The 69707-nt window shown below is 37.5% G+C and overlaps 1 pseudogene; it reads left to right on the forward strand.

Moving 5' to 3' along the window:
* The first annotated feature begins 4099 nt into the window (after positions 1 to 4099).
* LOC136202857 (pleiotropic drug resistance protein 1-like) lies at positions 4100 to 21118 on the forward strand (annotated as a pseudogene).
* Positions 21119 to 69707: the final 48589 nt, after the last annotated feature.

Here is a 69707-nt window from a genome sequence, read left to right on the forward strand (position 1 = left end):
TCCTTCATCGGTTGCTGCTCCTTCGCAACACGTCGCTCCTTCGACGACTTGTCCACACGTTGGCCAACCCCTTGGCCTACAACTTTAGAGATTTGGTCCTTCATAGCCATAATCTTCTTCGACCTCCGCCTCCTTGGCTTCTGGTCATGCTTATCCTCTGGCAACTGTCCTTCCACAAGCCTTGATTGGCAAGCCTTCCCTTGCTTGGCCAACCTTCTCCCATTGGTGCTCGCTGCCGTAGTAATCTTCGGTTGGGTGATGCCACCTTGCTCACCCTTGCTGCTTGCATCCTTGGCCACCCGTTTGGCCTTGGATTTCTTCCTTTTCTCCACCGCTCCCATGGGTGAAGTCTTCGCTGGTTGGTGCTCCGCCTTGCTCTCTGACGGCAACACCTTATCGGCTGCGTCCTTGGTCATCCTCTTGGCCTCGGACTTTATCTTCTTCACCGCTCCTTTGGGTGAATGCTCGGTAGATTGGTGTTCCGCCTTGCCCTCTGACGGCAACACCTTGCAAATCTTCGTTGGCTTGAGCTCCACCTTGCCCTCTGATGGCAGCTCAATCGGCATCTTTGGTGGCTGAATGTCCTTTCTCCCTCGGACATCCATGGCTTGTTCGGGCTCGACGCTTGATTTTTCTCCCGCTCCACGGGGAGATCTTGGTGTCGAGGGGCTTGATGTTTCGTCATCGCTTCGTCCCTCAACTCTCATTGCACCCAAATGACGTAGGGACCCCATGCGCATCTCGGACGGTTGCTCATGCGCTTCGTCGTCGTCGCCTCGAAGTAGACGTTCCCGTTCTTCGATGAGCGCATTCAACTTCTTCCTCATCGGGCAGTCCCTTGTCATGTGCTGGCCGGTACATAAGTAGCACATGAGCGGCCTTTCCACGTTGTTGCCTTTGAACGGCTTGGCCTCTTGTGGCCTTGGGACGTTCTTGCTTCGATCGTGGGCATCTCCCCCACTTTTGCCATTGGCTCCTCCATTTTGGCCATTCCTATCCTTGTCATGGCCGAAGCTTTGCCTCCCCGACTTGTCGAACTCCACTAACGAGTCGGCTACGGCAATTGCGGCAGAAAGTTCCTTCACATTTCTGCGTTGGACTTCTAGCCTAGCCCATGGCTGCAATCCTTCTAGGAAGAGATAGAAGGCCTCCTCTTGTGGGTAGTTGGGCAGCTCTAGGAGAATCTCGGAAAATTCCTTGATGTACTCCCTCAAACCACCTCGTTGCTTCAAATGCCTCAACTTCGCCCTCTTCTCGAGCTCACCCGCCTCCGGATAGAATTGGGATTTAAGCTCGCGTTTGAAATCGTCCCAAGTAGCGATTGAACACGTACCTCGTCGGATCTCTTGCTCCTTCAATCGCCACCACACCATGGCCGTATCTTGCAAGTAGAGTGGCACGGCGTCGATCATCTTGGCATCATTTGCTATGCCAAGTGCCCTAAAATACTTCTCCAAACTCCAAAGAAAATTGTCAATCTCCTTGGAATTCCTCGAACCACCATACGCCTTCGGTTTTGGTACTTCTAGTCGCTGCGGACTAAACGCACCTGAAGTTGACGCATCGCCATGTGCAATTGCCTTCTTGCACAAGGCTAACTCCTCCTTTGTCGTGACTAACTCGGCAAGAGCTCTCTCTAGTTCTTGCCTAAGAGAAGCAATTTGAGCTACCAAGGCCTTGTCCCTTTCCTCACAATCATCGGCGACCCTGTTCACCATAGCAAGCACCTCCTGCCGGAGCTCGTCACCTTTGAGCACTTCCACGCGTTGCTCCATGGCCTCGAACTTATCGCGGTCTTCGACAATGACAAACTCCACTTTTGCCAGCCTACCGTTGATGTCTACAAGGACGTCTCGCGACCTTGATCTTCCCCTCTCGCTCTTACTTTGCTCCTCCCCACGAACGCTAGTCGACTCGACCTCACTTCTCTTCGGCATCGTGCAATCCGTCGCTAATCAGAATTCCGTAGGCAATTCTGTCACAAACCCAATAGCCTTCAACCTTAGGCTCTGATACCACTTGTCACGGACACATCCTCTTGACTATCTGTCGACCGTGCGGCACTAGTAATTTCACCCCTATTACTAGTTCAGCCTTAACCTCGTTTGCTAGCTTGCACGCTAGGCAACGTAATGCAGCGGAAAAACAAGGATCTTGCACAAATGCTAAGTGAGGAAAACACTCTTTATTAAGAAAGAATGCTTTACAAAGGTTAGAACACAATAAGCACTCACACTTGCTCACACTTGTGTCTTATATGTCAACTCATCTATGTATGTTACAAATGAGGCCTCACTCCTATTTATAGCCTCCCTAAGAAGATTCTAGAATACTTTACACAAATAAATCCTAGAATAATCTAGATAAAATACAAGTAAGAAACATAAAGAAAGGTTGGGACATTTCTACATTGTCCCTAGAAGCTTCTTGGGCCATTCCCGCACATTTCGGAATATTTCCCGTACCTTCCGAACTAAATCTGGCACGTTCCGGAAGTTTCTGGCCCGTTCTGGCACGCTCCGGGCCCGTCTGGAATTTTCTGGGCCCGTAGCTCGGCAAACAGAGGCTCTGTCGGCAAGCTTCCTCGCAGCTCCTGGCCGTCGCTCGCAGCTCCTTGCAGTCCCTGGGCCTGCTGCCTGCTTGCCCCGCACGAACAGAGGCTAAATGTGCCTGCTGGCACGCACACGGGCCCGACGGCTCCAGCTCGGGCCCGTAACTTTCTTCCTTGGCAATTTTCCTTGCCATTAATATTTTCCCCGCACATCCTTGAGCACATAGCTCCATAAAGATCCCAAGGAACCATATACCAAATATGAAGACATTTGAAATCGTCTAGACATACCTTAGGAAAACTTGTGGTGTGTGGGGCTTGGCAATGTTCTCCGACAGTGTGTCCCAAGTTGGTATAAGACACACTATAGGGGGGGACCATCTCTTGGCCAAATCCTCCCCCGGCAGGCACGGGCCCGCTGCCCGGCTGCCTTGTGCACGATTGCACATACAATTGGCCCGATGTCCACCGGCATGTCCCGCATGGTCCCGATGAACAAGAAAATGACCGTTTTGCCCCTGGCTCCTTTCTCTTAGCCCTTTGGGCATTTCGCTCGGGCCTTCCTTCGGATGACTTTAGGCGGGCCGTGACACCTAGCTTATATATTTGTCCAAAAGTTAATTGTCTTGTTATATTTTGAAAACCTCATATTTACTTGAACACTTGCTTAAATCTTTGAATTTTCCTAGACTAATAATTTGGCCCTCGTTTAAAATGACACCTACATCAATTATTAACATCGGACCATGTCCACTGACTAAGTGACTTCAATGGTCAAATAGTAGTGTTCCCATTGAAAATCATTCGATTGAACAGTTTCAGACTCTCTTTTCAAATTTTGAACCAACACACAAAATCATTGCAATCCATGTCAGATAGTCACCATTTCTGATTTTAGAATAAGATGAAGACTCAATTCATGATTTTTACTTAGTTTAGGAACCTAATTAATGATTTTTATAGTTTAAGATCTTAATTGACTTTAGAGCATCACCAACAGCCTCTTAAGTTAAAATTTGAGGAGAGAGAATGAAAATTCATCTCCAACAGCCTCTTAGTGGCTCCTCAAATCACTAAGAGCCTATTCATCCTCTCTATTAATAGAGAGCCTCTCTCCACCTCTTAGTGCCTCCTAACTTCATTTTTTATTAATAATTTATTATTGATGTGTCTCTCCTCACATTATTGATAATGTAACAATAAAGAATAATCTTAATAATAAAATAATAAATAAAGAGTGAATATAAAGAGGATTGTTGGAGATGATGTATCTTAGCCACTCTTAAATCACTAAGAGTCAATTATTTATATTATTTTTAGAGAGCTAATTAAGAGTCGCTTGTAGATGCTCTTAAGCCCGTGAAATGAGTGTTATATCAGTTTAATAATATGATTAATAAATCAATATTAAACAGAGGATGATTTTGAGCCTTCGTCTTCATTAACTTAATTTTTGATTAATTTTTAATTAAAATTTGTTGGATGATTATATATAAATAGAGCCTTTCTCCTCCTCTGAAAAACAGAGTAAAACACAGACATCTTACTTTTATGAACACTCCAAACAGAATTCCCAAAGAAAAACCAATTCCTGAAAACAACCAAGCCGCATTGAAACAAGAAAGCTGAAAAAAAGATGGAGTTAGCCGATGTATCGAGAGGAAGCAGTGGAAGGTTAAGCAGTTCTAACATATGGAGAAACACAGGCTTCGAAATTTTCTCCCAATCATCGCGCATTGAAGACGACGAAGAAGCTCTTAAATGGGCTGCTCTGGAGAAACTGCCTACTAATTTACGCATACGGAGGGGTATTCTTACCAAGGAAGAAGGTCAATCTACAGAGATTGATGTTTACAATTTGGGATTTATAGAGAAACGAGACTTACTTGAGAGATTAGTGAAGATTGCAGAGGAAGATAATGAGAAGTTCTTGTTGAAACTTAAGAATCGCATTGACAGGTATGGTGGAGATTGAAAAAAGGGGGGAAATGCCTGTTTTATTGTGCTCTTTTTGTGTTTGATAAAATGTCTGTGTGGTGTTTTTGTGCAGAGTTGGATTGGTTATGCCAACGATTGAGGTGAGGTTTGAGCATTTAAATGTGGACGCCGAAGCATATGTTGGAAGCAGAGCTTTGCCTACAATTTTCAATTTCTCTGCTAATCTGCTAGAGGTATCGTATCACAATCGATTATAATCATTTGCTTGGGTAAATTGTGCTGATTATCACTAAAATTTGGAGTTATTTTCACAAAAGTTTTTGAACTTTTTTTTTTTACTGAACATTTCTTTTTATTTTAGTAAATTCATTTAGGCTGATTCAAATCGATAAAGTCAATGAAATCTTGACGTGACAGTCACTTTTACTTATGATATGTTACCATGCCACAGTCACGTGAATAATAAAAATAAATATATATTTTCTAGGTGGGGACTAATATGTGTCCCGTTCGTCCCGCGGGATCCCCGAACCCGTCCCGTATTGTGTCCCGTGGAGATTCCCGACGGATTATCTGTTTAATCCTCGATAACATATTATTAATCATAAAAAATACGTATAGAAAAACTTGAACCTATGATTAATCCGATTCAAATGTTTTACCTCTATTTCACTCTATATCTATTTGTTCATCCTATTCTCTTATTTTCTTTCTTTTTTTCTATATTCTTTTTATTTATTTCTTTTTTCATATATTCTTTTAAACTTTAAGTGGGTAAACGGGGGTACCTGCGGCGGGGACGGGGATGAATTTTGTCCCCGTTTGTTTCACGGGGCGGGTATGGGGATTCCCCGTTTAGTCGGGGAACGGGGATGGAAACTCCAATCCCCGCCGCCCGTTTACATCCCTACGGATAAAGGTTAAATTTGAGCTAAACAAAAAGGGCGGCCCGGTCGCATTACGCGTCCCCGCTGAGCGAGGGTCCGGGGAGGGGTCCCACCACAAGGGTGTATTGGGGGCAAGCCTTCCCTTGCCAATTTAATTGGCAAGAGGCCACTCCTAAGACTCGAACCCGTGACCTCTGGTCACACGACAACAACGTTTTACCGTTGCGCCAAGGCTCGCCCTCTAAATTTGAGCTAAACAAACAAAAATAAATATATTTTGGGTAAATTTCAAATAAAACCCATGTGGTTTCACTAATTTTCAGATAAAGGAATGTGGTTTACTTTTTGTCAAAACGAGGACTAGGGTTTTCAACTTTAGCAAAATAATGACTTTTTCGATTGATATTATTAAAATCACCCTTGACGACTTCAAAAATGACATATTTTAAGAACTACTAATATTCTAAGCAACTTTAATTCTTCAACTTTTTTATTTCGAGATTATTTAGATGATGTTTGGTAATGAGAGAGAAAGTTAATGTTTAGAGAGAGAAAGTTCCAAAAAAGATGATTTTCTAAAATCGAAAATGTAGTTCCATAGAAAATATGACATTGAACAACTTTAATTCTTGAAAATTTTCATTTTCAGGTCGTTAAAGATAGTTTTAATAACATTATTAAAAGTGCCTCAATCCTCGTTTTGACAAAAAGTAAACCACAGTCCTTTATCTGAAAATTAGTAAAACCACAGGGGTTTTATTTGAAATTTACCCATATATTTTTTACATGATAAAAGCTAAATTTGAGCCTAACGTTTTTTGAGAAAGTGCAGATTCAGCACTAATTTACGAAATGATATAAATTTAACCTTAATGTTTCTAAGCAAAATCAATTTTACCTTTATCTAATAGAAAATTTGAATCGACTCATTTAACAGTTATATCAAACTTTCAAAATAAATTTATCAATAAACTGAAGCAATTAGACACTATACTTATACATGGCTGTTAGTTAGCATTTTGATTTTTTTTTTTTTTTTTTTTTTGGTAATTGTGACTAACTATTTTAAGCATAATTGATGTTTAAAAGATCAAATAGAAGGTCAAACAACATAGGTTAAAATTGATCTTCCTTATAAATATTACCATTAAATTTGTACATGTTATAGGTTACGGCCAAATTTGTACTTCCCCCCAAAATTTGTACCTATGCGTGAAACTGCGATCATTGCTAAAAATCCTGGTTCAAATGGCCGATTTCAGGCTCGTTTATAAAAAAAAAAAAAAAAAAATTAAGCTCAAATTTCGCTCTCTATATATTTTTTTTTATTATTATTATTGTTATTTGTCATAGATAATTTTACACAATTGAGTCAAGTAAATAAAAAAATTTAGTCATTTTTAAAATTGTTGGTACATCATTATTCCATGTGACTTTGTTGAAATAAAAAGAATGTTCAGTGACTTAAAATTTAGTGATTTTTGTGAAAACCCCAAATTTCAATCACCATCGGTGCAAATTTATCCTCGTTTGCTTACGTTGTTGCATAGTCAATTAATTTTCTTAATTTATGAAGGTAAAATTGGTTTGTTAATTAGGGAATGTTGAATTATCTTCACATACTTCCAAGTAGAAAGAGACCATTATCAATCCTTCATGATGTTAGTGGAATTATTAAGCCTCGAAGGTGAGTTGAAATTAAAAAAAAAAGGTGTTGGTAATATGTCTGTATAGCAAATCCTGTAAAGATGCCATTTTTATCCTTTTTTTTTTTTTTTTTTTTTTTTGCAGAATGACACTGCTACTAGGCCCGCCGAGCTCCGGCAAGACCACATTACTTTTGGCTTTGGCCGGAAAACTTAGCAAAGAACTGAAGGTAAGCAGTCATATTCATCTTTCTCAGTAGTTGAGTAATCGTCAGCTAAATGAATGTCCCCACATATTACTATCGAAGTGGAAATGAAAGTATGTCGGTCGCTGTTTATAAGGTCAATGCAAGTATGTGGGTCCCGGTTCATAAGGTCAATGATTTTAAATATTTTAAAAGTATAACTTTAAATTATTCTTTTGCATATAAATTAAGAATTCGATGCTTTATATTCTTGATTATATAATTGAAATTCAAAGTCGTGAATAATTGATATAAGAGAAAAAATTTAACAAATTTGATTTAGCAAAAAAAAAAAAAAATCATGTATGCACATGTAAAATCGGCCCCCAACCAACCAATCATGTATTCTCCACTGCATCGACATACATGTTTCGATACTTTGGACGTTAGTTGCATTTGACTCGCTTCCCGCTCTAATGTTTCCAATCGTGGTCTTCTTTCTTAGGCTCTTTTCCTAAGATTACACATGTGGTCTTTCAAGTACTAAACTTAATTTCTTAACATCAAAATCATCCAACTTTACATTTGATTTCTCTTGTAGTTCTTTTGTTTAGATTCTCACGAAAACTGGATTTTTTCACGTGGATTAAATAATAATAATAATATACTTAGTTTGGCCTTGGTAGATTATGTTTATGAGAGAAATCGAAAGGGAGAGGATGAATGAAATTGATTAGGTTGGGTTTGGTGATATGTAAGTTTTGTTGGGAATTTTTCTAGGATCGCGACAATTTAGCGGAAGCGATAAAACAATTTTATTGAATTTATGAGGTTTACAAGAGGGTGTTCTCTAGAAACTTTCTAGAGTTACAATGAGATAAAACAAAAATAGTACACTCCGGTGTTTCCCGAAAATACCCCGAAATAATTATCTTTACTATTTTTATCTCTCCCCAAAAATAATTAGACTACCCTCTAAATAAACCACAAAAAAACTCACAAGGCACAATTGTACCTTCTCTCAAACTACATTTCTGCTCCACTCTATTCACTCTCCTTCTCTCTTTTTCACAATACTCCTCTTTACTACATCTTCCTCAACTCTCCAATCTCTCTTTTATTTTTTCCCACAATTCTATATCATTGGCACCCTAAATCTATGGCCTTATATAGCCATATTCTTGAAGACTTTTTCAACTAATTAGTTAAGAAAGTCAAGGTTTCATATGTGCCATGATTTGTGCCCATAAATCATGGCACAACTTGTTTGACCATCTTTTTTTTTAATTACAAATTACAAAAACCATCCCTCAATAATACAAATTACAAAAATAATCCCTCATTAATTGGAATATCACAACAATTCCTTTTTCGTTTAATTGTTTTAAATTAATAGTTAATTTTCTCAACAATCTTCCCCTTAACTATTAATTTAAAACTTTCAATTTTTTTTTTTTTTGGGATATATATGATGTACTTTCCCATCATCACCTTGTAAACGGAGCACTTCTCTCCGCAAACAACTTCTCGGTGCACTTCTCACCGAATCAATGATGTACTTTCCCATCATCACCGGAGCACTTCTCTCCGCAAACAACTTCTCGGTGCACTTCTCACCGAATCAATTTGTTGATGCACTTCTCATCAACCTTCAACTATTGGAGCACTTCTCTCCAAATTAAGCAAATTCTTTTTCGTCAACATGGTCTGTCACATTGACACTTTCTTTTCTCTTGTTTCTGCAATTCCATTGCACGCGCCCAAACTTCTTACATGAAACATTTGGGCTTCCCCATGTCAGCAGTCCTTCCCTCAACTGCTTGCTCATTTTCTCCATTTTCTCACGCCCAATTCATTTGGTGCGTGACGGTAACATCAACAGGAGCCCCAACATTGAACCATAGCTCTGATACCACTGTTGGGAATTTTTCTAGGATCGCGACAATTTAGCGGAAGCGATAAAACAATTTTATTGAATTTATGAGGTTTACAAGAGGGTGTTCTCTAGAAACTTTCTAGAGTTACAATGAGATAAAACAAAAATAGTACACTCCGGTGTTTCCCGAAAATACCCCGAAATAATTATCTTTACTATTTTTATCTCTCCTCAAAAATAATTAGACTACCCTCTAAATAAACTCTCAAAAAAACTCACAAGGCACAATTGTACCTTCTCTCAAACTACATTTCTGCTCCACTCTATTCACTCTCCTTCTCTCTTTTTCACAATACTCCTCTTTACTACATCTTCCTCAACTCTCCAATCTCTCTTTTATTTTTTCCCACAATTCTATATCATTGGCACCCTAAATCTATGGCCTTATATAGCCATATTCTTGAAGACTTTTTCAACTAATTAGTTAAGAAAGTCAAGGTTTCATATGTGCCATGATTTGTGCCCATAAATCATGGCACAACTTGTTTGACCATCTTTTTTTTTTAATTACAAATTACAAAAACCATCCCTCAATAATGCAAATTACAAAAATAATCCCTCATTAATTGGAATATCACAACAATTCCTTTTTCGTTTAATTGTTTTAAATTAATAGTTAATTTTCTCAACAATCTTCCCCTTAACTATTAATTTAAAACTTTCAATTTTTTTTTTTTTTGGATATATATGATGTACTTTCCCATCATCACCTTGTAAACGGAGCACTTCTCTCCGCAAACAACTTCTCGGTGCACTTCTCACCGAATCAATGATGTACTTTCCCATCATCACCGGAGCACTTCTCTCCGCAAACAACTTCTCGGTGCACTTCTCACCGAATCAATTTGTTGATGCACTTCTCATCAACCTTCAACTATTGGAGCACTTCTCTCCAAATTAAGCAAATTCTTCTTCGTCAACATGGTCTGTCACATTGACACTTTCTTTTCTCTTGTTTCTGCAATTCCATTGCACGCGCCCAAACTTCTTACATGAAACATTTGGGCTTCCCCATGTCAGCAGTCCTTCCCTCAACTGCTTGCTCATTTTCTCCATTTTCTCACGCCCAATTCATTTGGTGCGTGACGGTAACATCAACAGGAGCCCCAACATTGAACCATAGCTCTGATACCACTGTTGGGAATTTTTCTAGGATCGCGACAATTTAGCGGAAGCGATAAAACAATTTTATTGAATTTATGAGGTTTACAAGAGGGTGTTCTCTAGAAACTTTCTAGAGTTACAATGAGATAAAACAAAAATAGTACACTCCGGTGTTTCCCGAAAATACCCCGAAATAATTATCTTTACTATTTTTATCTCTCCTCAAAAATAATTAGACTACCCTCTAAATAAACTCTCAAAAAAACTCACAAGGCACAATTGTACCTTCTCTCAAACTACATTTCTGCTCCACTCTATTCACTCTCCTTCTCTCTTTTTCACAATACTCCTCTTTACTACATCTTCCTCAACTCTCCAATCTCTCTTTTATTTTTTCCCACAATTCTATATCATTGGCACCCTAAATCTATGGCCTTATATAGCCATATTCTTGAAGACTTTTTCAACTAATTAGTTAAGAAAGTCAAGGTTTCATATGTGCCATGATTTGTGCCCATAAATCATGGCACAACTTGTTTGACCATCTTTTTTTTTTAATTACAAATTACAAAAACCATCCATCAATAATACAAATTACAAAAATAATCCCTCATTAATTGGAATATCACAACAATTCCTTTTTCGTTTAATTGTTTTAAATTAATAGTTAATTTTCTCAACAATCTTCCCCTTAACTATTAATTTAAAACTTTCAATTTTTTTTTTTTTTTTGGATATATATGATGTACTTTCCCATCATCACCTTGTAAACGGAGCACTTCTCTCCGCAAACAACTTCTCGGTGCACTTCTCACCGAATCAATGATGTACTTTCCCATCATCACCGGAGCACTTCTCTCCGCAAACAACTTCTCGGTGCACTTCTCACCGAATCAATTTGTTGATGCACTTCTCATCAACCTTCAACTATTGGAGCACTTCTCTCCAAATTAAGCAAATTCTTCTTCGTCAACATGGTCTGTCACATTGACACTTTCTTTTCTCTTGTTTCTGCAATTCCATTGCACGCGCCCAAACTTCTTACATGAAACATTTGGGCTTCCCCATGTCAGCAGTCCTTCCCTCAACTGCTTGCTCATTTTCTCCATTTTCTCACGCCCAATTCATTTGGTGCGTGACGGTAACATCAACAGGAGCCCCAACATTGAACCATAGCTCTGATACCACTGTTGGGAATTTTTCTAGGATCGCGACAATTTAGCGGAAGCGATAAAACAATTTTATTGAATTTATGAGGTTTACAAGAGGGTGTTCTCTAGAAACTTTCTAGAGTTACAATGAGATAAAACAAAAATAGTACACTCCGGTGTTTCCCGAAAATACCCCGAAATAATTATCTTTACTATTTTTATCTCTCCTCAAAAATAATTAGACTACCCTCTAAATAAACTCTCAAAAAAACTCACAAGGCACAATTGTACCTTCTCTCAAACTACATTTCTGCTCCACTCTATTCACTCTCCTTCTCTCTTTTTCACAATACTCCTCTTTACTACATCTTCCTCAACTCTCCAATCTCTCTTTTATTTTTTCCCACAATTCTATATCATTGGCACCCTAAATCTATGGCCTTATATAGCCATATTCTTGAAGACTTTTTCAACTAATTAGTTAAGAAAGTCAAGGTTTCATATGTGCCATGATTTGTGCCCATAAATCATGGCACAACTTGTTTGACCATCTTTTTTTTTTAATTACAAATTACAAAAACCATCCCTCAATAATACAAATTACAAAAATAATCCCTCATTAATTGGAATATCACAACAATTCCTTTTTCGTTTAATTGTTTTAAATTAATAGTTAATTTTCTCAACAAGTTTTTAGTATTTTTTTAATCCATATATAAAAATCTGGCTTACATGTCGCCTACTTGTTTTTCCAACCACTATTGCCGGAATTTGGGTAAAATGGCTACAGGAGAAACCAAATGTAAAGTCTGATGATTTTGATGTTAAGAAATCAAGTTTTATGGCATTAGTATTCCATTCTTAATACTTGGAGGATCATGAGTGTAATTACCCCTAAGATGAAAATAGCAGACAACAACAGTTCCTCTCATCTTTGACGAGTGACAAGAGTAATTAGACACATATTCACCTAACATGTATATTAATCACAAATCAAAAAGCAGAAGAGTTTATTTGGCATAATTAATTAACAAGCTAACCCATTGGAAAGTGTTTCTCCTAACTAGCTGTTATGGTAATTATGTGAAATTTCAGTTTTCAGGAAGGGTGACTTATAATGGACATGAGATGGACGAATTTGTCCCACAAAGAACATCAGCATACATTAGTCAGTATGATCTCCATGCAGGAGAAATGACTGTTAGAGAAACACTTGAGTTCTCTGCAAGATGTCAAGGGGTTGGAACCCGTTATGGTCAGCAACAATTCATTATGAATATGGAGCCCTATGTGGATAATTATAGAGGGTTTGGTTGGACTAATTGTTGTCTAATTCTGAAATTATGCAGAGATGTTAGCAGAATTAGCAAGAAGGGAAAAGGCAGCAAATATCAAACCAGATCCTGATATTGATATCTTCATGAAGGTAAAGAGGCAGTCATGCTTGTGGAACTTTCAATTATAATTCCTTTTCACAATTAGAATAAGAAATTTTATACACTTTTTATGATAAAGTATGCTTTGATGCTTGGAACTCTGTAGGCAGCTGCACTAGAAGGGCAAGAGACCAATGTTGTCACAGATTATATTCTTAAGGTACAAAGTTACAGCTCATTTAGGTTTAAATTAAGGAAAGAAGAAAAAGCATTTTGAAGCCACTGATCATTTTGAAATATGTTGATTAGATTTCTGATCTTTTAATTTGATATGTTGAGCCTTTGATGATCAATTGGAAAGTTAGCTGTGAATATCAAACACGGTTAAAAGTCGTTGCTCATTTGCATTTGAAATTGCATATTAATAGTTCGAAAGCAGCTTTTTTATATGTCCGATGTAGCTACAAGGAAACTGTAAAAACTCATTTCGAACTGTAGAAAATACAATTTCGGAGCAGATGAAATGAATCGTGCGCTTTTAGTTGATGTTCAGAGCTAATTGTCTTGTTAATCAGAGACTCAATATGTGTCATTATAACTAATCAAGGGCTCAATGTGTCAAACTGAAATATTAGAGACTTCATCAACAAAAACGAAAAATGAGAGGCCTCAAGATCTCAAGATGCTTTTTCCTTGAATAAATAATGCACTTTCAGGAATCTATATCATTAGTCTTTCCCTGTTCAAATTATACAGATTTTAGGACTTGAAGTATGTGCTGATATCCTAGTTGGTGATCAAATGACAAGAGGAATTTCTGGCGGGCAAAAGAAGCGAGTTACAACAGGTGAAACGTAACGATATCCATATATGGTATCATAGATACTAGTACATAATTCTGTTCTACTTTTAGCTGATGATAATCAATTGCAAGACTTCAATATGCCACTTATATATACCTTACTGTATTTAGAAACTCAGTTGAAGCCTTGTAATTAAGGAAGAGAAAAAATCTTACTGTATTCTGATATAAAAAGGGCGGCCCGGTCGCACTACGCGCCCCGCTGAGCGAGGGTCCGGGGAGGGGTCCCACCACAAGGGTGTATTAGGGGCAAGCCTTCCCCTACCAATTTATTTGGCAAGAGGCCGCTCCTAAGAATCGAACCCGTGACCTCTTGGTCACACGACAACAACGTTTACCGTTGCGCCAAGGCTCGCCCTCTGATATTACTGTATTCTGATATATGTAGGGGAAATGCTGGTCGGACCAGCCAGAGCGCTTTTCATGGATGAGATATCAACTGGTTTGGACAGTTCAACTACTTTTCAAATTGTGAACTCGCTCAGACAATCAATCCACATTCTCAACGGAACTGCTCTCATTTCTCTTCTACAGCCAGCACCAGAAACTTATGACCTTTTCGATGACATAATTCTTCTTTCAGACGGACAAATTGTATATCAAGGTCCACGAGAGAATGTGCTTGAGTTCTTCGAATACATGGGCTTCAAATGCCCCGAGAGAAAAGCAGTTGCTGACTTCTTGCAAGAAGTAATTCTTATACTGATCACAAGCTTTCCTGTATACATCATTATCAATATTTTAAGAAAGTTCAGCTCATTAATAAGCTTCTTCTATCGGAATGTGATAGGTAACATCTAAGAAAGATCAAGAACAGTACTGGACGCTTCATGACCAGCCTTATAATTTTGTTTCCGTGAAAGAATTTTCGGAAGCATTTCAATCATTTCACGTTGGTCGAAAGTTGGGAGATGAACTTGCTATACCATTTGACAAGTCCAAAGCTCATCCTGATTCTCTAACTACTAAAAAATATGGTGTCAGCAAGAAGGAACTTCTGAAAGCTTGCATTTCAAGAGAATATTTGCTCATGAAGAGGAACTCATTTATATACATTTTTAATATGACCCAAGTGAGTAGTAATCTTTCTTCATTTCATTCTTTTTCTATATTATTTTCCTTTTCATATTATTGGAAGGATAAAATTTCTAGTTCCAACATCATGATAAGGAATTTGCAAAGTAGACAATAGAAGTTATATCCTATGTAAAGCTAAAAAAAAAATCATGGCAAGGATTTGCAAATCATCGAAATCCAAAATTAGAACATGAATTGATGTTAAGTCAATTACTTATTTGTCTTCTTTCAATTTCAGCTTCTTATACTGGCTTTCATAACAATGACAATATTTCTAAGAACGGAGATGCACCAAGACACAGAAGCGGATGCTGGGATATACATGGGAGCCCTTTTCTTCACAGTCCTCACTACTGTGTTCAATGGATTCTCAGAACTTTCAATGACCATCATGAAACTCCCTGTCTTCTACAAGCAAAGAGACCTTCTCTTCTACCCTTCATGGGCATATGCACTTCCTACATGGATTTTGAAGATTCCGATCACTCTTGTGGAAGTGGCTGCATGGGTATTCATGACATACTATGTTGTAGGCTATGATCCAAATATTGGAAGGTGGGGAAACAAGCATCACTGAATATTTCACCTGTAGTGGTCCAGAATTATCTCAAAAGTTTTCTTGATGACAGGTTTTTCAAGCAGTACTTGATACTCCTACTCACTCACCAGATGGCATCTGCACTTTTTCGACTGACAGCAGGACTAGGAAGGAATGTAATTGTTGCTAATACAGTTGGGGCGTTTGCATTGCTTGCTTTACTAGTTCTCGGAGGATTTGTCATATCAAGAGGTGACTTAGATATAAATAAATATGTTTAACATAAATTTTTTCCTTATGAAACAATTTAAATTGATAAGGAGATGAATCCATGGTGTTACATCAGATAATGTGCAGTCATGGTGGATATGGGGCTACTGGTTCTCACCAATGATGTATGTTCAGAATGGTATTTCTGCAAATGAATTTCTTGGGAAGAGATGGAATCATGTAAGATTCTTTTTCTTAAATCTGGACACTTTAAAAGAAATCACAGATTTGCATGAAATAACTTGATGAAAATTGGTATCATTTAACGAAATTCGTTTCTTGCAGTTTCTTCCTAATTCAACAGAGCCATTGGGAGTTGCTTTCATGAAGTCCCGTGGACTTTTCCCTGAAGCATATTGGTATTGGATTGCAGTTGGAGTTCTGACAGGATATATCTTCCTTTTCAATTTCCTTTTCACTTTGGCACTAAAATATCTAGATCGTAAGTTCCCTGAATTGGGTTTTATGTTTTCAAACATGTGGTATATATTCTGATAATCAACTACTTCAGCATTTGAGAGGCCTCAAACAATAATATTAGAAGAGGTCTATGCTGAGAAACATGCTATTGGAACTGGAGAGTATATTGATCAATCATCTAAAGGAAAGAACTCTCCAGGTGAGTCACAAGATAGTTGCTATTTAATTTCTGTCTGTCATGATGTAACTGATAATATTGATTACTATAAATACATTCCAGAAAGAGACATTATGAATGGAAGAAATGCATCATCAAAGCCTACAGCCACGGACAGCTTTAGATATGCAAGTCAAAACAGGAAGCGAGGAATGGTTCTTCCTTTTCAGCCCCTTTCCATCACTTTTGATGAAATCAGATATTCTGTGGACATGCCACAGGTACCTTAATATTTTTGCTAAGAATAAAGTAGAGGTGCAAATTCAGGTTATCATTTCAAAATCATGTTATGTTCTATATGTTTGATATGATTATATATGTTATACAAGAAATTTGATAATCTTGGTGTTGTGTCAGTTGAGTTGTCTCTGTAAATCGTGTTATCAGTGCCAGAAATTGCCACCCCTAGAAGAAACCATGTATTATATACAGAAAGATAACCACACAGCTAAAATTGAAGGGATTTGTTGAAAAGATGAGCTAATTGTTTTTCTTTCATATAGCTATGTTGTTTGACAAAAGAAAAAAAAATTCCCGGTGCAAATTCTGTATAACTTGGATGGTTTAAGCATTCTTATATGATTACCATGTCAAATTCCTTGCAGGAAATGAAAGCTCAAGGTATTACTGAACATCGTCTGGAACTTCTGAAGGGTGTTAGTGGAGCATTTAGGCCAGGAGTTCTAACAGCTCTAATGGGTGTGAGTGGTGCTGGAAAGACCACTCTAATGGATGTCTTGGCTGGACGAAAAACAGGTGGTTACATTGAGGGAACCATCACAATATCTGGATATCCGAAGAAGCAAGAAACTTTTGCTCGCATATCAGGATACTGTGAGCAAACGGATATCCACTCCCCACACGTTACAGTACATGAGTCACTGCTTTATTCTGCGTGGCTTCGGTTACCTCCTGAGGTCGATTCTGATTCAAGAAAGGTATACTTCATTGCTTCAGTAACCTTTTATCATTGAAAACAGGAAACTGTTTTGACTTGCTATATCAGGTCTGCAGTTTTTAATGATCAGAAGAAGCAACAGTTCAACAGAAATGAACATTCTTTTTTCGCTTTTCGGTTTTCCATCAGGTTATTGACATTAAATTTAATTGATGGATTTCAGATGTTCATTGAAGAAGTTATGGAGCTTGTTGAGCTGACCTCTTTAAGAGAAGCACTTGTTGGATTGCCTGGAGTAAATGGTCTATCAATCGAACAACGCAAACGACTGACTGTTGCTGTCGAGCTCGTCGCCAACCCGTCTATAATCTTTATGGATGAGCCAACCTCTGGCCTTGATGCCAGGGCAGCAGCAATAGTGATGCGAACAGTGAGGAACTGGGAGAACTGTTGTGTGCACAATACATCAGCCTAGCATTGACATATTTGATTCTTTTGATGAGGCAAGACTCTTGTCTTTGACACTTTGTTAAGGAAATTTATAATTTCTAGCTTTTTTTCGGCCAAGTGTAAGATCTAATTACTTTGCTTCTCCTTACAGTTATTTTTATTGAAGAGAGGAGGGGAAGAAATTTACATGGGTCCAGTTGGCCGACATGCTTGCCATCTGATTAACTATTTCCAGGTTAGACTAGTAATGCATAATGCTGTAGAAACTCTATCCAATCTTTTAGACTTGCTACTAAGTTGCTGACAATGGGGATTCGGAAAATTTTATAGGACATTGAGGGAATTCCGAAGATTAGAGATGGTTATAATCCTGCAACTTGGATGTTGGAGATTACCACTGCTGCACAGGAATCAGCTCTTGGGGTTAATTTCTCTGATGTATATAGAAACTCAGATTTATACAGGTCAGAACACAAAGTTAATTACTTGTCATGAAATTTGTTGTGAACAATAAATTGTTTGAAAGTTGTTTCATAAATATTGAAGGAAATGGAATTATTAGAATATATCACTGTTTAAACAATCAAATTTAATGAAAATTCTAGGAGAAACAAATCCCTGATCAAGGAACTAAGCAGTCCTCCACCGGGTTCAGATGATCTCTACTTCCCAACTAAATACTCCAGGTCCTTCCTAACCCAATGTATAGCTTGCCTATGGAAGCAGCATTGGTCATATTGGCGAAATTCATCATATTCTGCAGTTAGACTCTTATTCACAACAATCATAGCATTGTTGTTTGGGACAATATTCTGGAATCTGGGCTCCAAGAGGTATACGTATATGTTTAAAATACTGTCTACTTAAGGCCTTATCGGTCTCTAACTCGAACGAAATGTTGGTAAATTGCAGAGGAAGAACTCAAGATCTCTTTAATGCAATGGGTTCCATGTATGCCGCTGTGTTGTTCTTAGGATTTCAGAATTCTACATCAGTGCAGCCAGTTGTGGCTATTGAAAGAACTGTATTTTATAGGGAAAGATCAGCTGGAATGTATTCTGCATTGCCATATGCCTTTGGACAGGTAATTATTCCTAAAAAGGAGCACATAAATTCAAATAAAAAACTTAGGGATGTTCAGTTCAACCGTTAGCTAATAGCTATGTTGCACGGACACCGGGAAACCTTATTCTGAAAAACTTAGCCTTCATAACAGATACGGATACAAACATGAAACATAGAAACTCTACTAAAAAAGAGTGTATGTGTAGGCTAATAGTTGTTGTTGTTAGTTGTTAGTTGTTTGATGCTATTAGTTGATTGATAATTTTGTGGAAATAGAAAAGATGATTTTCTCAAAATTATATAAAAGCTCTAAAAAAGAGATTTTCGTGAAAAGCTCTAAAAAGAGCTTTTCTTTAACAGCTATTGTTTCCATTAAAAAACTATCGGATGTTGTTTTATAAACCTAACCAAACACTACGTCTTTTTGTTGTTTGGAGTAAAAAGCTAAAAGAAGTTCCGAAAGCGGAAACAAACACTCTTTTAGTGTCCGTTTGGTATTCCTTTATGTAGCTTCTTTTTGTTGTTTTACTCCAAACCGATAAAGTGTTTAATTAAGATTGAGAAACAGCCGTTGATTGCTATTTTGGAAAGAAAACCAGCTAATATCTAACAGCAACAACAAACAGTAAACAGGAACAGCCGAACCAAACAGGCTCTTAATTATCTTACTTTATACTTGATTCTACAATAATTCATTAGAATTGAAAGGGAACTGAATTTGATTGCCTCTTTGCAGATTATGATTGAAATACCATACATTTTATTCCAAACTATAAGTTATGGGACAATAGTGTATGCTATGTTGGGATTTGAGTGGACAGCTATCAAGTATTTTTGGTATCTATTCTTCATGTATTTCACCCTATTATTCTTCACATTATATGGAATGATGACTGTTGCTATCACACCCAACCATAGCATTGCTGCTATTGTTTCCTCTGCTTTCTATGCTATTTGGAACCTCTTCTCAGGATTCATCATTCCTCTAACGGTAATAATATATGATACTATAACTTCTCAATTTGCTCCCATTTTTTTGTGTTTCTTCAACAAATTTTCAAAGGATTTAAAATAACCTGAGGCTCTTGATTTACTCATTGAGTTCCTGATCTTTTATTTTTACAGTTCATTTGTAGATTTATACATTGAAGCATTGATCTTTTATTTTATAATTACGCCCTTAAATCATTTATAAACCTACAGATTGAACCCCTATGAAAGGCCTCAATTAGTGTTTTTAAGGGATTTTAATGTGCAGGTTTATAAATAATCAAGGGTTTAATTGTGTAAAACAAAAGATTAAGGATTCGATATGTGAGTTTTATAAAGGGATAAGGGTCAAATTTACCGTTTAGGGTTCTTTGGAAAGATTAGTTTTACACTTGGCGTACAAAATGATCCAATATTAACTCCATATCTACAATGGGCCAGGATCAATACTGGTCCCCTCTACTCAGATGATGCCACATTAGCTCAACGGTTGATGCGTCATTATTTGAGTGGAAGAACTAGTACTGGTCCCGGTCCACAGTAGAACTTCTCCCATATTGAGAAAGTTAAAACTAAGCTAGAGTTTCAGTATGAGAATAACATTGGATCATTTTGTATAATAAAAGTAAAATTGATCATCTCAAATAATATTAGGAGCAGAATTTGCCTACAACCTTTTTTATAAATGATCAAGAGTTAAGTAGATGAGGAATTTAATAGGCCTAATACATCCTTAGTCCGTGTATTTGTTCAGAAAAGTCAATCACGCCCTTATAATCTTTTAACATCCTATTTACCTCCTAAACTTTTTTAGAGTGACCCATTGACCCATGAATCCACGTGGCAAAACAATGAGAGATTTTGGATAAATTGAAATGCGTATCACCTTTAAACAAATTCAAGGGGGTCAATAGATTACTTGCAGTTAACTTTTCTGAACAAGTACAAAGAGTTAAAATGTATAAACGAAATTAATATGTAAAAACAACAAAGTTGTAGTCTTTTCTGAAACAGAAGTCATGGGTTTGACTAAAGATGATGTTTTGCATATAACAGAGGATTCCAATCTGGTGGAGATGGTACTACTGGGCTTCTCCTATGGCTTACTCATTATATGGATTAGTTGGTTCACAATTTGGAGATATAATGGAAACATTAGACAATGGTGAAACAGTTGAACATTTCGTAAGGACTTATTTTGGGTTTGAACATCATTTTATTCCAACTGTTGCTGCCATTCTTGTTGCAGCCTGTATAGTACTCGGATTCGTGTTTGCCTACTCAATCAGAACTTTTAATTTCGAGATCAGATGATGATTACCGCGGATAAAATGCACCGACGTTCACTGAAGTTTAGAATATGTTTCACAAAAGTCACTTCAGTTAGTTTATGTACAAAAACTCACCGAAATTTTGACGTAGCAGAGATGACAGTTGACTATATGTCAACTAGGTGTCATATCGGATATGTTTGACTTTTACGGCAGACGCCACAAGGAAATTTCTAAGCTGCAATGTTTTTTTTAAGTTATATATCTGTTCGACATGACGCTTAGTTGGGAGATGGTCAACTGTCTTTTGTGCCACGTGAATATTTTCCGATGAGTTTTTGTATTCAAATTGATTCGAATGGTTTTATTGAAATTAAACGTGAAGTTTAGTGATTTTTGGGAAACAGATTCCAAACTTCAGCGACCATCGGTGTAATTTACCTGGATCATGGCCTAATCAAGTTCCAAGGCCCAAATTGTAGCCCATATACAACCCACGGTATCATATATGAGCCCAATGAAGGAAAATGTCCTGAAATAAATTAGTTGAAATTAGGTTCTTCATACTCTTAGGTATATATCTATGTGATTTTTTTTTCTTTTGGCTAATGAAATTAAGAAATTAAACCTTCAGTAATTTTATTAATCATAAAGTTTTAGGAACATAATAGAGTGTTCATTATTCTAAGCTCGATAGTGCGGAAATATAAAATTAATAAACAATCACAAGAACGAAAAAATTTCATAAGTTGGATAGCCGGATTCAAGGCAAACCCTCTCGAGGTGGAAAGTTGAAAGTAGTCATGGCTTGGTATATTCATGGGATGGGTTGGGATGGACTAGACTTAACGAGTTTTTAACTTAAAATTTAGGCTTAATATATTATTTGTCCCCTGAACTTGTCCAAAATGGTTGATTGGTCCTCTGAACTTTCAAAGTTTCTCGATAGCCCCCTGAACTTGCATAAAATGTTCGGTTAGCCCTCTGAACTTGCGTAAAATGTAATCAATTAATCATTCGGTTGTAAAAAAGTAAGTCAACTGCGGAAGATATGTTACACGTGCCTTAAAATGTTATTACATATTTCACAAAATAGATTAAAACATGTTAAAAATGAATTTCTTACTTATTCAACTATAAAACATTATCTTCTTTAATATTATAATCGCATACCCCGATCTTGGTCGTTTTACTTTTTTAAGATGCGTGCAACATATCTTCCGCATTTAACTTACTTTTTTACAACCGGGTTATTAATTGATTACACTTTATGCAAGTTCAGGAGGCTAACTGAACATTTTATGCAAGTTCAGGGGGCTATCAAGACACTTTGAAAGTTCAGGGGGGCAATCAACCATTTTGGACAAGTTCAGAAGGCAAATGATGTATTAAGCCTAAAATTTAAGTATAATCCAACCTGCTGTTAATTTTTACAGATTTAGATTTTGGTTTAAAAATCAAATCTTAAATCCAATCCGAATAAATTCACTTAAAAAATATATATATGTGATAACTTGCTGGATCCGCTTTGATATTCTTTGCCGGAGTTACCTGCAAAACAAAACCGGAGACAGGATCTCCGGGAAAACTCTCCGACGATCAAGTCAGTTTTTGTAAGAATGAGTCTATGGTTTAGCAATAGCTTTGTGGGAAAAAATGTGAACGTACCTCCCCCCTTATTCTTAAGGCCTTTTATAGGTGTTTTTTGGGTAACCGCCTAGGGCGGTTACTCCTTAGTGGGCCACGTTCTGAGGGCGGTTACCCCTTTTTAGGCCATGTCCCTTTCGTGGCGAACGTGGTTTTGAGTGGGAGCCTTGACGCTCCGTTTAGAAATTCGGGGCGGTTTACTCGCTGCGCCCGCTTCCTTCATTCGGGTCCCGTCCAATCTTAGCCCATGGGGCTTTAATATGGGCTGGGCTTGCGAAATGAATATAACCCGTTTTGGGCTTCGCGGGTTATCACATGCCCCTCCCTTGGTCTAGCAAGAGCCCTTTTAGGGTCTTTTTATAGGGGACGCTTCGTATTTGTCCGATTATTTCAAAGTTTTGAATTTGTGCATTTCCCTTCTTTCGTTTTCTCCGGCGTCGACCTTTTAATTCCGTTACTTCTTTTCCGGCGTTGACCTCTTAATCCCGTCACTTCACTGTGTTGTCTTTTTCATGTAAGTTTTTCTTTTCACATTTGTTGCTTGTTCGGCTTTTTGCTTCTGTTTTCCTTTTATCGATCATGTCAGACCTCGACTTCGCGCCGTTTGACGACGATTATGTCCGCGAGGTTTCTAACGAGGTCGAAGAGATGGTTGAGGAAGCTTCAACCAGCTCTCCTGGGTGTAATTCTCATCCCGCCGACTTCCTTCATCTGGCGAATACAACCGACGAGGGTTTAGGTTTTGACCCCAAAAAGTTGATTCCGCCACCTGTCCCAACCCCTCGTTTGTTACCAAAGAAGGACAGGTCGGAAAGTCTGGTTTGTCAAGAGACAATCGATGATTTGCGGGAGCATTATCCCTGGCTCCGAGGTCTCGAGACTATCATTCCTGGGCAGGATAGGGGACCGAGCGATTACCCAAAGGGGTACTTCACTATTTTCGTGGCCCAGATTATCTGCGGCTTCACTTATCCGCTGGCGGATGAGATTGCTTCCGTCTTAGGCGGTTACGGAATCACGCCCGGGCAATTGCATCCTAACGGCTGGGCCGATTTGACTCTGGACAAATTCTTGGCGGATTGTTTGGAGGTTCCCTTTTCGCTCAAAATCTTCTCCAAGCTCCACCATTTCAAAAGCTCGGCGGGGTATTTGACTTTCATCCGCCAGAGCGGATACTATGGTTTTGACGAGAAGCTGAACAAGATCCGTGAGTGGGATCGATCTTACTTTTTTATCAAGTTTAATGAGGAAAACCTGAACTTCCTTCGTTGCTGGAGCCGACCCAACGTAAAGAGTTTGAACTTCGGGTATCCCAGTAAGGAAGAATCCGCCGTTATCAAGTTCCTGAAGAGCACTCCTCCTTTTGTATGGACATACGATCAGGCCTTTCATATGCTAAGGAGCCGAGTAGCGATTTCGTACCGCGAGGGGGATCGCGTTGTCTATATTCCTTACCGCGTTTTTGTGCAAGGTATTTTTTATTTCCAAGTTGATGGTTTCTTTTAACCCTTTGCAGGGGTGATCCTTTATCTCAAATCGCTGCAGATCGGGAGGCTAAAGCCCTGGCGAGAAGAAAGAAGCGGATGACGGAAACCGCTTCCGTTGTAGGGGCGGATCCTTCTGGAGGGACGATTCCTTCTATTGGAGCAGCTTCCCCGGTTAGGGCTTCCGCTTCACAAGGTCCCGCTTCTGCCTCCGAGGATCTTCCTTTAACCAGGAAGCGGAAGATAAGTGCGGATACAGAGTCTTCTCGTTCTAAAAAGAAGAACACTTCTGTGTCCCTTACTGTTGGCGGCGCACCTGTATCCGCCTCGTCTAAAGGAAAGAGCAGTACCCCCATTCACGAGGTATCTTGATCTACTCCCTCTCGTATTGCTACTTTTTCCTCGGGAGCTATCTGCCGTTCTCTTGATATTTTTCTTTATGCTTTTGCAGCCAATCCCCGATATTAGCGGATGGTGGACTAGGACTTTCGGCCTGGCCGTGAACTTCTCTTGCAAGGATATTGTATCTTCCATATGCAATGTCCTCGGGCGACTTCCCTCTGCCTCCCGTGTGCGCGAGCAAGTATCGCTCCCTACTGCTGTGGAAGGGATCGAGAAGCGTTCTGTAGAGGTATATTATTGCTTTGTCCCTTCGCTTTCAAATATCTTGTGTTCATTGTAACCGCATATTTCTATTCGCCCATTTTTATTTATGAGACGTGTTATATGCAGATTATCAATTTTGCTGAGGGCATTCTCCGAAGGGATGCAGAGCGAGCCAAGGAGTTGGAAAGTCTTGGTACGGAATTGGCGACTCAGAAGTCGCTTTATGATGATGTCCAAGGGAAGATGAAGGTCCTAGAGGGCACCTGTCAGAAGGCCGTGGGCGAGAAGGAGGAGGCCCTTAAATCCCTTCAGGCCAAGTCCGATGAACTGCAAAAAGCCCTCGACGACCTAGCTGCTTTCAAGGAGGCCCAAAAGAAAAGGGTTGAGGAGATTTTGGCTGAAGATGGTGCCCGCATCTACTGGTATGGGGAGCGGATTCATGCGGCTTATGAGCACGGGCATTAGGGTCTAGTACTTAACCGCCCCAAAGTTCCCATCCCTGAAAAGGATTTAACTGGGGAGTGGGATAAGCTGGAAGCCGAGGATGCTGATATGGATGAGGTACTCTTCTTAGATTGGAAGAGTCTTCAGGATCCTCCGATTAGCTGCGAGTTCCCTATTTAGCCCGCGGAAGGAGAGGCACCCCAAGCCGTTTCTCAACCTGTGCAAGAGGTACCTCTCACCGAAGAGGTTACTGAAGCGGTTACCGATTCAAGGGTTGAGGATTCGCTTGAAGTAGATCCTCCTACCGGAGGAGATGAGGGAGTCGCCGCAGTCCAGGAGGGCATTAGGGGCGAAGGAGAGGAAGCTGTAGCATAGCTTAACTTATATTTGTATGTAAAAACCATGTAACAAACCGCTCTGATATATATATTTTCTTTCGGTTGTTGCTTTTCATATGTGTGTGATTGTCACTTTTCTGCCCTTTATATGTGCCTTTTGTCCTTTTGCCGACTCCATATTTGTGTTTCTTCATAGCTAGGGTGGCCAGACCCTTTTTGCAATTTTGAGTACTCGTTTATTCGCTTAATTTTATGCCTTAACTTATAATTCTTCTTTCGAAAATAATCATAAGTTTTGATCATAAGGTTTTGCGAGTGATGCGTATCATGCATCCGCCTTTCTTTAACAGGCAACACATTTATGTGTTTTTGATTTTAACCCTAAGGTTTTTTGCGAGTGATGCGTAATCATGCATCCGCCTTTTCTTTAACAGGCAACACATTTATGTGTTTTTGATTTTAACCCTAAGGTTTTTTGCGAGTGATGCGTAATCATGCATCCGCCTTTCTTTAACATGCAACACATTTATGTGTTTTTGATTTTAACCCTAAGGTTTTTTGCGAGTGATGCGTAATCATGCATCCGCCTTTTCTTTAACAGGCAACACATTTATGTGTTTTTGATTTTAACCTTAAGGTTTTTTGCGAGTGATGCATAATCAAGCATCCGCCTTTCTTTAAGAGGCAACACATTTGTGTGTTTTTTGAAAGAATCCGCATTTTGTTGTAACATACTGAGTGAATGTAATAACTTTTATTGATGACGAGAAAAAGTTTATTACATATGTACACCAATTGTGCGGGATCGAAGCCTCATTAAAACTTTTTATCAGAAAACCCATTGGGAAAAACTCATAAAAGGAAAAAGAGTACTCGTCATTTCCTCGAACTACTCGGCCTTTCTATATAGGCGTAGGTTCTCTAGATTCCAGGTGCGCGGGAGCTTCTTTCCACTCATTTCTTCTATTTCGAAAGTGGCCGGTCCCATCTTCTTGGATACTTTGTATGGCCCGATCCAGTTGACACCTAGCTTGCCTTTGCCATCTCTAGACTGTATTTTATCTGCTTTTTTCAAGACCAAGTCGTTTTCGTTGATCATTACTTTTCGCATTCTTCTGTCATGGTATTTCTTGATTCTGTTGCGGTACATTGCCATTCGCATGTAAGCTTTTTCTCTTCGTTCCTCCACAGAATCCAAAGCATCTCTGATGTTGATAGGATTTTGTGTGTCGCAATAATAAATTGTCCGATCTGTGGGCGACTTGATTTCAACAGGTAGGACTGCTTCGGCTCCATAAACTAGCGAGAAAGGTGTTTCGCCTGTTGCTGCCTTTACAGAGGTTCTGTATGCCCATAGCATATGGGGTATCTCATCCACCCAACCTGTTTTTTTGTCACCTAGCCGCTTCTTGATGCCTTGAATCATGGCCCTGTTGGTAACCTCCGTCATACCATTTGATTGGGGATGGTTTACAGAAGAAAAATGATTCTTGATTCCCATGCTTTCGCAGTATGTTTTGAACTTGGCACAGTTGAATTGGGTGCCATTGTCGGTTATAAGCTTCTGCGGGATCCCAAATCGCATGATAATGTTCTCTCGTAAGAACTCGATCATTCGCTCAGGTGTTTGTGCGGTTACTGCCTCTGCTTCTACCCATTTGCTGAAGTGGTCCACTGCGACTATCAAATACTTCCTTTTCTTTGTTGTTTCTGGGAATGGACCCACTATATCAATTCCCCATGTTGCGAATGGCCATGCCGTCATTATAGTGATTTGTTCAGCTCCGGGAACATGCTTTTCATTCGCATGGATTTGACAGTTGTGACATTCCGCAACCATCTTCTGGGAATCTTCCACCACCTTGGGCCAGTAGTACCCCATCAGTTTGACCTTTCCTGCCAATGCCGCCGAAGCTTCGTGCGCGCCACAAATTCCTTCGTGTAGTTCTCGCAGCACATAGTCTCCTTCATTGCGACTAACGCATTTCAACCATGGACATGTGTACGATTTCCGATACAAAGTTCCATCCCGCATTGAGTATCGTGCCGACTGCCCAATTATTTTTCTGGCTAAGCTCTTATCAACCGGCAAATCTCCCTGCTCCAGATATTGACGGATTGGCATCCGCCAATCTTCATCGTCTTCCAGTTCCTCGATGATCATAATCTGATCAACCTCGAATGCTGGTGCCGATTTTATTTCCAAGTTGCATGCTTTTTGACTCCATGGTTCTCTACTTGCCGCTGCTTTTGCCAATTCGTCAGCTTTTGCATTTTGGCCTCGTGGAACATGCACCATCTCCCAAACGACTCCCTTGTGCGTTAACTCTTATGTCAATCGGCTGACCACCTGATGGTATTTTACTAGCTCCTCCTGTTTCACCAGATAATTTTTTATGATCTGGTTTATCATGAGTTTGGAATCGCTGTAGATTACCACTCTTTCTGGGGTGAGTTCGTTGAGCAACTTCAATCCACATATCATAGCCTCGTATTCCGCGGCATTATTGGTAGTTTTGAAAGTTAATTTTGCTGCATAGTACAGGCGGATAACCTCCGGACCTTTGATGACGACTCCTAGCCTAGCTCCGTCTGCAGATAAGGCCCCATCTGTGTACATGCTCCACTCTTCTTTTTGTGCCTTTGGACATTCATCATCATCCCAGGTGAATTCGTTCACAAAGTCGGCGAGCACTTGGCTCTTTAGCGCTGGTCTTCCTTCATAGCGGATATCGAATTCGCCCAGGCGAATTGACCATTCCATCAACCGGCCGGATGCGTCAGGTTTCTGCAGTACCTTTCGCATTGGGATGCCAGTTCTCACAATGATAGTATGCGCCTGAAAGTACGGTTTCAATCTAGCCGCCGTGGTTATCACTGCGAGGGCCATTTTGTCCAACTTCGAATACCGGAGTTCTGCATCCTTCAGGACCTTGCTCACGTAGTACACTGGATATTGTTGCCCTTCTTCTTCCCGCACCATCACAGTGCATATTGCCATGCTGGTGACGGATACATAAAGGAACAAATCTTCTCCGTCTTCCGGCCTGCTCATTAAGGGCGGATAACATAGTAATCGTTTTATCCCCTCAAATGCTTCTTGACAATCCGGCGTCCATTCAAAGGACTTGGATTTTTTGATGGCATTGTAGAAAGGTAGACATCGCCTAGCTGAGCATGATATGAATCGCCCTAATGCCACCAACCGCCCGTTCAGTCTCTGTACTTCCCTTATGTTCCTTGGCGTCTTCATCTCCATTACTGCTTTAACCTTCTCAGGATTCGCCTCAACCCCTTTGCCGCTAACAATGAAACCCAGGAACTTTCCCGCTCTTGCTCCGAATGTGCATTTCTCTGGGTTCAATTTGAGGCCATATTTGATTAGCACTTCTAGGATTTCTTTGATATCCTGCGGGTGGTCTTGCATTTTCTTGCTTTTGATGATCATGTCATCAACATAGATCGAGAAGTTCTCGCCGGATTTGTCTGAAAATATCTTGTTCATCATCCTCTGGTATGTTGCTCCCGCGTTTTTCAATCCAAAGGGCATCACCTTGAAGCAATAAGTCGCCTGGTGAGTTATGAACGATGTTTTGATTTCATCTGCCTTCTCCATGGGTATCTGATGGTAACTGGATTTCACGTCGGTGAATGATAAAGCTTCATATCCTGCAGTTCCATCTACCAATATATCAATGTTAGGAAGCGGATACATATCCTTCGGACATGCCTTGTTCAGATCTTTGAAGTCGACGCACATTCTGTACGTTCCATTTGGCTTTTTGACTAGCACCACATTGGCTAGCCATTCCGGATAGGTGACTTCGCGAATTGCATCCGACCTTAGCAAGTCCGCCACTGCTTTTTCAATCGCCTTTTGCCGTTCAGGAGCATGTCCCCTCTTCTTTTGCCGCACTGGGGTTGCCCCTTTGTCTACGTTCAACTGATGGGTTGCTACGTTTGGGCTTATTCCTTTTAACACTTCATTTGGGGCGGCAAATGCCGACTCACATTGGATCAATACCTCGGTAATGGCCTTCTTTGTTTCTTCTGAGAGTCCAGCCGCTATCCGCACGTTCTTGTCATTCGAGATGGCGAATAGTTCCGTTTCTCCCAATGCTTCCGCCGGCAGCTTCTCTTCGACTTTATCCTCCTCTTCCGGTTTTGGTTCAAGTGATAATGTATAGGCCTGTTGAGATACAAGTTGATCACCTTCAACTATGACTCGCCCTTGGTGTGTTGGCAAATGTAACGTTAAATGCTTCATTGAGATGAGCGACTCCGTCTCCGACAGGAATGGCCGTCCCAGAATTATGTTGTAGGCCAGTGGGAGATCAACAATTGCGAATTCTAAATCACCTCGCCATTTTAGATTCTTATCGCCCATTTCTGCCTCCAACACCACCTGCCCACTTGTTTGGGAGGATTGACCCCCAAAACTAGTTACATCCATGAAGGTGTGCTCCACCCGCTCGTCGTTGATTCCCAACTTGTTGAATGTTGTCCGGGTAATGACATTACAAGAACTGCCTGTGTCAATAAGGACCCGCTTGACGTCCCATCCTTCAACGGCCATCGTGATCACCAGGGCATCCGCATGTGGCTCCGTGATTCTCGCAAATGAGTAATTGAGGGTATCCCCCCTATGTGTGTTGCTCTTTCGCCGTTCACGGCGAGTTCTTTTTGTTGGAGGCTCGTAGATTCCGCCTGCTATCACGTTTATCACCCCTTTCTTCTGCTTCTTTTCTGGCCGTGTTTCTCCCTCATGCGGGAGCGTTGTTTTCTCATCAGCTGTTTCTTTTCTTACAAATTGACTCAGCTTGCCTCTCTCGATCAGTTTTTCTATTTCCTTCTTCAGTTCGTAGCAATCATCTGTGTCATGGCCGTTCAACCTGTGGAACCTGCAATATTTGTTAGGATGTCGCCCCAAACTGGTTCGGCCTTTCACCTCGGGGAACCGCACATCCTTCTTCAAGGGGCTCTTTTCGATCCAAAGTAACACCTCTTGGCGAGTCGTGTTTAGTTGTGTGTGATGTCCTCCACCTTGAAAGGGACGATCGCCTCTTCGAACAAAATTACTTTTGGACTGGGTCTGACGCCGACTGTCCGAAGTGGTTCTAGCGGCATCTCTTTCTCGCCGAGTTTGGGCCCTATGTTCCCTGTTGACATCATCTACTTCCATGAATTCCTTTGCTATCTTCATGAGCTCGGCTACAGTGCGCGGTTTGTTACGGATGATTTCTTCCCGCATGCTCCAATTTGTGGTTCCATCCGCCATGATGTTGCGAATACTCACGATATCTGGGTTCTGCAATCGCACCAAGATATCGTTAAAGGCGACAACAAATTCCCTTAGGGAATTATAGTTTCTCTGTTTGATCTCCTTCAACTGCCTATCTGTCACATCTACCGCTTTACAGCCCACGAACTTCGCACAGAAATCCCGACTATATTGTTGCCAATTGTGGATAGATTCTGCCGGTAAAGATCGAAACCAATCAGATGCCGCACCGCCCAAAGTTGTCGAGAATAACCTGCAAATTATGCTTTCGCTTGCCCCTGCAACATCCATTAACTCTCTGTAGTTCCTGACATGAGCCTCAGGGTCAGAATTTGGATCCCCATAGTATTTTGGTATGGCAGGTGCTTTGATTCTGTGATCTGGAATGAATTCCCGCAACGAAGGGGCAAAAGGTGAATCGCTCTGGACCTCTTCTCTCGGCCTAGGCGAGTACCCCATTCGCTCCATCATGCTTCGTAATTGATCTTCTAAGTCAATATCGGGTATTCGCCGGACTTCTTCCATCCGCTGCTGGTGAATTCTGGGTGGCATCCACCCGCCCATCGGTGTTGAGACGTGTGCCTGTTGGGGGACTAACCGCTGTCCCGTTATAGGATCAAAGTTCCATGTGTGCTCTCGCCCAGGAGTCATCAACTCCGAATGTCTGTAAGGAAAAGGTTCCACTTGCTGTAGCGGAAGAGTGCCTTGCACTCCTGGCAACGGTTGGGATGGCTGCCAGGTCGGATGTATCGTCGTAATGAGATCTGGATGCGAGTAGTTGCTCGGGTGGCTGTGTGGGTTTGTGCGACTACGCTGGCCCACTTGATTTGGCGCCTGAGATGGCTGCGGGAGGGCCGATATGACAGGGATAGTCGGTGATTGTGTTGAGATAACCACAGGTTCTTGAGGAGCAGCCGCCACGATGGTATTGTGTTCGGCGAGGGCAATTAGTAAATTAATCATTCGATCTCCAGCCGCCTGGCTCATGTTCGAAGCCAAGACTTGTCCTGCCATCTGCACGAAATCACTATTGGACATTTCCATCTCAGTTTGCACTTGGACTTCCAATAAGGGACTCAATTGTCCCGAAGGACCCGATGAGCTAGGCACCACAGGCTGTGTACTTGCAGGTTGCGAATTTGCAATCCGTGAACCTCGTGAGTTCATGCTAGTGGATCTGATCGTAACACCGGTCGTTCGTGATGGTTCTGACATGTTCTTCGTGTACCTTTAACCAAGTGTTGGTAAAAAAGGTCCACGTTCACCGCACCAATGATAACTTGCTGGATCCGCTTTGATATTCTTTGCCGGAGTTACCTGCAAAACAAAACCGGAGACAGGATCTCTGGGAAAACTCTCCGACGATCAAGTCAGTTTTTGTAAGAATGAGTCTATGGTTTAGCAATAGCTTTGTGGGAAAAAATGTGAACGTACCTCCCCCCTTATTCTTAAGGCCTTTTATAGGTATTTTTTGGGTAACCGCCGAGGGCGGTTACTCCTTAGTGGGCCACGTTCTGAGGGCGGTTACCCCTTTTTAGGCCATGTCCCTTTCGTGGCGAACGTGGTTTTGAGTGGGAGCCTTGACGCTCCGTTTAGAAATTCGGGGCGGTTTACTCGCTGCGCCCGCTTCCTTCATTCGGGTCCCGTCCAATCTTAGCCCATGGGGCTTTAATATGGGCTGGGCTTGCGAAATGAATATAACCCGTTTTGGGCTTCGCGGGTTATCAATATGTTTTAATAATAAAATTGAACTTTGCAATTAAAAATAAACATTTAATAATTAATATTAAGAGAGCCGGATCGGTCGTCCTATTTTTATAAATTCCGAATAGGTGGTTTTGACAAGCCTGGGTTGGGTTGGGCGTAATGTAAATTTTTCTTGTCAAATCTCAACTTAGAATGCGGACTTGGGCGCATTGGGAGAGTACACGGACATACGAAAAGGTCTAGTCATAGCTAGATCTGTTTACGGGGTGGATATTCGCTCACGCTTGTATATAATGGTTGGGTTTAGATAGAAAATGACGTTAGGCTTGGTCCGGTCAAAACCTGCATATTTTTGTGCCGAGCTTGGGCTTTATAAACCCTAAACCCTAATCTATTAATATTATATAACTTTGTGAGCTTATTGGATTGGGCTACAAATTCAATTTTCAAGTTCGGGCCGGTTTGAGCTTGCAAAAATTGATAGTGAACTGGACATGGCTTGGGTTGAGTATTTTTAGGTGTAGTCTTATGGGCACGTGTTGTTCATGCGTCCAATTTAGTTGTGTTTGCATGCGGGAGTGTATCAGATATTAATATGAATTGAGTTTTTTTTACTATCAGCTTAAATTTCTAGTTCAATTGGTTTCATAACAATTCAATTAAAATATATATTATATTATCTAAATTTAATAATATAAAACCATCTAATATAGAAAAACATATATATTTATAATATATATATATATCTCTTTTAAAATGTATCAACAAGAACGTTTCAATAAAAATATTATTGAAACAAGTTAAAAATAATGTCTATAAGTAATATAATTCATAAAAAAAACTATGAACAATGTCTTAAAGTGTTAAATCATATCATGAAACCAGTAAAAAATGCAATTAAACAAAAATATTCAAAAATAATAAACATAATTTACCAGTAACAATCCTATAATGTTAAAAAATGAATTATAATAAAAAATAAACATTTTTTTATCTTGATCGTCGCCTTGGCCGCCAAAACACTCCCAAACGACAAAAAAGGATTAGGGGCCAAAAAAATGTTCAAATGGCCTAATCCGGGAAAATTAAAATATAGGTTATCCATAGTGTTGTAAATGAGCCGAGCCGCTCATGAGCGGCTCGGTGTTCGACTCGATAAAAGCTCAATCGTGTTTGACTCGATTTATAAACGAGTCGAGCTTCAGTACGACGAAGCTCGCGAGCAAGCTCAATTATAGGTTCATGAACAAACTCATGAGCAAGCTCGATTGTAATGGTCATGACCTAGTGAGCAAGATTGGTTCGATTATTATTTTAATAAAATATTTCTATAAATGGAGAAATGTAAAATAACGTAGTGTTGTATGAAAAAAATTTCAAATTAATATAATTGATGAACATAATTAATGAATTGTTCGCAAACAAAGTTTATAAACTTAATTAACAAGCTGTTCGCGAGTAAAACTCGTTAACAAATCAACGAGCAACTCACGAACAGAATGTTGAATCGAGCTCGAGTTCGTCAATTTTCTAACGAGCCAAACCTGAATAGGTCAAAGCTCAGTTCGGCTCAATTACAGCCCTAGTTATCCAGGTGGGCATTTTCTTTAAACAATGGATAAAGCAACCTCCTTGTTGGAGAACTCTTTCCTTAGATAAATCTCTAGTTTAGCCAACAAGTAGGGTGTCAAAACATGTTGCCGTGTTATAATTATTATCTAGTATACATATGTCTTTTATAATGATATAAATACAATAAAAATGATAATTGTGTCAAAAGATAATCAAACAGACAATTTCCATAAACAAGGATGGATGCAGGGAAACAAGAGAAGGGTCGGCCCTCGGCCTAGTCCAGGAATGCCCAGGCCTAGGACCCATGTCTATATGGGGTCAAATTGTTTCTATTATATATATATGTATGTATAACATGTAAAGTACATTATATACATAAATCAGTAAGTGTCTTAGTGTATTGAGGCTAGAAATGGGAAGGCCATGGGAATTAATAAAATAAGTATGAAGAAACTTAAGGGTAGTCATAAGAATAACCAAAATTCTTTTGGTTTCTTGGAGAAAAGGGGGTCTGCAGGTACCTCGTGTAGGCTCTTAGGAGCCCCTAATAAATATCTGGTTTAGTTGGGCAGGCCTGTGTTTGTTGTCCTCTTGTTGATGGATATGTTTGTATGGAATGTTAGAGGAGCGGCAAGCAAGGCGACCCGGATCCATGTGAAGGATTTAATTAAGCATTTCAACCCGTCTTGTTTTGCTTTACTGGAAACTAAGGTCAGTGGAGCTAAAGCAGATGAGGTGGTTAAATTATTTAGAAGTTGGAAGTGTGTCAGGTCGGAGGCTACTGGCCGCGCTGGTGGTATTTGGCTTTTTTGGAAGCCTGATCTTGTTCATTTTGATATCGTGACGATGGATAAACAATTTATTCATAGTAAAGTTACTTACCTTGGTAATAAATCCCTCTTTATTACTATTGTGCATGCTGATCCTATTCTTGCCAATCGTAAATGTCTTTGGGAGGTTTTGTTTACTTTGAGTACGAGTATGATGGATGTCTGTTTGTAGCTGGAGATTTTAATGATATTGCTATTATGAGTGATCAAAGAGGAGGAGGGAATCATTATATTAATAGGTGTCTGAATCATAAGAAGAATATGGATTTGTGTGGACTGTCGGATCTTGGTGCTGCTGGTCATAAGTTTACTTGGAAATGTAATAGTACCTTTGTTCAGTTGGACAAATTTTATGCTAATATTGTTGCTCAGAGCAGGTTTCTTGAAGCGGCTGTGTTGAATCTCCCCTTCCGTCATTCTGATCATTGTCCTACCTTAGTCAGGTTGGTGAGAGCTCCGCGTCCTAGAGGGGAAAGACCTTTTAGGTATCTAGTGGCTTGGGATTCTCACCCTGAGTTTAAGAACTTTGTTCATGATAATTGGAAACCCCATTCCAATGTCTTACTGGATGCGGAGGGTTTTAGAAGTAATGTGGTGGGCTGGAATAGGAACATTTTTTTCCATATTATTAGAAGGAAGCAGAAAATTCTGAGTAGGATTGAAGGCATCCAACGTATCTTGGAGATCCGGTTTGACCATAGTTTGAGTTGTCTTCTTAGATCCCTCCAGAATGAGTTGGAAGCAGTGCTAAGACAAGAGGAGTTACTTTGGTTCCAGAAATCAAGGAAAGCTTGGATTAAAGATAGAGATCGGAATATGAGGTATTTCCATCTTTCTACTGTTATCAGAAGGTAGAAAAATCGGATTGATGCTATCAAAGATTCTAATGGTAATTGGGTTTACGAGGATGAAGAAATCCATCTCTTGGCCCTCAATTTCTATAAAGAGCTATTTAAAGAAGACCCGGTAGATTTGGATGGAGCTCTGTCTAGGTCTATGTTTCCGACAGTTTGTGAGGATAAGATTATTGAAGCTTTTCACCCTATTGATCAGAAAGAGATTGGTCAGGCGGTGTTTAGCATAGGTGCTACTAAAGCTCCTGGGGTTGATGGGCTCCCGACCGGCTTTTAGCAAAAGCATTGGGAAACTGTAAAAGAAGGAATTTACAGTTTTGTTAAAGGGGTTTTTAATGGGGCTGAAGATATTAGGCTTGTGAATAAAACTCTTCTGGTCCCGATTCCTAAAGTGGAGAAGCCTTCCTCTTTCTTACAGATGAGACCTATTAGCCTGTGTAATGTCATTTATAAGGTGGTTACCAAAATCGTGGCTAATAGACTTCGATGTATTCTCCCTGATATTATTAGCCAGAATCAAGGCGGTTTTGTCCCGGGGAGACAGATGATGGATAATATTGTTATCGCTCAGGAGATGGTTCATTCGATGAAGGTCAAAAAGGGTAAGCGAGGTATTGTGGCTCTGATGCTGGATCTAGAAAAAGCTTACGATCAGATTAACTGGAGTTTTCTTCTAGATAGTCTGGAGAGAGCTGGGATCCCGGATAATTGGAGGAAATTAATTGAGGTTTGTATTTCTTCTCCTGTCTTCCAAGTTTTTATTAATGGGGATTTGTCCGAGGAGTTTACCCCTTCCCGGGGTATCCGTCAAGGGGACCCTATGAGCCCGTTCCTATTTGTTATTGCTATGGAGAGGTTAACTCATCTTATCCAAGATGCTGTGAGCACTGGGAAGTTTCATCCGGTTTCCATTAATAAATTATGTCCACCGGTCACTCATTTGTTCTTTGCTGATGATGTGATAATCTTTGTTGAAGGAAGTGAGGAGCAAATTGGTGTGATTATGGAAATCCTCAGTAAATTTTGCTCTACTTCGGGTCAAAAGCTTAATATCCACAAGTCTAGAATGTTGTGCTCTAAGAATATGGACCAAAGGGTCTGTAAAAGGATGAGTGAGATTTCTGGTATTCCTCTAACCAAGGCTTTTGGTAACTATCTGGGGGTTCCTTTCCATAGTGATAGAGTTTCTAAAGCTTCCTTTAAAGAGATCTTCGATAGATCTAATAGTAAATGTTCTAGTTGGAAAGCTAAATCCCTTTCACTTGTGGACCGACTTACCTTGATCCAATCAGTGAACTGTGCGGCTCCTAATCACATAATGCAAGCTTGTAGGCTACCAGAGCCTGTTCTTAATGGTCTTGATAAAATTAATCGTCGGTTCCTATGGGGGGACTCGGAAGAGGGAAAAAAAATTCATCTTGTTCCTTGGAAAGAGGTTTGCCAACATAAGAATATGGGAGGTTTGGGGATTAGACAAGCCAGGGACAATAATAAAGTGTTGTTAGTGAAGCTACTTTCGAGGATGTGGCAATCCCCGTCTGCTCTTTGGGTTCGGTTATTGTGCGGGAAATATAGGAAGGATAGGATTTTTGGGGACCAAAAAAAGAGGGTTCATAATTGTTCTTTCTTATGGAAAAGGGTTAACGCTATGTTTTCAGAGTTTTGCTCTGGGATTGGTTGGTTGGTGGGCAATGGTAGATCTATTAGCTTTTGGAATGACATCTGGCTGGGGGAGAAGCCGTTATTAGAGGTTTGTACTTTTCTGTCACCTCTGGAGATTCGTAATTGGAGCATTGCTGATGTTGTGGATTCGGAGGGAGATTGGGTTTGGTCGAGATTTGAGGCTTTCCTTAGTCTAGAAACGCTCCTGAAGATTCAGGGAGTTAAAGTTAGTAGTAAGGATGAAGATAGGGATAATCACTGTTGGTCCCTTACGAACAATGGTGCTTATTCCTGCAAATCAGCTTTTGAGGCCTTTAATCTTAATTTGGATGCTCCTCCTTCCATCGCTTGGAAGAATATCTAGGCCTTGAAAGTCCCGTATCGCATTAGGAGTTTCCTTTGGCTTGGTGCAAAGAATAGGTTGCTTACAAATGTTGAAAGGAAAAGACGCCATCTTGTGGATTCTGATACTTGTTGTAGATGCAAAACTCGAGCGGAAACCATCTGCCATGTCCTCAGAGATTGTGCTAAAAGTAAAAATGTGTGGAGGAAAGTTCTTCCGGTCCATTTGATTTCTGACTTTTTTGCCCATTCTGATCGGGATTGGTTTATGGATGGGTTAGTGGTTTGTTATTTCCTGATCTGGAGCATGGTGCTATCCTCTTTGCTGTTGTCTGTTATCAGCTTTGGCAGTGGAGGAATGCTGATATTTTTGGAGATGGAGCTATTGTTATCCCTAATTTACTTGTTTTCTTCTCTAAGAAAATCAATTCTATTATTAATAGCTTCAAAGAGGATAATTTATCTAGTACTATCCAGAGAACTAGTGTTCATCTCTTGGGATGGAGTAGACCTAGGGAAGGGATAGTTAAGTTAAACACCGATGGCTCTTGTCTTGCTGACGGCAGAATTGCGGTAGGAGGTGTTTTGAGAGATGCGGGTGGTGCTTGGGTGTCTGGCTTTGCTCAGAACCTGGGGTTGGGCTCTTCCTTTACTGCTGAGCTCTGGGAGATTTTCTCTGGGATTAGGCTTTCCAAAAATCTGGGTTTGAAAAGACTTCTCGTGGAATCGGACAACCTTGAAGCGGTCAAAATGATCTCTGATAATAAGACTATGTGTCTAGGTTGCCAAAATTTAGTTAAAGAAATCAGAAGATTGTGTGCTTCCTTCGATACCATCAGCTTTGGCCATGTCTACAGGGAGCAAAACCGGATAGCAGACCGCCTTGCGGCTGAGGGCTATATGAGGTTATTGGGAGTCTCAACCTTCTCTACTCCTCCGGACTTCCTTTTTTCGTTACTCTCGGATGATCAGGTGGGGGTTAGCTTTCCTAGGCTAATCCCGGGTTAATTTTTGGGGCTTTTGTTCGTTTGTTTTTTTCTTCCCTCTCCTACCAAAAAAAGTAAGTGTCTTAGTGGTTAAGAGCAGAATCATGTATTGAAGGAGGCCCAAGTTTGACTCCCTTAAAAAGCAGGTTTTTTAGATTTTTTTGCTGGCTTTCTAAAAAATAAAAAAAATACAAATATTTGTTGGGGTTTAGTGTCATATAGACAATTGTTCTAGGATATAAACTTAATGTAAATGAAGTGTTCTTTACATCATTTGTTTTAAATAGATATGGTTTCGTAAACTATATAAAGGCAACCTCTTTTAAGAACTAAATAAGTCTAATAAAAGGAAATCCCTAAGTTTGTTTAAAGTGATTATAAAGTGTTCATACAAGTATGAAGTGAGAGGAAACTTTATAATAAACTAATAAACTTAAAACCACCCCAAGTCAAGTAATATGTTTAGAAATAGGATTGACATATCACTGTTGAGACTTGCATGTAACAATGTCTTCTGTCGAGACAGAGAGCTGATCTCACAAGCTTCAGATATGCAGATATCTGGACAGTTGCATGGATCCAATGAAAGGGAGTTCATTAGGATTGGGGACCCGACTTGAGATAACAGGATGGGTAGATTTATCCTTGTCACTTGTTCATCTCATTGGTATTAATAGGTATAAGTAATCCTCAGACTCAAAGGAATGTTAATTAGTGATTCTGGATTATGGAATGTGATGCTTTGATCCTGTTGTAACACGATCCATAACAGAGATGACTCTGGGGTGTGAACGGCAGACGTTGGGTATCACAGGAAGTAATTGCAGGATAGTTATACATTGGATTGAGCATTTGTCACTCCCGATAAATGGGAGATACGTCCAAGGATCGCTTGTGGAAGACTTGACTCTAAATCCTTGCAAGGTGATAGCTTAAGACTTGAAATGCAGATTTCACTTAACCTATCTAATTGGAGTTAACTCAGCCTGTACAAGTAAAACGAACGTCTCGCTATATGTGACTTGACATTATCCATAGTCATAAGATTCAGTTCAAGGATGTAGTTGATAAAGGATCGAATTATATTGTAACTAATACAGAAAGGTCAATGACGGAATCAACCTGTCTTCTTATAGCTCTAGGGGAATGTTTCATATTTGCTAATCACATTTCGCGTACTCATTCTGTTATGCAAAGATTAAATGTAATTCTGAGAAAATTAATTTAATGGTTGCATACGGCTAGAAGCAATAAGAACATAATGGGTCACACATAAGACTTGGAGCCCAAAAGAGAAACAGATGTTAATTAATTGATGGAAGCCCAACTGAGTCCACTAAGGCCCAGTACTTAAGGGGGGCGATTTTTATGTATGTAAAATACATAAAGAAATTAATTTGATTTTAAGCAATCCTAATTAGATTATGATTGTGAATTAAATTAATTAAAGGATAAATAAATTAGGAGGTTTAATGAGATTAAATTGCTCCTATTATTATCCTAAAAGAATATTATTATTATCTTTATATTTAGATATAATTATAGATAATAAATAAGAATTATATTCCGAATTAAATTCTTATTCAGTAACCTAATTCTATCTAACTAGGGTTTAGATACAAGAGAGTATATATAACCCCTTATATGTAAATTTCGGCCAAGACATTGTCTACCGAAGAGAGAGAATTTCGACCCCCTGTTGAGGACGAGATCATTCACCGCTTCCTTCCGTTTCAATTGATTATTAATCTCTTTCTCTATTCCTTGATCTTGTGTTGATTAATTAGAGGCAATCTATTCTTGATTGCTTTCATATGGTTGAATTCTAACTTGGTTTTGAATTGTGTTTTTGTCTTGTGCTCGGAAACTCGAAGTAAGAGTTGTGGACACTTCGATAGCAACGGTAGATAGAACATCAAAAGGTATTTCCTTCTATCCCTCTTTATATGAAATAACGATTAACGGATCTTGGGTTAATGGAAAAAGGTTAAAATTTTTATATTTCCGCTGCCAAATGTTTGCCTATTTTCCTTCAGTGGTATCAGAGCCTGCGTTAAATCCGTTGTTTCATATATGAAAATTAAAAGGTTTTTCAATCAGATTGAATAAATATTTATAGTTAGGTTAATTAACGAAACCGTTTTGATTAATTAATTCTAAAGATAAATAAGTTTTAATTAATTGTTAATTAAAATAGATTATGCATATGTTCCTAATTATTTTGGTTAATAATCATTATAACAAAAACTATTAGTTTTATAGTTAGATTGATAAAAGTTAGTTTTATTAATCCTAAAGATAAAACAGAAAATCTTTGAAAGGTTTTCCTATTTTCTGAAAATCGTTTTAAAACCGTTTTAATACTGATATATATATACTTATATAAAAAAAACGGAACAGTAGTTCGGGTTGCGCCGCGAGGCAGCAACCCGAACTACTGTTCACGGTTGCTGCCTCGCGGCAGCAACCGTTTAGCGACTGGACGTCGCTGCCGTAAGGCAGCGGCAGCCAGCCGCAGCGCTGCTGCCAAACGGCAGCAGCGTGTTTTAGGTCTCGGGTCCCTTTGCGGGCCCGACACGAGTAAAAGCCTATTTTGTTTAAAACCGTTTTAAAATAAAATAGTTTTAAATATATTTATATATATATAAGTTTTAGAAATTAACAATTTTCTGTTTTGATTATCGAATGAATGAATTTATTTAAAAGTTTGTTTTACCTATTTGTAAATGAAAAGTATTAAATGAATTAAAATCAAAATAATTGGGATATGCATAAATAAAGTTTTGTATAGTTGTATTAATCTAAAGGTTAATATAGAAGATACGAAACTGATAGAATTAAAATTGGATGAAAGTTAATTTGATGAGTTAATGTGATTAACCTAAATATTACATAAGTATTTTATGTAATCAACCAATTAAATTTATTTAATTGAGTCTATGTATGTTTGGAGTTATGGACATATTTGGACCCTTTATTTAGTCTTTTGGTATTTTTAAAATAGGGCCTGCGAGTCCTGCCTATCTACTATCTATTGTAATTTCTCCTCTCATCTAATTCCCTTCAAGTTAATTGAAGTTTTCTTTAGTAGTATAGAAATTAATATGTAATTTCAAGGCGCCATGGAGAAGACGGAGGACCTAAAGAGAAATATGTAATAGTTAGTATTTCCCTAGGTTTGGCCTTTTATTCCGTCTCTGGCTCGACGGAATAATTTAGATAATATGTCCATAACACCAATGTATGTGTCTGATGTATGCTAAAGCAAATCAAGACTAAGTTAGATTATGAGACTTAAAATAAAAATCCCTCACTAATTAAAAGTTAAGTAAATAAGCAAGTTATTAAAATCGGTTGCCCCTCCCTAATATTATAATTCAGCCGGTAGTACTGGGGGCCTTTGGGTTGTTGAGCAAACTCAAGCTCGGGGTCTTATGGTAACACCTGAATTATCGAAAATCGTACTTTCATGAATATGGGGTAATACTTAAATTAGATTATGATAATTGGATGGGCAAACCCATGTTATCATGAACTAATGGGCAATATGGTTGGGATTAATATGAATAGCATATTAGTTACTAATGTGGTTAGTAACCCAATAACCTAGGAATCACATTAAAGATGTGATTGATTACATGAATCTACCTAACAAATGAGACTGGCTTGTTGAGAAAACTCAAGGTAAAATCTTAGGAGTTAGGATCCTAGCTCACTAAAGGATTTGTGAAATTCTTCGAATTAATATGGAGGGCTATTAATTTGGCAAAATAGTGGGAGTAATTTAAAATGAATTAAAAGACCTATAATTTTAGATTGATAGATTTTAAAGCAAATGAATAACATACGTTTACTCTTTCTCACTCTCAGGTTAAATTAAAACACTCTTAAAATCATGACTAAAACCAATCTGCAAAATATACTTACCGATAACAAGTTCAAACTTCACCGACTGGTTTCGTAACCTCAAAATCGTTTTGAAGTTCGATAAGATAGGGTATGTACTTGATACATCGATACCCCCTATCCCAGCTGATGATGCTCCCATCGAAGAGATCGATGCTTACCAGAAGCATAAGGCTGATGAGGATCATACGGGATGCATCATACTTGCATCGATGACACCGGAATTGCAGAGGCAACATGAGGAAATGGATGCCTATTCCATCATCGTGCACCTGAAAGAGTTGTTTGGGAAACAAACTCGGTGCGAACGCTACGAGATATCAAAATTGCTATATCGTTGCAGGATGCAAGAGGGCACATCTGTAATGACACATTATGTCAAGATGACTGGCTATATTACCAAGCTTTCTAGTATTGGATTCGCGATGGATAACGAACTAAGTGTAGACTTAATTCTTCAATCCCTCCCAGAGAGTTATTCACAGTTCATCATGAACTACCAAATGAATGACTTGCAAACCTCTCTTGAAGAGCTTGCAAACATGCTCAAGACAGTTGAGCCCAATATGAAGAAAGACAAGGCAATACCGGCTCTTGTCATAGAGGGATCAAAGAAGAGGAAGGGGAATTTTCCCAATCCTAAACATTCCAAGAAAGGCAAGAGGGCCATGCCCACCAGAGCTAAGGGAAAGGAAGTGAAGAAGCCCAAATGAGAGTGCCACTTCTGTGGTAAAGATGGGCATTGGAAAAGGAACTGCAAGGAGTACCTAGCCTCCCTCAAAAAGGGAAAAGACGGTGCTTCAACATCTGGTATGTTTTATATTGAAATAAATACAATTTCACAGTCTGAATCTTGGGTACTTGATACCGGATGTGGATCTCATATTTGTACGAATATGCAGGAACTAAATCGGACTAAGGAATTGAAGAAGGGAAGCATAAACTTGCGAGTAGGAAATTGAGCAAGAGTTGCCGCCTTCGCTGTTGGAGATTATGCTTTGAGTTTGCCCTTAGGGCTTGTAATAGAATTAGGGAACTGTTTGTATGTTCCAGAAATGTCCAGAACATTATTTCTATTAGCCGTCTTGTTGACGACGGTTTTCATATTTCAATAAAAGACAAACATTGCGAGTTTTATAGAGATGGGATTTTCTATTTTTCAGGAATATCACAAAATGGGATTTATGTGCTAGATGACAAAATTTCTGTATTCGCAATTGATACCAAAAGACATAAGCTAGATAATTCGACTTACTTGTGGCATTGTCGTTTAGGCCATATAAACAAAAGACGCATGCTTAAGCTACATCAAGATGGGCTTATAGATTCAATTGATTCTGAATCATTGGAAACATGCGAAGCATGTTTAAAAGGTAAAATGACAAAGACACCCTTTAGCAATAAAGGTGAGCGTGTATCAGACACTCTAGGATTAATACATTCCGATGTATGCGGTCCTATGTCAGTCCAAGCAAGAGGAGGATTCAGATACTTCATAAGCTTCATAGACGACCATACCCGATATGGTTATATCTACTTGATGAAGCACAAGTCCGAAGCTTTTGAGAAATTCAAATGCTTCAAAAATGAAGTAGAAAACCAATTAGGGAAGAAAATAAAGATACTTCGATCCGATCGAGGTGGCGAATATCTTTCAGATGATTTTCTGAATTATCTAACTGAATGTGGGATATGCTCACAATGGACACCTCCCTATACACCACAACACAATGGTGTATCCGAGAGGAGGAACCGTACCTTACTAGATATGGTACGATCCATGATGAGCATAGCATTACTTCCAAAGACATTCTGGGGCTATGCCTTAGAAACTGCCCTCTTCACCCTAAATCGAGTACCAACTAAATTCGCTAGTTCCACACCATATGAATTGTTTGTTGGTAGGAAACCCACATTCTCATTCATGAGAGTATGGGGTTGTTCAGCATTTGTCAAACGCGTAGCGTCAGACAAGCTATATTCTAAATCTGATAAATGTTCCTTCATTGGATATCCTAAGGAAACTGTAGGGTATTACTTCTATCATCCAGATGATCAGAAAGTAATAGTATCCAAGCACGCAACCTTCTTGGAGAAAGAGTTTCTCGAAGAAACAAAAAAGGGAAGCATGATTAAACTTGATGAAGTTCAAGAAGAATAAACACCGACTGAAACAACAGAGGCGGTTGAGGAACCCGAAGCAGTCCCATTGGATGAGACTCAAGTGCCACCCATTCGTAGATCACAAAGAGTTCGTGAACTCCCAATTAGATATGGTTTTCTAGTGGGAGATGATGATGAGGTTCCCGTGTTAGACGACGAACCCGAAAACTATGAAGAGGCTCTTACCAGTCCAGATTCTAAAGCATGGCTCGAGGCCATGGATTCTGAAATGGATTCCATGTACACCAACCAAGTGTGGACTTTGGTTGATCCACCCGAAGGGATAAAACCCATTGGGTGCAGGTGGATCTTCAAAAAGAAGACTGACATGGATGGAAAGGTTAGCACCTACAAAGCTAGGTTAGTAGTGAAAGGATATCGTCAGAAACAAGGAATTGATTATGATGAAACTTTCTCTCCTGTAGCCATGTCCAAATCAATCAGAATAATGCTTGCTATTGCCGCTCACTACGATTACGAGATTTGGCAAATGGATGTGAAAACAGCTTTCCTAAACGAAAACCTGCTTGAGGATGTATATATGATGCAGCCTGAAGGTTTCATATCAAAGGATGCAAACAAGGTTTGCAAACTACAGAGATCCATTTATGGACTCAAGTAAGCATCTAGAAGCTGGAACAAGCGTTTTGACGAAACCATAAAACAATTTGGTTTCGAACAAAATTGCGAAGAAGCTTGCATTTATAAGAAAGCAAGTGGGAGCTTAGTTGCATTTCTAATATTATATGTGGACGATATATTATTAATGGGAAATGACATAGCTCTGCTACAGTCGGTAAAAGTTTGGTTATCAGGTAACTTCTCCATGAAAGACCTTGGTGAAGCAGCTTATATACTTGGTATAAAGATCTACAGAGATAGATCAAGAAGACTGCTTGGTCTTTCACAGGCTACATACATTGAAAAGGTGCTAAAGCGGTTTAGCATGCTTGAATCGAAACGAGGTAACTTACCCATGGTACATGGAGTAAAGTTAAGCAATCATCAATGTCCTAAAACCGAAGATGATAAGAAACGCATGGCTGTAATCCCATACGCCAACACAATCGGTTCAATTATGTATGCTATGCTATGCACTAGACCTGACGTAGCGTTCATGTTGAGTATAACGAGTCGTTATCAAGGTAATCCGGGAGACGAGCATTGGAATGCCGTCAAGAACATTCTTAAGTACTTGAGAAGGACTAAAGACATGTTCCTAGTGTATGGAGAAGGGGATCTGAAAATAGAAGGATTTTCAGATGTCAGTCATCTCACAGATGAGAACGATTTTAGATCCCAATCAGGATACCTGTTTATCTTGAATGGGGGCGCGGTCAGTTGGAAGAGTTCCAAGCAGGGAAGCGTAGCTTTCTCTATGACCGAGTTAGAGTACATCGCTGCTGCAGAAGCAGCAAAGGAAGCGGTTTGGATTAAGAAGTTCATTACTGAACTTAGTGTGGTGCCTGACATTGTAAATCCCATTACACTGTACTGTGATAACAATGGAGCCATTGCACAAGAAAAGGAACCACAGTCTCATAATGCATCCAAGCATTACCTGAAGCGATACCACATTGTAAGAGAGATTGTGGCAAGAGGAGATGTGAGAATAGAAAGAGTACCTACTGAGGACAACGTTGCAGATCCGTTGACAAAGCCCTTAGCCCAGAAAGTACATGATCGTCATCTAAGTTCTACTGGGATAAGTTGTAGAAACAATTAGCTTTAGTCCAAGTGGGAGTATGTTGGGGTTTAGTGTCCTATAGACAATTGTTCTAGGATATAAACTTAATGTAAATGAAGTGTTCTTTACATCATTTGTTTTAAATAGATATGGTTTCATAAACTATATAAAGGCAACCTCTTTTAAGAACTAAATAAGTCTAATAAAAGGAAATCCCTAAGTTTGTTTAAAGTGATTATAAAGTGTTCATACAAGTATGAAGTGAGAGGAAACTTTATAATAAACTAATAAACTTAAAACCACCCCAAGTCAAGTAATATGTTTAGAAATAGGATTGATATATCACTGTTGAGACTTGCATGTAACAATGTCTTCTGTCGAGACAGAGAGCTGATCTCACAAGCTTCAGATATGCAGATATCTGGACAGTTGTATGGATCCAATGAAAGGGAGTTCATTAGGACTGGGGACCCGACTTGAGATAACAGGATGGGTAGATTTATCCTTGTCACCTGTTCATCTCATTGGTATTAATAGGTATAAGTAATCCTCAGACTCAAAGGAATGTTAATTAGTGATTCTGGATTATGGAATGTGATGCTTTGATCCTGTTGTAACACGATCCATAACAGAGATGACTCTGGTGTTGAAACACCTTTCTACATAATTTTGATTTGACAAAATTGTTTAAGTATAATTGAAATACATATTCTAAACACACTAAGTTTAAATGCTTTGATTTCTTCTACTAATGTGTTTGTTCAATGTTGAGTTAAATTGTTTATAAGACACAAGAATTAAAAGGCCCAAGCCCAATACAAGTGTCAAAGCCCAAGTCAAACAACTCAGTACTACTCGGCCCGCGTTTGTCAAAACGTTGTCGCTTTGGACAAAACGCAGCTCAGCGAAAGAAGGATCTAGAAGACCTTCGGGAACAACTTCAAGATGAAGCTGCTGAGTAGATTCGACAAACGTACAAGACAGCAGTTGGCTAAGGAAAACTTCCAGACAAAGTATTTCTACTTTGGGTAAAGTTCAGATGACACAGTATGCTGTCCAGTTGACTTTACCATAAAAGGAGAGACATTCTGCTGAGCTGACCGAGAACAGAAGATACACAAATCTGATTGGTCGAGAGCTCTGTGCAAGTCAGGATGACAACGACAGGAAGCCGTTTCCCTCCAACGGTTATTTCAAAATTCAAAATGACCGATGCCCAGACGTCTCTATAAATAGAGTGCCATCAGAAGCTTCAACACTTACAGAACTTGATCAAGCCATTGCGCTGACCAAATCTCTACGCAAAGTTCTGCAAGCAAAAAGCAAAGCAACCTTACAGTACATTCAATATCTTTTGTGTAAAAGTCTAGAGTGATTATTCAATCATCTAAGGTGTCTTAGCAAATCATTGTTTAGGACAAACACTTATCATTTCTAGAGAATAGAAAGGAGAGGCTGAGTACTCGGTTATAGTACTCAGCGAGAGATTAGGATTGAGTAGAGGTATAGAGGAAGGTACTCTTGTTATACTCAGTTGCTAAGATTGTAAAAGGTTTGAGGCTCTACCTTTAAAGAGCTCAGTAAAGGATTCGAAATCTCGGAACGTGTTCCGGGGACAGGACGTAGGCTTAGAAGAAGCCAAACCTGGATAAATCTGCTGAGTAACGTATTTCTTACCTTAAACTCCTTATATATACTGCTTGCTTAAATAACCAAAAACTGACCAAGTAAAGAGGTCAAGCTGAGTTGTGCGCATCGAACATCTGAGCTCAGGAATAGACTTTAAGTGCTATCTCCTGACTCAATTCAAGAAACTGACCTAGTCACCAGTTGACTAAGCTAGTATCTTACTGATTACTCAGCGCCGCTGTTAAAACCTTTTCTCTTGAGAAAAGAAGTCTGCCCTAAATCTTTAAAAAGTTTAAATAGTTCATAACCCCCCCTTGGAACTATACTTGTAACATTATAAGGGACCAACATCTGGGGTGTGAAAGGCAGACGTTGGGTATCACATGAAGTAATTGCAGGATAGTTATACATTAGATTGAGCATTTGTCACTCCCGATAAATGGGAGATACGTCCAAGGATCGCTTATGGAAGACTTGACTCTAAATCCTTGCAAGGTGATAGCTTAAGACTTGAAATGCAGATTTCACTTAACCTATCTAATTGGAGTTAACTCGGCCTGTACAAGTAAAACGAACGTCTCGCTATATGTGACTTGACATTATCCATAGTCATAAGATTCAGTTCAAGGATGTAGTTGATAAATGATCGAATTATACTGTAACTAATATGGAAAGGTCAACGACGGAATCAACCTGTCTTCTTATAGCTCTAGGGGAATATTTCGGATTTGCTAATCACATTTCGCGTACTCATTCCCTTATGCAAAGATTAAATGTAATTCTGAGAAAATTAATTTAATGGTTGAATACGGCTAGAAGCAATAAGAACCTAATGGGTCACACATAAGACTTGGAGCCCAAAAGAGAAACAGATGTTAATTAATTGATGGAAGCCCAACTGAGTCCACTAAGGCCCAGTACTTAAGGGGGGCGATTTTTATGTATGTAAAATACATAAAGAAATTAATTTGATTTTAAGCAATCCTAATTAGATTATGATTGTGAATTAAATTAATTAAAGGATAAATAAGTTAGGAGGTTTAATGAGATTAAATTGCTCCTATTATTATCCTAAAAGAATATTATTATTATCTTTATATTTAGAGATAATTACAGATAATAAATAAGAATTATATTCCGAATTAAATTCTTATTCAGGAACCTAATTCTATCTAACTAGGGTTTAGATACAAGAGAGTATATATAACCCCTTATATGTAAATTTCGGCCAAGACATTGTCTACCAAAGAGAGAGAATTTCGACCCCCTGTTGAGGACGAGATCATTCACCGCTTCCTTCCGTTTCAATTGATTATTAATCTCTTTCTCTATTCCTTGATCTTGTGTTGATTAATTAGAGGCAATCTATTCTTGATTGCTTTCATACGGTTGAATTCTAACTTGGTTTTGAATTGTGTTTTTGTCTTGTGCTCGAAAACTCGAAGTAAGAGTTGTGGGCACTTCGATAGCAACGGTAGATAGAACATCAAAAGGTATTTCCTTTTATCCCTCTTTATATAAAATAACGATTAACGGATCTTGGGTTAATGGAAAAAGGTTAAAATTTTTATATTTTCGCTGCCAAACGTTTGCCTATTTTCCTTCAATATTAATATTAAAAAATTTACATAAAAATTCACTTTTTTTCCTGGAAAAGAAATTATACAAATATTTGGCCTTTCTAAAAAAATACAAATATTAATATTAAAATTTTTACATAAAAATTCACTTTTACAATTATACTTTAAATTAACTCAAACTAATAAAATCATTATTTTTTACTATATTTTAAAAATTAAGGTTTATAAATTAAGAGTTTAGAATATATTTACTAGGGTTTAAAATTTATGAATTTGGTCTAAAATTTTCTAATTAGAGTATGAAATCATACTTTAGTTCTTATATATGAAAAATAATGACTTATTAAAAAGTAATTTTGGTGATATGATTTTTTTTTTGAACTGAAAGGATATCAAATTAATCAATAACACAGTCTTTACATAGAGTCTCCAACAACCGAATTGGAGCTTCAAACGAACAAAAGCCATTAGCATTGGAACGGGCATGACGTGCAACGACATGAGCTGCCCCGTTCGCTAACCGCGAAGAGTAAGACACTTTAAAATCGTGTCGATTAAATAAAAGTTATTTACAGTCTTTGATAATGCTACCAAATTCTGATAAATCATCCAACGTCGAATTGATGCTATTTACGACTTCCAAAGCATCACATTCATAAATCACGTTGGTGCAGTTTAATGAAATAATCCATTGCACAGCCTCACGAAGAGCGAGTGCTTCCATAACTCGTGGTTCAGACATAAATGGAAAGAACTTACTTTGACAGCCCATGAATGTGCCGTCGGAGCTTTGAGTACTGCTCTGGATCCTCCGGTTAGACTTTCCAGAAATAGCGTTGCGTCGCTATTACATTTCGTCCAGCCTTCCACCGGTCTGACCCAACGAACGTCAGTCTGAGTTCGAACAACAGGCGAACCGCGGTGCTAGTTTGCGCTTGTCGCCAATCCGCCAAGAAGCTCCTTGCTGATTGAATAGCAGCCGAAGGTAATTGTACATGATCCTCCCAAACAATTAGGTTACGGCTACCCCAGATTGCCCACAGCGTTAAAGCCATGATACAGGACTGTTCTGAACTCGCTAATTTAAGTACCTGCAAAACAGAATCACTTAAGTTATCATGGTAAAACATTCCAGCGTCAATCCCGACTAAGTTCCATCATTCTTGTGCGAACACACAGCCAATGAACAAATGAAAGTCGTGTTCGACATCATTATGGCATAAAGGGCAGATTAGAGGCACTTCGACCCGCCTCCCTGCCAGCCGATTTCTTGTTGCCAAACTTTCGGCAATCAGCCTCCACATAAACGACTTAATTTTGGGCGGTATAAATAAATCCCACATTTGTTTCCACCCATCATGCCTCACGCCACTCTGCACCAATGCCTCCAGCAATTTATAGCCCGATTTACTCGAGTATCGACCATCCCGAGTATAACTCCAACACAACTGATCATCAACCTCTCTACACGGTGGAACCATCTGAAATATCAAGCTAGCCTCTGCCTCAGACATCTAGGACCTGATTTTTCCTCTATCCCAAATACGGGTTCCCGAAATAAATAGATCAGCCACTACCGCCATCTCCTGACCCTCCCGTATAGGGGATCGAATTTGGAATGGCGCCACCTGACCAACCCAAGAATCCTGTCATACACTAATAGACTTCCCATCTCCAATTCTCCATTTAATTCCCAACTTTAGAACCGGAATAGATCGCCACACACTTCCCCAAACAAAACTAGGATTATTACCAAGGTAAGAGGAAAGGAAAGATCCCGTAGGAAAATATTTTGCTTTAAGGAGCTTACTAACCATAGTATGTGGATTGTTGATTAACTTCCAGCCTTGCTTGCCCAATAACGCCAAATTAAAATTATGGAGATCCCGAAACCCAAGACCTCCTTCATTTTTGTTAAGAGCCATTCTGGACCACTCGAACCAGTGAATACTCTTCCGACCTCCAGCTTTCGTACCCCACCAGAATGAATTCATAATTCTTTGCAGTTCCATACATAAGGATTTGGGGAGCATAAAGACACTCATACAAAAAGTAGGGAGGGATTGAGCAACGGATTTAATAAGAACTTCTCTGCCTGCTGCAGACAGAAATCGAAAGCTCCAATTACCCAATCTCTTCCTCAATCTATCCTTCAAGAAACCAAAAATAGCTTTTCTAGACCTGCCAATTAACGATGGAAGACCCAAATAGCGTCCAGTATCAAGCGGTTGATGTACTCTCAGCTTCTCACAGAGCTCAGTTCTTACTTCACATTGCATATTCGGACTAAAAAATATCCCAGATTTCTGATAGTTTACCGCTTGGCCTGATGCTGACTCATATTCAGCCAAAATAGCGATCATGTTATCACATTCTACCCCAGAAACCTTAAAGAAAAGGAAACTGTCATCTGCAAAAAAATAAATGTGAGATAATAGGAGCTCCTCTAGTTATCAGACACCCATGAATAAGTCCATCCCTCACAACTTTTGCTAACATACCTGACAAAACCTCTGCACAAAGAATAAAAAGATAAGGGGATAACGGATCTCCTTGTCTAAGGCCTCTCCCAGGTTTAAAAGGCCCAACAAAACTACCATTGATCACTAATTGTAATATTCATGTAAAAAGCCCTAAAAATTATTTGAGTTTTAAAGGGTCCAAATAATTACTATTTTATACTTAAAAGAGATCCAAATGAATTTTTGAATATAGATTGAGGATTAATTTAAGAACTAAACACATATTTAGCCTATGTGGTATGTAAAATTGTGTCCTACAATTTGGTAACATTTTTCTCTTAAAGTATTTAAGTGATATTTAACCAATTTTGGATGAAAAATTAATCGATTTGTTCTTCTTTTTTTTTACCAAATAACACAATTTTTGACACGTGATATATACACGCAGCAATTGATTTAATTTTTTACCAAATAGATTTAATATGTAGATAAATAAGAAATTAATGAAATACTTTTTTGTTTATCATGTATTGAAATATATTTTAAATTTTTTTTACGTAATTTTTTTTATTAAAGGGGCCTTTATTTATTATTCCACCTAGGACCCGTAAATTATCAGGACCGGCCCTGAACAAGAGAGAGCTTGAACACCCATTAATCGTCAAAAAAAAAAAAAAAAAAAGCCAAAAAACTATATTGGGTGTTTTTTTTTTTTTTAAAATCACTGAAAATAATATCAATTCAACCCTAATAAATCATTGTAAAACACCCAATGTTCAGTGAATTGTGAATCCATCATTTATGTTGTGGTACAAAAAGATTAACAACTCTACACTTTGAATAGAGGATAGACGAACCCATCACCCCTTCTCTAAGAATGAGTTCAGAATTTTAAAAATAATAAATATGAGATTAATGTTTCCATTTGATGGTTAACAAAATAATCAATTATGCCATGTAAATTCTACTGTAAATCATCATCGAGGTTTATGGTTTATTCTGATCTTGGGAGTGGATAGATCTACCCTTACCTAATCTATTGTGTAACCAAACAAAAATTATGTCACGTAGATCAATGGTACATCGGATAGAAAATGATAGCTAACTATGTTATATAGATCAGTGACATGCCACTAGGAGCGTACTGGCATCGTGTCCTCAACCAGCCCAAAAACACATTTTAGTGTGGAGGGTGAAAGATTTTTGGCACCGTCAAAATCCCTAATTTCCCTCCCCTCTAATCCAACCAACAACCTCGTTTAAAATTTTGGCTCCTAATAACTTTATCTTGCATCCGTCCCTACATGTGACAATCTAAAAGTAACCATTCCCCTCATGTTACGCAAAAGTTGACACATGTCAATCCATGTGGTCCCATCCGACAGTACACATCCACAGTACATGTCTAGAATGTCAACTAGTGCAAAGGGAACTCACACTTCTATACGATTTGGGAGTCGCTAAGGTATCTCTCATCCTCAACATCTGCTAACTTAGATACTACAATGAAATGCGGATTCCCAACCCTATGTTGACATCCTATTTCTCTTATCACAAGTTTCGCCTCTACCGGTTACTCATAGGGGTGAGTATCGGTTTGGTTACGTTAGTAATTGAACCAAATCGAAGTTTGTCATATTAACATAACTGAATCAAACCAAATAAGATTGGTAACTGATTCGATTCGGTTACCGACCGAATAACCGAAAACTCATAATATTTAATGCTTTGTATATTTTTTGTTTCATTACTTTTCAAATAAAGCCTTTATATAAAAAGTTTCAATTGAAGAAATTAACAGTGACTAAGCCAAAATATATATATGTAAAGTTAAAAGTATACTTTTTTCGAGGTTAGATTTTATATTTTATAAGTTATTGATATATGTAAAGATAAAAATTATATTTATATATTTATATATTAAATTCAGTTCGGTTATCAGTTACACCGATATTTTTTTAGTAACCGAACCAATAATTAATTACCAAACTAAGCTAAAATTAAAACCGAATCGAACTAAGATGTTAAAATAATTGAACTAAATTAAGATTTCAGTTTGGTTATCAATCCCAAATTTTTAATTAATTTCCATTTCAAACACACCTTTAACATTCAAACACAACAAATATGTTGAATTAAGATCAACCAAAAAGCAAAATTCTCACATAAAAGTCGTCTCTATTGTTTATTTATTTATTTAGTGGAAGCTGAAGATAAGGAAAACACAGACTTTCTAAATAAGTAAATAATTATTGACGTAAATGAAGAAAAATAGGGTAAATTACACTCATGCCCACTGAACTTTATCCATTTTTACATTGTGTCCACTAAACTTTATTTCTTCTCAGTATGGCCACTGAACTTTACACTTTTTAACACTGGTTGCCACACAATTTTAACTAACTTCACAAAATGACCGTTAACGATCGTTAACGACTTCAAAATGAAAAATATTCAAAAATTAAAGTTGTTCAGAATGACATTTACCATGAAACCACATTTTTTATTTTCGAAAATGACATTTTTTGGAGCTTTATCTCTCTAAAAATTCACATTCTCTCTCCTAACCAAACAACACCTAAATGACCTCAAAACAAAAAATTTCAAGAATTAAAGTTCCTTAGAATATTATTAATGCTTTGAATTTTTTATTTTTAGCCGTCAAAGGTCATTTTGAGGCGTTGAGTGGCCACCGGTGTTAAAAAGTGTAAAGTTCAGTAGTCATACCGGGAAGAAATGAAGTTCAGTGGTCATAATGTGAAAATGGGTAAAGTTCAGTGGGCATGGGTGTAATTTACCCAAGAAAAATATCATATGAGAAGAACGTGGTGGCAAAAGACGTGAAAACACATGGAGACATGCACAGAGAAAATCTTTTTAAGAAGATTTGGAAGTGATCAGAACCGTCCATTTTGCATAATCAAAATCCTGCAGACTCCAGCTATTATTAATTTGACCGTGGGCGGTTCTTATATAATTCATTTTTTATGGGACTGCGGGTTCCTGATCAATGTTTACTCAAACCCCAAAAAATAAAATCAAAGGTTGAATTAGGAGATATTCTGTGACATATTTTGAAGAATTGATTGTTTATGTTGTACCTATAATTGTACGTTATTAAGTTTGATTACATTCTGACTTTTTACAGAAAATTATAGATATGATGTGAAGAAAATTAGGGTAATTTAATTAGGGATTTCTTGCTATTTACTTTATCAAGATTCTATCTCATCATGAAAAACAATACTAGTATTACTCCCTCCGGTCCACAATAGAAGTCTTTTAAGGTTAATGCACACTAATTAAGAAATGCAATTAATTTTAAGTAAAAGACTTTGTTATAATAATTGCATCCACTAGTAACTTTATATATTCCCAAGATAAAAAGTCAACTTAAATAGGGGTATATTTGGTAAAAGTAAATTAATGTACATAGATTTAAGCAAAATGTCATGTATTGTGGAACAAAAAAAACTCTCTAGAAAGACTTCTATTATGGACCGGAGGGAGTACTATTTAGGCTTAATTACAAAACCGGTTCAATTGAGAGGTCCGTTTATATTTTTGGACTTATTATAATACATTTACTCAACTAGACACTTTCATTGTTAACTTTCGTGAAATACCTCTATTTTGTTCAAACCATCAATTGCTGACAAGTTAGTATGTGAAACAACTGTGGACACCTCTAAACGCGATTTTTACCACGAACAATTGATGTGATTTTGATTGCGATTTTCGGCGGAGTTTTTGCATCAAATTCAATGGCAAATGGTGGAAAGAATGTAAATTTCAATCTCCTTACATCTAATAACATGAAATCGTGTGGTTTTTGGGATTTGTTAAGGTTTACGGGTTTAGGGTATAGTTTTGCGTATGATTTAAGGTCTTATTAGGGTTAGAGTTATGTTTAGTAGCATGTTTATGAATTTGAAACTTATTTGGGATGTATTTTCGTGATTGAATGTGTTAGAAATACCCTTATTTCAGCAGCACAATAGTTTCACAATCATGAAAAACCTTCCGCATCGGAAGCAACTGCGTAGAAAATTCATATCAGTCAGTTGAATTTCCTCTGTAGTTGCATCCACTGAGGAAAGTTTTTCATGACTGTTAAAATAATTGAATAGAGGAGTACCTTTACAGTCTCATACACTGTGAAGGGATTGCAAGAAGTGTGAAGACAATTATCTTCGCAGTTTTATCATCTATTTCACAATTGCTTCGACTGTGAAATATTTTAAGCTTGTTTGTTTTCACAATTGGGTTAACTACAAAGTAGTTTTTTTTCCCTTACACTAAATGCCAAATTTTATTTTACAATATGAAGGTTTCAACCAATGATTCTTCTAAGAATGATTCCAAGAAGAGAAAGAGAATAGTACCTCTAGATGATAATCTGGAAGGCATCAAAGGATTCAAGTATCCATTTAGTTTGAATACAAAGGCATCAATCACAATGGGAGCTGACTTGGAGGTAATGAAGAAAGTGAAGAGTAAATTATCAAAAAATAAAATGAAAATGTTTAAGAGGAGTTATTTCGGACATTTGGTGGATATGAAATTATGCACATTATCTATTTTCATATGTCATGGTGTAATAACTAGAGAGATTACTCCACTTAAACCGAAACATAGAGAGATGTGGTTCAACGTCAAAAGAATTGACTCAAATTTGGAGATCGGGAGCTCGGACTTATCACTAGATTGAGAGTTGGTGATATGAAATCAATTTTGCAAAGGATGAGTAATTTAAAAAAGAAGAATAGATTGAGAGATATGTACTTTGGAGGAAGTCAGAGCTTAACTCATAAACAAATATATGAACCTTTCGAGAACACAAATTGGCACGAAGAAGACTATGATGCAGTAGTCATGGTGATGTTATATGTTATACATCGCATCTTCTTCACTACTGATCCATCTCATTCGGTCGATAACAATATCATCGACCTTACTGACTTTCCTGTTTGATGAGCTTCTATGGGAAGTAGTTGCTTGGGAGGAGACGTATAGGACTATGGAAAGGGCTATAATTGATAGCATCCTTCCATATCAACTAATTCAGTTAGCACACGTATTTTAGGTATAATTCGTATATATATTGTTAAATTTAGATTTATAACAATATAGTTTAATGGATTTGAACTTTTGTACAGGTTTGAATACTCGAGATATGGGAGGCGTCACGTAAATTCTATATCAAGAGAGCAAGTTTCGTCCCCCCACGCCTGAGAAAATGGATAATGGCAAAAAAAAAATCAACATTCAAAAAAGTAGCGGAAGTGTTCAGTGTAAGTAAATAAAATGTTTTATGTATATGTGCACCTTTAACATGTGTTTTATCCAGTTTATGCTTTTGTTTACAATTTGATCTTTGGATTTTTTTTTTGTAATCATCTGAAATTCTAGAATCTCAACTTGTTGTGGAGGATGAAAAAACGTGTGTGATCTCAGAGACTCTAGGACTATATCGATGGTCGTGTGGTAGATTTACAAAGGTTATTTGAGATTTATGAGACCGTGGAAGAAGAAGAAGATGTAGATGAAGATGGTAGAGGAGGAGAAGGAGAGGAAGAACACGAAGAAGGAGGAAGAGGAGGAGGAGAAGAGCAAGAATGAGAATGTGATGAAAAAGAAAGAAGAACGAGAAGAGGAGAAATGAGAAGGAGAAGATGGTGATTCTCCTATGGTGAGGAAAAAGAGGAAGATAGAAGGTGTACAAACTGAGTTAAAAAGAAGAGCAGAGGGCAAAGCTACAATTGCATCTACTCAAGATGAAGTCAGAGATTAAGGTGGAGGTTATTCCAAAGTTGAGGGAAGAGGTCAAGATAAAGCTAAGGGAATAGATGGGGGAAGAGATAAGAGGAGAGTTGAGGGTAGAGTTGAATTCAGATATCAAAGCAAAGGTCATTGCAGAGATCAGGGAAGAGTTGAGAACAGATGCTCTAGCTGCATCTAATCTTGATGTTAATGTAGATGTCGTTGATGTTCATGTATATTTTTGTAGATTGAGTTGTATATGACATTGAGGTATACTTAATCATGTTGTTCTATGTATTTACATTCTTGACTTTATTACTTAGTTGGTTTTGATTGATTCTGTTTTGACAGGATGATATCGAGGAGCAACAAAAGACTTTGAGGAGTGATGATGATGGTAAAGGACCTGCGGTTCACACCCTAGTTGTTCAGGTACATATACTTGTAGGTTTTTGACATTTATATTTTTGAATATTTAGCTTAAATTTCTTTGGTTGATGCTGTTTTGATAGAATGATACCAAGGAGCAATAAAACTCCCTGATAAGTGATGATGATAATGGTAAAGGACCTACGGTTCACACCGTAGTTGTTCATGTACATATACTTATAGGTTTGTGACATTTATATTGTTGAATATTTAGCTTAAGCTATTTTGGTTGATTTTGTGTTGACATGATGATACAGAGGAGCAATAGAAGACTGTGAAGATTAATGATGATAGCCGGATCCTCGAGGTTGAAACTCATGCCATTCAGGTACATATAGTTATAGGTTTCTGATATTTATATTGTTGAATATTTAGCTTTAAATGGTTTTTGAATTTATGCTTCATATGTCGAGGTCAGAGGTAGAGGTGGCAAGATTAGAGGTAAAGGTGGTAGAGTTGGAAACACCCGACATAAGAAGCCTTCATAGAACATGTGTACACCTTTCACTAATCTAGACAAGAATAAAAAGTGTGAAAAAGAATGATAAGGGTGTGCTTATTGGAGTACACATGCCCTCAGATTGGAATGATCGTCTTGATTCAGAAGATGTTGTGGTCTATGATAACTCGAAAGTTACTGCAGAGTATCTTATTACTAAGATTGTGGGAGGGTTAGTACTACTACATCTGGGGTTATGTCATTTCTTACCCTTCAAACAAGGTAACTATCAAGAAGGAGAAGTAAGTACACATATTCTTTGTTTATATTGTATTTGAATATAATCATTAATTGATTATCTTATATATGTTGTTTTGATTGAAACATCACATTGATACATTTCTTTTGTTATTGGGTGTCGGTCTTTTGATACTAGTGTATGTGCTGATTGGACTACGACTGATAGCCAATTCATTAGATGGATGCTCAATGACAACACGACAAATAATTTCTTTGTTGACACCGTCAAAGGCAAAGATAATGAGTACATAAGACCGTAGAAGGAAGTCAAGAAGGTTTACATGCCTATAAATGTCAAGAACATTCATTGGATACTTGGGGCTCTTTATTTGGAGGAGATGCATCTATACATATATGATAGTCTGATTGGAAACGACAATGATACATCTCTAGGCGACTTCTTATCCAGACACCTTTTTATCCTTTCTAGGGCCATAGAACAGTCGGGATATTGGTCGAAATGAAAAGATAGATGAACCATTTCATGGAGTAGGGTCCATGATGTTCCACAGCAGGAGATGACCTTAAATGTTTGTCGCGTATTCGTTTGTGTTTTTGCACAGTATTTATCTGATGATAGGCCTTCTACATTTACCGCAAAGGATGGTGTTTTTTTCGGTACCGTCTTGCGCTCAAGTTGTTTCACGGGAAAATCTTATTGTACTAATTGGGTTAAAAATGTATATTGTGGTTGATATTGTAAACATATAGTATCATATGAGTATTGTATATAATTCAAGTTGAGTATATTATACCTCGTAGTTACTAGGATACAGATTGAGTATTGTATATAATTCCAGTTTGAGTATTTTATATAATTCAAGTTTGCAGTTACTTAAACCACTTCGCAATTTCATCAACTGCGGAATAAATAAGCATATTATACCTTGCAGTTTCATCAACTACGAAGGTATTACTTGAACTGCGAAATCTATAGTTTCGCAGTTTGTGCGTCTGTTCCGCATGTTATTCAACTGTGAAATGATTGTGTATATAAAGATTTCACAATCACTGATACTGTAAAGTTTTTTTTAACTGCGAAGCCAACCTATTATATATGACTGGCCATTTAATAAATAACTGAACTTCAAAGATACAATTAAGCATGCATATTGAAAGATATAATTTAGCAAACATATTGAATCGTTGTTTAATATACAAGTTCAAACAATATCGATGAAATTTCACACATAATGAAAGAGTATAACTTCACGTCCAAGAGCTTAGAGAACTTGCTAATGTACTTGGAGGTTATGTTTTATTCGGTAGCTGACGTATGCCCAATATTCCCACACCTGTTATATGTTCTGGGAACTGCATTTAACCATGAGACAATTTATTGTTTATTTTAACTAGACATGGGCATGGACCGGGCTGGACCGGGCTCAGATCGGGCCTATCGAGCTTTTACTAAAGCCTGACGAGCCCAAGCCCAGCCCGCAAGAAATTTAATCGGGCTCGGGCTCGGGCTCGGGCTCGGGCTCGGGCTCGGGCTCGGGCTCGGGCTCGGACTGGGCTCGGGTCTAAGATATGAATCCCAAGCCCGCCCATCCAAGCCCATCTGTATATTAAAAAATATATTATAATTTAAATTTATATATATATATATATATATATATATATGGGTGAGATCCAGTGTGACAATGGTTTAGGGTGTGACAAGGAGCTTATTGTGTGACATAACAAAGCTACGTAGTTTTGATGATAATTAAAAAGGGCAAGGTGACAAATTTGTAAATAAAATGAAAAGATGATAGAGAAGATTGTTTTATTTCTTTTCTTTAAAATACATTTTCTCGACATCTCTAACATCGTTTTTCGAAAATTTTTATACTATTAGGCTCGTCTAAATTAGACGGTCATTTTAAGATCCCTGAAACTCAAGTAAAAAAAATTTCGGTGAACAGAATCCGGGTGGACGTTTTCCGGTGAGAAAAAAAGTGCCCAGAAAATTCTCAAAAAAATCCAAAAAATGTAAAACATTATTCTAAGAAACTTTAATTATTGGGTCGAAGCGGGATTTCTTATGGTTTAGTCCCAATAAAAAATTTTCCTTAATTTTATCCATTTTACATGCTTCAACAATTTGTTGGGTCAAAACTGTAAGGAATCTCACTTTGAGCCAAGAACTAAAGTTTCTTAAAATGATGTTTTAAATGTTTTGGAATTTTTTGATAATTTTCTGGGTACGTTTTTTGTCCTACTTACATTGTTCCAAATCAGTGTACCATTTGTTCCAACATAATACTTATATTGTTCCAACAGAAAATTGTTTTATTTCTTTTCTTTAAACTACAGTTTTCCGACATTTCTAATCTCGTTTTTCGAAAATTTTTATACTATTAGACTCGTCTAAATTAGACGGTCATTTTAAGATCCCTAAAGTTCAAGTAAAAAAAAATTCGGTGAACGGAATCCGGGTGGGCATTTTCTGATGAGAAAAAAGTGCCCAGAAAATTCTCAAAAAATTCTGAAAAATATAAAACATTATTCTAAGAAATTTTAATTCTTGGGTCGAAGCGGGATTTCTTACGGTTTAATCCCAATAAAACTTGTTCCTTAATTTTATCCATTTTACATGCTTCAACAATTTATTGGGTCAAAACTATAAGGAATCTCGCTTTGAGCCAAGAATTAAAGTTTCTTAAAATGATGTTCTAAATGTTTTGGAATTTTTTGATAATTTTATGGGCATATTTTTTGTCCTACTTGCATTGTTCCAAATCAGTGTACCATTTGTTCCAAATGAGTGTACCATTTGTTCCAACATAATACTTATATTGTTCCAACAGAAAAAAATTTTATTTCTTTTTTTTTAAATACATTTTCCTGATATTTCTAACCTCGTTTTTCGAAAAATTTTATACTATTAGACTCGTCTAAATTAGACGGTCATTTTAAGATCCCTGAAGCTCAAGTAAAAAAAATTCCGGTGAACGGAATCCGGGTGGGCGTTTTCTGGTGAGAAAATAAGTGTCCAGAAAATTCTTAAAAAATTTCAGAAAATGTAAAATATTATTTTAAGAAACTTTAATTCTTGGGCCAAAGTGAGATTTCTTACGGTTTTGACCCAATAAATTGTTGAAGGATGTAAAATGAATAAAATTAAGGAAAAAGTTTTATTAGGACTAAACCGTAAGAAATCCTACTTCGAATCAAGAATTAAAGTTTCTCCAAATAATATTTTACATTTTCTGGAATGTTTTGAGAATTTTCTGGGTACTTTTGGGTTTTTTTATCGGAAAACGCCCATCTAACCGCCGGATTCCGTTGATTTGGGACTAAACCGTAAGGAATCTCATTTTGAGTCAAGAATTAAAGTTTCTTAGAATAATGTTTTACATTTTTTGGAATTTTTTTAAAATTTTTTGGATATTTGTTTCTCACAGAAAAACAGATCGTCGGATTCCATTCACCGGAAATTTTTTTACCCGAGCTTCTGGGATCTTAAAATGACCGTCTAATTAAGACGAGTCCAACGGTATAATTTTTTTTTTGAAAAACAAGGTTGGAAAAGTTGGAAAAATTCATTTTAAAGAAAAAAAATAAAATAATTTTCTCTTTCCTTTTATTTACAAATTTTCCACCTCCTTTTGATTAATTACAAAATTGGTTCTTGTCACACAATAAGGCTTGTCACACCATAAGAAATGTGTCACACCTGATCTCATCTATCTATATATATATATATATATATATATATATATATGGGTGAGATTCAGTGTGACAAGGGCTTACGGTGCGACAAGAAGCTTATTGTGTGACATAACAAAACTACGTAGTTTGGGCAACAAAATTCAAATCAAAAAACACGCGTCAATTCATTCCACTGCCTTCCTCACACAAAAAAACGCGCGAATCAACAGTTCATTCTTCACCATGCTTGATCGATTTTCTTCTCCAAACCATTGTCGATCGATATGTAATCTGTATTCAGATTAATCACTGATTTTCTTCTCCTCGCCATTATTGATCGATTTTCTTCTACTCTGAGTTATCGATCGATTTTCTTCTCTCAACATTACTGATCGATTCTCTTATCCTCAACATTATCGATCGATTTCTCATCTGTATTCATATAATTCACTCTGAATATGGAATCCGAACACCAAAATATGGAATATGAAGACCATAATCAGTCCAAAATGACACACGGAACAACATCATCTTCTGGTATTTTGCTTATATCTGCAACTCGAAATTTATCTGATTTATATTGAAAATATTGAGATCTGTTCACATTAGTAATTGATTTCTTACACTAATTATTCACAAAGGCTGTAAACTGAATGTACCAGTTGTTCAATGTAACTATATCATTTGTTCCAACTGAATGTACTATTTGTTCCTACTAAATATATGGTTTGTTCCTACTAAATGTATGGTTTGTTCCGAATGAATTATATCTGCTATATATTGAAAATATTGAAATCTGTTTACATTAACAATTTATTCACTGTCTTGATAATATATTTCTTACACTAATTATTCACAAAAACTGTAGTCTAAATTCTAACAAATACTACCACTTGTTACATGTAACTATATCATTGAATAATAGCTATGATTAGTTTTAGGATATTTGGTTAAAGATATAAAAATGTGACACAATGCAAGTTTATTGAATAATAGCTGATTTCGGAGTTGATATGTAACTTTATCATTTGTTCCAAATGAATGACCCAATTGTTCCAAATAAATGTATGGTTTGTTCCGAAATAATGTACCATTTGTTCCAAGTACATCTTTGTCCTAAACTCGATTCCCTTACCTGTTTTGTAGATTTTCTTTCGCCTAGTTACTCTTCTATTGCAATGTACCTTACACACCAGAAGTAACTACAAGACTCAGTCCTAACGGAACAAAATTATGGGTCCCTAATTGTTCAAATGAGTTAAAACCTGCTCTTGGAATGATATTTGAGAATTATGATAAATCTCAAGAATTCTACAAATCATATGCATGTGCTGCTGGGTTTAATAGTAGGGTATCAACATCAAGAAAAAAACAAGGTGTTATAAAAGAACAATTTTTTGTATGCAATAAAGAAGGTTACAAATATCACAGGAAAAAAGCGACATCCAGTGATGTAAAAACCAGAAAAAGGACACTCAGTCGTGTAGGATGCAGTGCTAAAATGATTATTAAACTTTCTGACAGTGGAATCTATGAAGTGACACAGTTCAAAGAAGAACATAATCATATTCTTTACACTCCAGGATGTGTACAATATCAAAAAGAGGGCAGGAACATGAACCTTCTACTCAAAAAGATGGTAGTTAATAATGCAAAGGTAAACCATCTACTTCATAATAGTTATGCATTGTAAATACTAAACTGATTAGTTATATAACTCTGCTCATTTCATCTAAAAAATAAAAAATCTGATTTGGTTGAATAGATGAATGTTGGTCTTCTGAAAACTTATAGACAAGCAAAGGAACTTTATGGAGGATATGAAAATATTGGTGCATCGAAGATAGATTTTAAAAACTTCCAGAGAGAGTTGAAAGCCTATATTAAGGATTCAGATGCACAAATGTTCGTAGATAATTTTCAGAAAAAAAAGGAGTTATGGAGTGCATTATTTTTCGAATTTGAAGTAGATCAAGACGGGAGACTCTGTAGAGCTTTATGGGCAGACCCTGTATGTATCAAAAACTATGCTCTTTATGGTGATATGGTCTCATTTGACACCACATATAGCACAAACAGGTACTACATAATAATCTTTTACATAAAATTATTGGTTTCTGCCCTTCATATACTGGTGTTGCCCCAGAAAACTTATGTTGTTCCAATACAAATGTCATGTTCTTCAAACAAAAAATCTTATTTTTATGCTAAACTGAACAGGTACAATATGATATTTGGACCATTTACTGGGGTTGACAACCACAAAAAATGTATTACATCTGCATCTTGTTTCGTGGCTAAAGAAGATGTTACATCATTTGAGTGGGTTTTTAGAACATTTCTTAAAGCAATGGACAACAATGAGCCGACTTGCTTGATAACAGACCAAGATCTAGCAATGATAGTTGCAATAAAAAAATGTTTTCAAAAAAACAGAACACGGATTTTGCATGTGGCACATTATGAAGAAAATGTCAGACAAAATAGGTATGAAAAATCATTCTATGCCTTTTATTTTCTATTATCTCATTCAATAAATAAAATATTCTCAAATAATACATGTGTTGTTCCATAATAATACATAAATTGTTCCTACAAAATATATGTGTTGTTCAATATACATACATTCAATTTCTTCTAAAACTCTTTTGTTACTAATACAGGACGACAAATAATGAAAGAAACATATTTTATCACAAAGATAAATTCTTGCGTGTGGAGTGTAGAATTGGACCCAGAAGAGTTTGTGGAAAAATGGATGAGAATTATTTTGGAATTCAATTTAGAAGAACATGGATGGCTGAAACACATGTATGATATAAGATCAACATAGATTCCTGCATATTTCAGAGACTCATTTCTAGCCGGCTTAATGAGAACAACATCAAGGTCAGAAAGTGAAAATCACTTCTTCAGTTCTTTCACAAAAAGTCATTTAACTTTCATAGAATTCCTTCTCCGGTTTGAGGGTACAATGGAAGCACAAAGGCATTCACAAGGTAAAAATGACAATGATTCCAAACACTCAATACCTATATCTCGAGTAAATTACACCAATGGTACCTGAAATATACTCAAATTCACAGTTTGGTACCTGAATTACATTTTGTCTCAAAAATATACATCAAGTAAGGGTGACTGAACAATTTAGTTCATTTTACAGGTCACTAACCAGTCAACACGGATTTGACCATTTTTAAACAAAAAGTTGGGACCCAGTGTACACTAAACTATCTAAAGACAAAATTACCCTTACTTTTTGGCTACCATTTCATTCACTCTCTTTCTCTCTCTTCGATTTCATTCACTCTCTCTCGGCAAAAATTTTTCTCTCTTTCACTCTCTCTCTAGTGCTTGTATGTCCTCCAAATCCTCCATGTTCATGACCAAAACCTTCCTTTTCTGATAATAAAAATGGTGAATTTTTTGAAGCAGTAGCTGAGTTTCTAACTGAAGGATTAAAATAATGCATTGTTGGGTACACGACCTTAAATTACCCATAAAAGTTGAACCACCACTGCCACGACATCGTCCATGATCTGAAATCCCAATTTCAGAACAAGTTCACCTCATTTCCCTTTCAAAACAGGCTAAAACTGGTGTCCTATTGCTGAATCTGAACACCTTCTTAAATCTTCTCCATGGATTCCTGAATCAAGTAACTTAAATCCACAGAAGCTCTTCCAAAATCAAGCTCTTCACATCAACTGCAAAAGCATATATCCAAAACAGATGCGGTTGAAATTTCAGATCCCGTATAACTCGTGACGGTATTGTATGAACTGCACCAACCTTAGTCTCCTTCTTCCTGATACAAACATCTAAGTTTCTGCATCCTAATCCGTGAAAGAGCATGAATTGGCTGAATTTTGCTGAATTTCCCAAGCCAGAAGACTCTTTGCAGAATTTCCAAGATAATTCATTGCCTTCTCCCTCTTAGTTCAAAAACAGGAAGTCGAAGAGGTGACTTAGATTGTGACTCCGGCACCGGAGATCCGAGCTCATTTGCCGGAGATTGCCGCTGCTTGAAATGGACAAGGTTAGGGATTTCTCTGCATTTTCAGAGCAATTAGATAAATTTAAAAAAGAAAGAGAACTCAATAAATTTAAAAAAAAGAAAGAGAACTCAAAGAAGAGTTCCAGCACCATGGCTCCACCATCGTTAAAGAAGAGGGAGAGAATTAAAAGAAAGAGAAGGATAATGGCAATGCAAAGTTAAGGAAGGGTAAAATTGTATTTATAATTGATATGGATTTATATTTAAATTAAAGACCAGTCAAACTATGCCAAATCATCATTTTTAATAGTTAACCTGCTGTAGCCAGTCATACGTATTATATTGTCCAGTCATGTAAAGTTTGGGTATATTTTTGGGACAAAATTTAATCTGGGTATCAAAGTGTGAATTGGAGTATATTCCAGGTACCAATGATGTAATTTACCCCCTATATCTCAAACACCAATTCCTATTGAAAAACATGGATCATAAGTATTTACAAGAACAATCTTTTATGAATTTCAAAAACAAGTGCTAGATGCTTCCTTTAATTGTGGAGTTGATGATATACAGAGATACAATGACAAATGCATAATCACTGTAAGGGAAAAAGGTAAAAAAAAACAACATATCAGGTTGTTTATAATACAGACAACAGTGACACAACATGTTCGTGTAAGATGTTCAATAGAGCAGGAATTCCCTGTAGACATATGGTGTTCGTATGGAAAGATAGAATTCTGGAGAGAATTCCTGAGCAGTATGTCCTAAACAGATGGAAAATCTTACCAGAGATAACATTGCAAAATAATGTTATAGAAGAATGTGCTAAAACAATGGGTAAGAAAATAATGTTGAATAACTTATGGTCTGAGATTCACATGACTGTGTGCTTAGCTGAAGGAGGTGAAGAGGATCTAAATAATTTCACAAGAAACATTCAAGCATTGAGGAGAAATTTGGAAGCAAAGAAAAGAAAGAACATCAACAATTCTACTAAAATTCAAGACATAGAGATGTTGGTTGGAACAAGTCGGCCCTCTGAAGTTCTAATCAAAGAACCTAAAATTTCAAAAAACAAAGGAACTGGGATTCATGTTACAAACAGTGAGAAAAGATTGAAGGGAGAAAAAGAGAAAGCAATTGAACAAACACAGAAAAAACAAAGGATGTGCAAAGGTTGTAATCAATTGTGCCACCACGACATTAGAAACTGTCCAGAAAAAGCAAAGAAATAAGGTAAATTCCCTATGTCTAAACTTTCTTTAATCTAGCAGTATATTTTCTTATTTGACTTCATTTTGAAAACCTGTGTTTTAATTTCAAACAACATGTGTTTACATTAACAATATATGAACATCAATAATATATAGCAGTATAAAAAAAGGTAACTTCTAGGAAAAATAAGTAAAAACATAACAAAATAGTATATCATTAAATAAAAAAAACATACAAACATAAACATAAAAAACATACAAACATAAAAATAAAAACAATTGTTCACAATAAAAAAAAACATTAAAGAAAATCATTATCAGGACCTAAAACATCATTGTTATATTTCTTAATCTGGTCCTTTAGATTCATCTTCACTTCCTCCAGCTCCTCCTTCAACTCCGCTTTCTCCTCCACTCCTTTCTCAATGAAAGACATCATTGAGTCACAAAATAAAGACATGAAAGCCTTCATGCCCTTCAGCTTCTTTATGATGTCGTCAATATCCCCTTCCATAAAAGTTTCCTCCATATCTTCAATAACTTTAAATAGCTCATCAGGAATTTCACTATCTACTTTAGGTACTAAATGTTCAACAGGAGAAGAAGACCTTGTTCTCTTAAACGAACTCGAACTGCTTCCTGACATCTTTGCTTCAATTCAACTTCTACTAAAAAAAATACGATCAATAAAGAGAGCAATACTATTTATAGAATTTTATTTAGTCTCTTCAACTTCCTAATGTCAAACACGCTTTCTTTCATTCAAATGATTATCTATTGGGAAACTCAGCAGCTTTAATTTATTGAGTCTCTTCAAATTCTACTTTTCCTGCAATGAAACACGGCTTTTCATTCAAAATAAATGTATATTGGGAATCTCAACAGTATTAAGATTATTACGTATATCAAAATTTTTATTAAATGCAAACTAAAATAAATCTGTGAATCAGTCTTTTAAACTATTGGTATTATTTCCTATATTAATTGAAATTTAAGTACTAATAAATTATCAGAATCAGTAATTATTTCCTCATTTATTTATTATTGCAAAGGGGATGAATTAAAATCAGATTAAAATAAATCTGTATTCATTTTATTAACAATTAAAACTTTAATGAAACATATACCATGTATTATTTATATTCAAACAAACAGTGATTACTTATTGATCCCTTATTACTGAAACAAATGTAACTATATCATTTCATTTTCTATTTTACAGGATGAAGCCTCAAAAGCAAACTTACTGATCCATTGGATATACTCTTATATTCTTCCAACGGTATACATAATTTGTTCCATTCCTTGAACTGTATTGTTCAATCCGAATACATATGTTGTTCCGGAATAAATATTACATTGTTCCATCAGAAATAGTTACATTCTTTTTATTTACTTTAATGTGATCTAAACTCATTTCTCATTCCAACATAATTAGTACTATGTTCCAACACAATTTGTTTAATAAAATGATGTTTATTAAATGGATGATGTATATAAAGTGGTTGTGAGTATGAACCATTGGATATGCTCTTATATTGATCCAAAGGTATACATAAATTGTACAAATTGTTTAATATAACTATATCATTTGTTCCAACTTAATGTACCATTAAGTGATTGTGAGTATTGAAAAATACTGTAGACTGAATTCTACCAAATTGTACCACTTGTTCCATGTAATTATATAATTTGTTCCGAATGAATGTACCATGTGTTCCAATTAAATGTAACGTCTGTTCTGAATGAATTATATCTGCTATATATTGAATATATTGACATATGTTAAGAATAAACAAATATAATTTGAAAAACCTTTTTAAATATAAAATTTTATATACAAATTCTAAAGTATATTTACAAATTCTAAAATATATTTACAAATTTAAGATACAAATATGCTATTCTAAA

This window comes from Euphorbia lathyris, chromosome 8 (genome assembly GCF_963576675.1).
Source record: "Euphorbia lathyris chromosome 8, ddEupLath1.1, whole genome shotgun sequence".
Lineage (NCBI taxonomy): Eukaryota > Viridiplantae > Streptophyta > Magnoliopsida > Malpighiales > Euphorbiaceae > Euphorbia > Euphorbia lathyris.